Source organism: Chiloscyllium punctatum, chromosome 39 (assembly GCF_047496795.1).
Source record: "Chiloscyllium punctatum isolate Juve2018m chromosome 39, sChiPun1.3, whole genome shotgun sequence".
Lineage (NCBI taxonomy): Eukaryota > Metazoa > Chordata > Chondrichthyes > Orectolobiformes > Hemiscylliidae > Chiloscyllium > Chiloscyllium punctatum.
The window spans coordinates 34,139,968-34,212,056 of NC_092777.1; the positions used below are offsets into that span (position 1 = coordinate 34,139,968).

Here is a 72,089-nt window from a genome sequence, read left to right on the forward strand (position 1 = left end):
AGCTTTACACATTTCGCAAGGTCTGGTGCATCAGTGATATTTTGCTTCTGAATATAGTTAAATTCTGCACTTCTGAAACAAAGAAATTGCTGGAGAAACTCAATAGGTTTGTCAGCATCTGTGGAGAGAAAAAAAGAGTTAACATTTCGAGTCCAAAGACTGTTCTTCTGAACCCCACACTTCTGTCCTTGTCAGCAAATGTGCTCACAATGAACTCCTTTGTGGGATATTCCTACCACTTACAACAGTTCCTGCCTGTGCTCTCAGAATGTGCCATAAGAGCATTCTAATCCACTATATCACTAGGGCATTCTCACGTCACTACTCAGTGTTAAAAATATAGAAGTGTATGGCAGTGTATCTGTTAAAGGATTCTTTCTCTGCATTTGGATGAATTGAAGGCCCAATTTGTCTAATTTCAATAAGCTACTTTGACTGAACATCTGACATACAGTAGGGGGGAAAGGAGCTTCGTCCTGCTCTCAATGTGCTCCACAAATACTTTCATAGCTGTCATTAGGCAGGTGGAGCAGATGCCTCATTCACCTGATCTATACTCACATTGGGCCAAAATATTTATTTAACGAATGGCCCCTTCATCTGTGATTAAATCATTTTTCTTGTAATCCATTTCTTTTATTTGCCAATTTTCTTTACTCTTCAAGTCACCTTTCGTATTCCTGTGAATTGTTTGTACATTTCCAGGATCATGTTTGTGCCTTTTCTCCAAGCATTTTTCTTTCCTATACAACTGAGAAAGAGATGTAGTTTTACAAGTTAGAAATTAATCTGAGCCAATGACGCTAAATAGGCAGTTGATTTTGCAGGCAAAACAGATGTGAATTTTCTATTGTTGCAAATCTAATGATGTAATTGCTCATAACTGACTCTCAGTAGAAATTAGGGGATGGGCAATAAAATACTGACTTAGCCAGTGATACCCATATCCTATGAACTGATGGAGAAAAAAAAGGGATTAACTTTTAACTTAGTCTGCCTAACAGGAACAGAGAGATACTGATGTGTTCCCACTCTGATACTACAGCTTATAATGTGGAATAACTTGAGTAGATCCATTGCCATCATTCGTTCTTACCTGAATTCATCTAAACTATTGATACCATACGGGGAAGGATGCAAACACAATATGTTAGGCAGAAGATAGACTTAATCTTGATGAACAGGGAATTTGTTTCTTAAATATTACTTAAAAAGCCAGTTCCATTTTATTTAAGAGACATAATTGTCTCTTCTAAGACATCAGTTCCACCTATGTTCATGTTGCAGCTCCCAAAACATCAACAGTTTGTGTGACAAATCCAGAACCAGAAGCAGAACATGTTAGGTGACTGATTAGCTCCTCCCAGGAAAAGTTCTTTAATTCCTGATGGGCACTGCCCAGCTCATGATTTCATTTAACTATTTCAGGTCCTAGCCGAATTTTTTAATATTTCCCCAAAGCTTTCTTTTCCCAATAATTAAATTCTTCATAAAATTGTTTCAAATAAGCGAAGTATGTTTATCACTACTCCACATCCCACTGTGTCTCAGACATTATGTAATACTCACATGTTGGTTGGGCTGAAAGTCTAGGGAAGAGTGAGATCAGCAGACAACAAATCCCAACAAACAAGAAGACCATCTCAGCAAACCTCATAAACAGTACAAGAAGCTGATCTGGTTTGGACACTAATTATCTCCTCACAGGAAGAATCCTTTAAATGTTGATGATGCAGATTATGTTGTGAAGTGAGTTAACATTTTCAAATACGAACTGCCTGATATTACATAACACACATATTTTTTCCAGATCCTTTACTAAATTGGCTCGATTGGTGTCTGGAATTTGGCAGAACATTATCAAGAAATGCAACTTGGTTCCAATGAAAAGTGTAGGACCCTCAAGGCAATTTCAAGTTCCAAATGGGCAGAACATGAGGAAGGAAAAAGTGAAGGCTACTCATAGGAAACTTCTTTCATTTTTTTTGGAATGCCTTTGGACTCACACAAAATCTAGGGCCGCTGCCTCTCAGCCTGAGTTACCATTAGAATTGCCCGGCACACCGCAGCCTTTGATTGTTGGTTTCCTCAGCGGAAGACTGACATGTTTTCTCTCACCTGAAGTGTAAAACTGTTTAACATACGAAACTCATAGGTGACATGGAAAACGTCCTACAAATCCTATGACAAATTGTATGATAGCAAGTAAATCTGAGTGGCTTTATTGTTAGCCAGCTGTTAAAATTGATCCTAATGTAAAAGGTGCCTTCGGAAATCTATCGGTACAATATTATCAATGTCTACGTCCTAATCTGTAGTTTCTGTAGGATTATCAAAAGCAATCCAATAAATGGTTTCACAACTTGGCTCGGGATCTCTAGGTACAGTCAAATGAAATACTAGTGCATTGCTTGCTTTATGCTAGACTCCAATCTTTTGTCACACTGTAAATGCCAAGTTGACAGTTTATGAAGTATTTTTCTAAGATTTTAAACAATTGGAATCATGTCAGCTATATTCCAATCATCTGGTTTTATTTCTGTATTATGTATATTTTAGTTTGGAAAACAGTTTCTTGAATGCATTCTGCTAACTTTCAATGTCTTATGAATATTCACTGTTTAATGTCATTCATTATTAAACCTAATATTTTCTCCATGACCAAAAGTGTACTTGATTATAGACCTGACTGCTGGATATACTGTTATGCTGTCTGCTTCAATTCCAGTCTGGAGGGTAATCCACTTATCCACTCATCATTGAATCAGGCAAAATTGAGACAGGATGTCTTTTTCAAAACAGTGACATGTTATTCATATAATTTTGAAATCCATATTCACTTGAATGGCCATCCTTAAGAACTTTTTACTTGTGAGTTTTCCAACTTAGAATTCCTAATTTTACACTTTCTTTTAGTTAAAACTTGTAAGGTTATAACTTAAGACAATGAGTTCCAGATGTGTCTTGACTTTGTAAATGGTTTGTTGTAATTCACTCCTGAAACAGTTGCCAGGTCACTCATTATGGGTAAAATATCTGCACATCAAATTAAAAGGAATTTACTTGAATTTGTAGAATACTTTATCATATCTTTGAGCACATCCCAACATATTTTACATCCATATTTTACATCCTACAATAATCTCTATTATTGTAGGAGTCACTAGCACATAGCAAAGTTTCACAAACAGAAAATGAGGTGAATGACAAGATAGTTTGTTAATTAAGGGAGTGATGCCAGCCACAACACAAGTAATTCTCTCCTTTTCATTGACTAGTGCGAAAGACCCCTCAGGCTGAATAACATAGATAAAACTTTCATACAAACTCAATTTGAATGGGAACATGCTTGAAAGTTCTCCTCTCACAATCATAATGCAATGCCATCCTAGATGCTGCATTGTCGCACTGGAGTTGTAATTGGTCTTGGAACCTTGCAACAAAGTAAAGGATGGAAAGAAGTGTGCTTTGAAAGAGTCTGTTCACTCGTAATTGATTGCAGACTGTATCTAATTAAGTATGTGTGTTAATGCATTTCAATTCAGAAAATGTCAATTTTAGAAAAAGGATAAGATGATTACCTGGTAAGACTTTCTTCTCATCAATGATGAGTATTTTTCACTGATTATCTTTTGACATAACCAGATAATTAAAATTTTTATCTCTCTGTAATGCACGATGATGTAAACTGTTGTCTTGTACCTTCAGTCAGTCAGATCACAAATCATTCAAATATGATGACAAATTCCGGTCAAAAGCCCTGGGTGAATTCAATCCAATAAGAAGTGGCTAATTGCTTACTCTTGTTGCCCCACTTTGCAAATTATAAAGAAGAATCTCAGCAATGAGAGTGGTATGTGTTTGTTGCATAAATACTCTGCAATCTGCTTTGAGATGAAATTGTTCCAGAGTGAGAGAAGACAGCAAGATCTCAGCCTGGTGAAAAATTGTTTGGCTTAACTTTCTTTGTTTTTTTCACAAAGTCACCGTGTAATATTGTGAGTCCCTACAAACATGGATACATTGTCTACATTCTTCTTTGTGTCATGAAAATTTTTGACAAGCACATATTCTTGAAAACATTGTCCCTTCAAAATATGTTCAGAGTAGATGGGCGATGGGAAAAATTTCTGGCTGTAAGAGCTGCTCCTTTTTTTTGAGGTATTTTAGGTGTTGGAGGTGATTTCCTCAAATTCCAGGAGCAGCAATTACTGTTTTATATGCTATTGCATTGTTTTGGAACTTTGGAAAAAAAAAGTCAAACCAACAGCAGTTTTAAAAGGGAGAAGAGCAGACAAAGGAAGCACATGGTGAGGACAGTGCAGGAGAGAGAGAGAGAACCTGCACAGTTACCGCCTTTGCTGTTTGAATTCATGTATCGCTGGACATCGGAGTTCATCTGGGAAAATTAACAAACAGTGAAATTCACAACTAATCTTGGAGGAACTGTTGGGCGAAGTTCACAGCACAGAATCAGATAAGTTAATTGTTGTTTTAAGTCTGTCCAAGAGAAAGGCTGCAGTAGTGAGTATAGTGGATTCTTTCTTGATTATATGTTTTTGGACATAAGTCTCTTGATTATACTTAAAATATAAGCCATAGCTATTAATTTAACCGGGGCAGTGTTTGTAGAGGAATAAGACGGTGTTATTTTCTGGGTCTGTAGATTGTGAAGGAGCAAAAATGGCCTTTGCAGTGATATGTACTTGTTGTCAGATGTGGGAGTTTAAAGAGATTTTAAGGGTTACTGTGGATTATATCTGCCATAAATGCTGTTGGATGCGAATCTTATCAGATCCAGTGGATCAGTTGGAGAGACAGATAGAAGCGATGAGGAATTTGCAACAGCAACAGTATGTGATGGATGGAAGTTATAGGAAGAGGGGAAAGTCTCAGATACAGTCACATAGATGGGTTAACTCCAGGAAGGGTAAGAGAGGTAGGCAGCTAGTGCAAGAGTCTTTTGTGGACATACCCATTTCAAACAGATATGCTGTTTTGGAAAATGTAGGGGGTGATGGATTCTCAGGGGAACGTAGCACAAACAGCCAAGTTTCTGGTATTGAGACTGGCTCTAATGCAACGAGGGGTACGTCGGCTTCCAAGAGATCAATTGTGTTAGGGGATTCTGTAGTCATAGGTACAGATAGACATTTCTGTGGCCAGCAGAGAAAAAGCAGACTGGTGTGTTGTTTCCCTGGTGCCAGGATCAAGGATAAGGGAGATAATGAGGAAAGAGATCGATCTGAGACGGGTACAGCTGAGAACAGAAGTGAATCAAACAGTCAGGCAGGCAAGGACAAGGTAGGACTAATAAATTAAACTGCATTTATTTCAATGCAAGGGGCCTAACAGGGAAGGCAGATGAACTCAGGGCATGGTTCGGAACATGGGACTGGGATATCATAGCAATTACAGAAACATGGCTCAGGGATGGGCAGGACTGGCAGCTTAATGTACCAGGATATAAATGCTACAGGAAGGATAGAAAGGGAGGCAAGAGAGGAGGGGGAGTGGCATTTTTGATAAGGGATAGCATTACAGCTGTGCTGAGGGAGGATATTCCCGGAAATACATCCAGGGAAGTCATTTGGGTGGAACTGAGAAATAAGAAAGGGATGATCACCTTATTAGGATTGTATTATAGTCCCCCCAATAGTCAGAGGGAAATTGAGAAACAAACTTGTAAGGAGATCTCAGTTATCTGTAAGAATAATAGGGTAGTTATGGTAGGGGATTTTAACTTTCCAAACATCGTCTGGGACTGTCATAGTGTTAAAGGTTGAGATGGAGAGGAACTTGTGAAGTGTGTCCAAGACAATTTTCTGATTCAGTATGTAGATGTACCTACGAGAGAAGGTACAAAATTTGACCTACTGTTGGGAAATAAGGCAGGGCAGGTGTCTGAGGTGTTAGTGGGGGAGCACTTTGGGGCCAGCGACCATAATTCTATTCATTTTAAAATAGTGATGCAAAAGGATAGACCAGATCTAAAAGTTGAAGTTCTAAATTGGAGAAAGACCAATTTTGATGGTATTAGGCAAGAACTTTCGAAAGCTGATTGGAGGCAGCTGTTTGTAGGTAAAGGGACGGCTGGAAAATGGGAAGCCTTCAGAAATGAGATAACAAGAATCCAGAGAAAGTATATTCCTGTCAGGGTGAAAGGGAAGGCTGGTAGGTATAGAGAATGCTGGATGACTAAAGAAATGGAGGGTTTGGTTAAGAAAAAGAAGGAAGCATATGTTAGGTATAGACAGGATTGATCGAGTGAATCCTTAGAAGAGTATAAAGGAAGTGGGAGTATACTTAAGAGGGAAATCAGGAGGGCAAAAAGGGGACATGAGATAGCTTTGGCAAATAGAATTAAGGAGAATCCAAAGGGTTTTTACAAATATGTTAAGGACAAAAGGGTAACTAGGGAGAGAATAGGGCCCCTCAAAGATCAGCAAGGTGGCCTTTGTGTGGAGCCACAGAAAATGAGGGAGATACTAAATGAAAGCTTTTGCATCAGTATTTACTGTGGAAAATGATATGGAAGATTGAGAATACAGGGAAATAGATGGTGACATCTTGCAAAATGTCCAGATTACAGAGGAGGAAGTGCTGAATGTCTTGAAATGGTTAAAGATGGATAAATCCCCAGGACCTGATCAGGTGTACTCGAGAACTCTGTGGGAAGCTAGAGAAGTGATTGCTGGGCCTCTTGCTGAGATATTTGTATCATTGATAGTCACAGGTGCGGTGCCAGAAAACTGGAGGTTGGCAAACATGGTGCCACTGTTTAAGAAGGATGGTAAGGACAAGCCAGGGAACTATAGACCGGTGAGCCTAACCTCAGTGGTGGGCAAGTTGTTGGAGGGAATCCTGAGGGACAGGATGTACGTGTATTTGGAAAGGCAAGGACTGATTATGGATAGTCAACATGGCTTTGTGCGTGGGAAATCATGTCTCACAAACTTGATTGAGGTTTTTGGAGAAGTAACAAAGAAGATTGATGAGGGCAGAGCAGTAGATGTGATCTACATGGACTTCAGTAAGGCATTCAACAAGGTTCCCCATGGGAGACTGATTAGCAAGGTTAGATCTCATGGAATACAGGGAGAACTAGCCATTTGGATACAGAACTGGCTCAAAGGTAGAAGACAGACGGTAGTGGTGGAGGGATGTTTTTCAGACTGGAGGCCTGTGACCAGTGGAGTGCCACAAGTTTCGGTGCTGGGTTCTCTACTTTTTGTCATTTACATAAATGATTTGGATGCGAGCATAAGAGGTACAGTTAGTAAGTTTGCAGGTGACACCAAAATTGGAGGTATAGTGGACAGCGAAGAGGGTTACCTCAGATTACAACAGGATCTGGACTAAATGGGCCAATGGGCTGGGAAGTGGCAGATGGAGTTTAATTCAGATAAATGCGGGGTGCTGCGTTTTGGGAAAGCAAATCTTAACAGGACTTATACACTTAATGGTAAGGTCCTAGGGAGTGTTGCTGAACAAAGAGACCTTGGAGTGCAGGTTCATAGCTCCTTGAAAGTGGAGTCACAGGTAGATAGGATCGTGAAGGCAGCGTTTGGTATCCTTTCCTATATTGGTCAGAGTATTGAGTACAGGAGTTGGGAGGTCACGTTGCGGCTGTACAGGACATTGGTTAGGCCACTATTGGAATATTGCATGCAATTCTGGTCTCCTTTCTATCGGAAAGATGTTGTGAAACTTGAAAGGGTTCAGAAAAGATTTACAAGGATGTTGCCAGGGTTAGAGGATCTGAGCTACAGGGAGAGGCTGAATAGGCTGGGGCTGTTTTCCCTGGAGCATTGGAGGCTGAGGGGTGACCTTATAGAGGTTTACAAAATTATGAGGGGCATGGATAGGATAAATAGACAAAGTGTTTTTCCTGGGGTTGGGGAGTCCAGAACTAGAGGGCATAGGTTTATGGTGAGAGGGGAAAGTTTTAAAAGAGACCTAAGGGGCAACATTTTCATGCAGAGGGTGGTACGTGCATGGAATGAACTGCCAGAGGATGTGGTGGAGGGTGGTACAATTGCAACATTTAAGAGGCATTTGGATGGGTATATGAATAGGAAAGGTTTGGAGGGATATGGGCCGGGTGCTGGCAGGTGGGACTAGATTGGGTTGGGTTATCTGGTCGGCATGGACGGGTAGGACCGAAGGGTCTGTTTCCATGCTGTACATCTCTATGACTCTAGTTCAGAAATGGATGTGACTCCAACTCATAATTAACATAATTAATTTGCTACTATTTCTAATCTAATTAGAACTTTAAATTGTTCTATTCCCAATTGATGTTATTACTGCAGATTCGGATTCAAGACTGAAATCCAGCTAGATAGATCTTTCGTTTTTCCTTTATTGAAAAGCTTTTTAACTGAAATACAAATATGTAATGCTGCAGACTTGGTTTCAAACAGAAGATTATGATGTGAAAAAAATGAAGCTAACTTAGAATAAGCCAAGCTATCAAGCTATTTACATCCTAAAAACATTTCTTTACAGTATTGTTATAAACCAGGCCAGAAACATTTGAAGAAAGTAGCCCAAGTTGTTTCCTAGTTGTTATAAGCAAGTGTAACACAGAAATTCCAGGAGTGATGCAGCTGGTCAACCCACTTAGTTTTAAACAAAACAGAATTTATTTAAATAATTACCAAATGAAAGAGAACAGAATACCAAATAATGTAACCTGTCTGAAAACCCCACAAATTATACCAAGTTAATGATGCTGCTCCCAATACTTGCAATAATCCCCCTTGGCACAAAAGGTCAAATCCAACACAGGGTCTTACAGGAGAGACGTCAGAGAGAGAGAGAGAGTACCCAGCATGGACCTGCTTCTATCGTTCCAGCAGCTTCAACACTACTGCTTGCTAACCAAACCAAACCAGAGAAAAAAGCTGAACTGGGAGAACTAGCCACTCCCTTTTCATTGCACAAGAATTTTTTAAAACTTGAAAGCCTTTTTCCCTGAGACAGTATCTGTTAGCTATGATCAAATTGGCCCTAAAACCCATCAAAAGCCAGACTCTTCAGAACCTGTGTCTTTTATGATCTCTCTGAAAAAAAAACAAGGAGCAGCATCATTACAAGTATTCACACCAAACAAACACCCTTCTATTAAATTTCTAGAGGGTTTATTTTAATTTTGCTTTAAGCCCCATTTTGAAAAGCTGATGGTCTTTTCTAGATTAAGCTTAGACTTTCTCAGGTTTAAATAACCCTTTTCAGGGTTTCAACCAATCACTTTGGCTCTGGAATGATTAAACTAAAATCCTCACCTTGAAATACTCTATTTAAAAATCATCCTAAACTATCTCCTTTTCTCAGGAACAATTAGTTCACACATTCAGCTTGAGTTGAAACTCCTGCAAAACTACTGCAAACTGAGAGTGTAAAGTTTTTCCTTCCAGTTATGGATATTTCTTCTAAGCACCCTCAAAAGATCCCAGAATCTTCTATCTGAAGGCCTCATGCATTATACTGTTACTTTGTTCATTCATAAATTCTCCCAATGTCAACAAAATCTCCAGAAAGTCTTTCCTTAATATGGTATTTTAAAAGAAATCAGTATGATTGCAGAAATACAAACAAGTTAATTATTAAATCCCTTCAGACGCACATATTAAAAACCCAACAGGACTAACTCCAACACAAACGTTAAAATAAGTAGCACTAAAATGTATATAAGTCTCACACCTTACATCACAGAATCATTTGTTATAATGCTTATCTGAAGGAATTTGTGATTGAGGCCAGCAGCAAAATTATGCTGATATATTTATGGACTAAAACTGGAAAAGGTGGAAAACTGTAACAAATGCAATGTAGCTTTGAAGCTATGAAATATATTGATCATGGTGTTTTCACCATTTGAATGATTCACCTCAAATCAAAACAATGATATGTTCTGCACATATTGCTGAAAGTTCAGGTGGAAAAAATTCAATATTAATCAAGACGAGTGTGCTTGAAAAATAAACTGATCTTTTGAATCAGAAACGCTAAAGATTTCTAGCATATACCGTTATAATTTCACATTTTCATCAGTTGCACTTTGCTACTTTTTAACTGAGTAATTTTAAAAAGCTGCATACATTAGTACTGCATTTGCAAAGTAAAGAAATCTGAACCACTTTAGAGACTTGCAATCTGGTTACAAAAAGTGGATCAATACCAAACTTCCTTGTGATCTTAAAGAATAAAACTGAAGTCAAGCATACAGCGTATGTTGTTTGCTTAAGTAAATTAATTTGCATTTTAATATAACAAGTTGCAATTATAAGCAATTGCTATACATATAAATGTGTTGAATAAATGCAAGCTGTACTAAAGTAGTGAAGTCTGCAAACCAGAAATGTCTGATTTCTGCGACCATGTCGGTTTGATAGGTCATTAGCCTATTTTATTCTTTATAATTTGCAAAGTAAAATATAATAGTTTGAAGATCAGGAGCAGGAATAGGTCAATCACTAGTGAATAAAATAAACCCTGATATCTTAAATTGAAATATTATTATCATAAAGTACCTTTCCTTTAATTTGGAGATACATTCACTTTCCAGGAAAAAAGGAAATATATATCTTGTGTTTGCATGCAATCTGGCTGTACATTTTTCTACATTAGCACTGAAAATGCCTGTGTGATCTTGCCTTGCTGTAATTACACTCTCCTACCAGTTGTGGTCATGCATCCATTTGTCTGGCTAGTGTGATGGTACAGCTCATGTGTTCCAAACAGCTGCGCTTCCCCACTTGCTGTAGTTTTCGATATTTCATTATAGATAATATAAATCAGTACAACACATTAAAAATAATGACAGAATTGTCTGTAAAATTGGGACTGTATTATGTTGGCTTATCCTGGTTTTGTTGTGCTTTGCCTTCTAACTAGGGCAACCACAAATTCCTGTTTTCAAGGAGTAGTTTGTGGTTGATATATTGTCTGCATAGTTTATGAAACACATTGCCAAATATCCTTTTATTTTATTTCTACTATTGGGGTATGTCTATTGCATAGATGAGGTATAGTACAGCGTATGTAATATAATTTGTTTTGCATGACTGTGTCTACTAGATGTCTAAGTGATTATAATAAATGCGTTAGAGGGGATACTCAGAATTCTGTTATTATATCTAGCTTTAATATTTAAGTACAGTTTCATTGCAGTTATTGTGATATATGGCGTGGGCTTATTCAAGATTCAGTATAAAGTAAAAATAACAATGTTGAAAAAAGCTTAGTAACTGCATTATTAGGTCGCTTCAAAAGAGTTTGCTACATTAATAGCCAACAAGGAAATAAATGTCCATACTGTGCACTTGTATTGGTATTCACGGTGAAATATCAGTGTTTTATTGTTTTCAGGAGAGGCAAGACCTCACAACACAAAGGCTCCACTAAACAACAGTCTTTAGTTTTTATTTTTCTTTGTTTTTATTGCAATGATGAGCAAAAATAGACTAAAGGTCATATTGAATATGAATATGAAATGCTGATGTTACCGAACAGTGTTATAAAATCATTTATAAATCATTTGTATAATATCATGTCATATTTGCAATCATCATTTTTGCTTTTTTATTGTATATGTGGTGGTGTAATCAGGAACCTTGCTCCATCTGAGCCAGAAGCTCGGGAAAGTGCATTTGTAACAGTTGAGCAGATTGACTATCAATCTCCATATTTTTCCAAAGCATGCAAAAGGCAGGAGGTAGGGGTGGGAGAAATTCTTGGTCAACCATGTGGTGATAGGAAAACTGTTGCTTCCAAAATCACTATTAATAGTTCTGAATTAAGTCTTCGTTGGAACAGCAACTGGGACTCCTTGGTGGACTGGTTGGTTCACTTGGTTGGGTGGCAGGTATTGATCAGATTGGAATAAACAACACTGGTTTTGATGCCTGTTATGGCTAAGGTCGGTTCAAGGTCTGCCTCAATACACAATCGATGGTGAATTCATGGCAACGTGGGTTGGATTTGCCTTTAGGAAGAGAACTAAAGAAGTGTAAGTATACAACTGTTAAAACACAGGCTGCTAAAGATACATTTCTTTGCTACATTTCTATGTTGTACAAATCGGCAATTATGTTGTACACCACCCTGTGTCTCTGGATTCAATTTAAAGATTATAGCCACTTACTTTCAACTCTACTTTCTACATTGTATTTCTTCTTAAAAGTTACTTTCTGATAGCGGCTAAATTTAAGATTTTGCTTTTTGTTCCATCTTCTAGGTAGCTACAAAGAATGATTTTTCAATTTTTGATGAAATGCCATTCATAGGATTTTTAAGGCTTAACACAAATGTCAACTTGAAGTCACAATATAAAAAATTATAGTCTTGACTTTAAGCTATTGTTTCAGACTCCACCTTTTTCTGTGCCATAGTTGCATTGTATTTTGGAAATATTATGAAGTAAATCTCCAGTTTAAGTTTCCAGTAAATTAGTTATAAAGTATTTTATAACATTGACAAAACTGAAGCACACCAAATTATTAAAGGCTATTAGTTTATAATAACTTTACAATACACCAAATCTTCTTTTTCTGTACAATTAGCAAGTTGCATTCTGCTATCATCATGTTCCAGGATAAAATGATAAAATAGTATTGCCAGTATCTGGCCAAGTGTAAATGATTTACTGGTCCTGACATGAAGTAAATCAACATAACGTTCTATGAATTCAATAACGTATTTGATATTGTATATTATATGAGTTACTTAAAAGTATTGATTATTTTCAATTAACAAAAAATAGATTTAATTCTACAACAGTGGTTAGCACTGCTGCCTCACAGTGCCAGAGACCTGGGTTCAATTCCCGCCTCAGGCGACTGACTGTGTGGAGTTTGCACGTTCTCCCCGTGTCTGCGTGGGTTTCCTCCGGGTGCTCCAATTTCCTCCCACAGTCCAAAGATGTGTAGGTCAGGTGAATTGGCCATGCTAAATTGCCCGTAGTGTTAGGTAAGGGGTAGATGTAGATGTAGATGTAGGGGTATGGGTGGGTTATGCTTCGGCGGGGCGGTGTGGACTTGTTGGGCCGAAGGGCCTGTTTCCACACTGTAAGTAATCTAATCTAATCTCATACTTTTTAATAAATATGTATGAACACATATAGAAAGCAAAGAAGTTATAATTATTGGATGATGGAACATTTTAATAATTTGCAAATTTCAATTTTGGGTTTTGTTATTCATTTACTAGGCATGGAAGTTCTTGGAGAAGGAGAAATTATTTTATTTTAATTGACAATTAATTTAGTTTTGATATGTATTTCAAACTATCACAACATGGTTTCCTTGATTCCCTTATTACAGAAATGTATTTGACTGTATTTGAATATTGTCAAAAAGTGTGACAATGGAAAAGCACAGCCGAGGCAGCATCTGAGGAGCAGGAGAGTTGACGTTTCGAGCATAAGCCCCCTTGCCTCCCCACTGCACGCACCCAGCCCACCCGCCCCCGCCTTCCTGATGAAGGGGTTATATTCGAAACATCAACTCTCCTTCTCCTCCTCGGATGCGACCTGACCTGCTGTGCATTTCCAGCACCACAGTTATTGACTGATCTCCAGCATCTGCGTCCTCACTTTCTCCCTGTATTTGAATATTCTATGGTAATCCTGAATAAAATTAGTCAGAAATAATTGTAGCTCTTTGCCATTTGGAAATACTTTGTATAAACTATTAGTCAATTTTTACTAAATGTTTTAAACTAAGTTCAAAGGTACCTCCTAACTTCTGTATTCTACACCCATGTGTACAGAACTGAGGATTGCATTAACTTTTCTTTATTCTCTTATCTGACTTGTGCTGTCATCATCAATAAGGCGATAAGAAATAGGCACATGAGTAGGCCATTTGGTTCCCCTTGAGCCTGCTCCACCATTCAATAGCAGCATAACTGATCCAACCTTCCTCACATCCACTTTCCTGCCCTTTCCCTGTAACTTTTGATTCCCCAACTGATCAAGAACTGATTTACCTTAAATGTTCACAACGACTGTACCCCCACAGCTCTCTGAGGCATTGTGTTCACAACCATCTGAGAGAAGAAACTCCTCTTCAATTCAGTCTTAACCTGGCATCCCTTAATTCTGAGACTATGCCCTCTGGTCATCGACTGACCTATGAGGGGAAACATTCTTTAAGTGTTTATCTTGTCAAGCCCCTTAAGGATCCTTGATGGTTCAATAAGACCACCTCTCATTCTTCTAAACTCCAGTGAGTAGAGTCTCAACCTGTTTAACATTTACTTTTAAGACAATCCCACCACACTGACACTAAGGTCAGCCAAGTGAACCTGAGATGGAAAGGCTGGGATAAATAGGTTTTTGATCAGTAGGGAATTAAGAATTACAGGGAAAATGCAGGAAGGTGGATGTAAGGAATGTAGGATCAGCCATGATCCTATCAAATAGCAGAACAGCCTTGAGGGGCCAAGCATTCTGTTCCTGCTCCTATTTCACATGGTCTAATGGTATTATTAGCCTAGTTAGCATTACAATTGTAAGTTAATGTCCCCTGCTCCCTAGCAGTTTACAATTTAGAGCAATCTTCTTTTATCATTTAGGAATGTAGACATTTGCAAGTAGATAGTTGGATTCATTGCTTGTATGGGGTGATTGCTATCTTTTATACATTTAATTGATTACAAAGGAATCGTTTTATTCAAAGTAATTGTCACAATAAAAATTCTTCTTAAACCGCTCAACCAGTGCCACGAACAGTGAAATCAAAATATATACTCCACAGTGCCTGAAAGAGACATTTTATTTTTTTTTGTAAAAAAATTCTAATTGGCATAAGTCAACACTGTGCTAAAACTTTCAAAACTAGGAATATCATGTGCTCAGAAGATCTGACAATTGCTTAACTTTGATTGCTCAATGTTATTCAAAATTTTTACTAAGTTCCTCTTAAGCTTTAAAGCCTCAAATCTTTATTACTTTTTTTTGGGGATATATGGAAATGATTGCCAGAGATGAAGGAAGCCATTCATATCCCTTTGAATGTCTGATCAGCGAGGGAGATCTGAGTTTGTATATTAGTGATGGGTAATCATCATTATACCTAAGATTTCAAACTGAATCTGAATGTAATCAAAGAAACTGTGCAAATTATTTGAAACTAATTTCGATGCTGTGCTTTTGAAGAAAATGTGTTAGTCATATCTTCCAGTGTCTGAGAGGATGGTGGAGGCAGACACTCCAGCAACATTTATGGAGCATCTGGATGTGCACCTTACATGTCAGGACATTGCGGGCTATGGATCAAGTGTAGCTAAGTGGGGTGTGTAGCGCTAGAAAAGCACAGCCGGTCAGGCAGCGTCCGAGGAGCAGGAGAATCATCGGAAAAGCTTATGCTCGAAATGTTGACTCCTCGGTATTGCCTGACTAGCTGTGCTTTTCTGGCGCCACACTCTCAACTCTAATCTCCAGCATCTGCAGTCCTCATTTTCTCCCTGTAGGTAAGTGGGGTTGAGTATAGTTTGGTGATTGTTTGTCAGCATAGACATGGTGGGCTGAAGGGCCTGTTTCCATGCTGTATAATTCTATGACTCTATATCACAGGACCCATTCTAAGTGAAGGATTGGTTAATAGATTGGAAACATGGCAGGAGGATCACTTCACCCCATTGCAAGCAATATATTGTGAAGCAACTTTTTCATTTATCCAAATCTGAGTGCAGAATTTCACTTTAAAGCAAGCTGCATAAACCCAACCATTGGAACAATACAAGTTCAATTATATCTGTTGAACACTTCTATTTCTTAAGTAATACAAGACACTGACTATTCACGTTGCTTCTCTTTAAATAAAATGGGAGACAAAAATTCAACATAAATAATGAAATCAAACTTTCCCTTCTTCTTCATATTTTATTGTTTCTGAGGATACACTGTTGTGCACTATTTTGTATTTGAAAATCCTGATTTCAGTGACTTTTAGTTTCTTTGCATTCTACAATTCTAAAATCATAGCAGCTAAGAATTTTACTGTACAGAAGGAGGCTGTTTGACTCATTCTACGTAAAAACAATGACTGCAGATGCTGCAAACCAAATTCTGGATTAGTGGTGCTGGAAGAGCACAGCAGTTCAGGCAGCATCCAACAAGCAGCGAAATCGACGTTTCGGGCAAAAGCCCTTCATCAGGAATAAAGGCAGTGAGCCTGAAGCGTGGAGAGATAAGCTAGAGGAGGGTGGGGGTGGGGAGAGAGTAGCATAGAGTACAATGGGTGAGTGGGGGAGGAGATGAAGGTGATAGGTCAGGGAGGGGAGGGTGGAGTGGATAGGTGGAAAAGGAGCTAGGCAGATCGGACAAGTCTGGACAAGTCAAGGGGACAGTGCTGAGCTGGAAGTTTGAAACTAGGATGAGCTTGGGGAAGGGGAAATGAGGAAACTGTTGAAGTCCACATTGATGCCCTGGAGTTGAAGTGTTCCGAGGCGGAAGATGAGGTGTTCTTCCTCCAGGCGTCTGGTGGTGAGGGAGCGGCGGTGAAGGAGGCCCAGGACCTCCATGTCCTCGGCAGAGTGGGAGGGGGAGTTGAAATATTGGGCCACGGGGCAGTTTGGTTGATTGGCGCAGGTGTCTCGGAGATGTTCCCTAAAGCGCTCTGCTAGGAGGCGCCCAGTCTCCCCAATGTAGAGGAGACCACATCGGGAGCAACGGATACAATAAATGATATTAGTGGATGTGCAGGTAAAACTTTGATGGATGTGGAAGGCTCCTTTAGGGCCTTGGATAGAGGTGAGGGAGGAGGTGTGGGCACAGGTTTTACAGTTCCTGCGGTGGCAGGGGAAAGTGCCAGAATGGGAGGGTGGGTCGTAGGGGGATGTGGACCTGACCAGGTAGTCACGGAGGGAACGTCTTTGCGGAAGGCGGAAAGGGGTGGGGAGGGAAATATATTCCTGGTGGTGGGGTCTTTTTGGAGGTGGCGGAAATGTCGGCGGATGATTTGGTTTATGCGAAGGTTTGTAGGGTGGAAGGTGAGCACCAGGGGCGTTCTGTCCTTGTTACGGTTGGAGGGGTGGGGTCTGAGGGCGGAGGTGCGGGATGTGGACGAGATGCGTTGGAGGGCATCTTTAACCACGTGGGAAGGGAAATTGCGGTCTCTAAAGAAGGAGGCCATCTGGTGTGTTCTATGGTGGAACTGGTCCTCCTGGGAGCAGATACGGCGGAGGCGGAGAAATTGGGACTACGGGATGACATTTTTGCAAGAGATAGGGTGGGAAGAGGTGTAATCCAGGTAGCTGTGGGAGTTGGTGGGTTTGTAAAAAATGTCAGTGTCAAGTCGGTCGTCACTAATGGAAATGAAGAGGTCCAGGAAGGGGAGGGAGGTGTTAGAGATGGTCCAGGTAAATTTAAGGTCCGGGTGGAATGTGTTGGTGAAGTTGATGAATTGCTCAACCTCCTCGCGGGAGCACGAGGTGGCGCCAATGCAGTCATCAATGTAGCGCAGGAAGAGGTGGGGATTGGTGTCGGTGTAATTACGGAAGATCAACTGTTCTACATAGCCAACAAAGAGACAGGCATAGCTGGGGCCCATACGTGTGCCCATGGCTACGCCTTTGGTCTGGAGGAAGTGGGGGGATTCAAAGGAGAAATTGTTAAGGGTGAGGACCAGTTCGGCCAAACAAATGAGAGTGTCGGTGGAAGGGTACTGTTGGGGACGTCTGGAGAGGAAAAAATGGAGGGCTTGGAGGCCCTGGTCATGGCAGATGGAGGTGTAGAGGGATTGGATATCCATGGTGAAGATGAGGCGTTGGGGGCCGGGGAAACGGAAGTCTTGGAGGAGGTGGAGGGTGTGGGTGGTGTCTCGAACGTATGTGGGAAGTTTCTAGACTAGGGGGGATAGGACAGTGTCGAGGTAGGTAGAGATGAGTTCAGTGGGGCAGGAGCACGCTGAGACAATGGGTCGGCCAGGGTGGTCAGGCTTGTGGATCTTGGGAAGGAGGTAGAACCGGGCAGTGCGGGGTTCCCAGACTATGAGGTTGGAAGCTGTGGGTGGCAGATCTCCTGAGGTGATGATGTTCTGTATGGTCTGGGAGATGATGGATTGGTGATGGGGGTGGGGTCATGGTCGAGGGGGCAGTAGGAAGAGGTGTCCTCGAGTTGGCGTTTGGCTTCAGCAGTGTAGAGGTCAGTGTGCCAGACTACCACTGCGCCCCCTTTATCCGCTGGCTTAATGGTGAGGTTGGGATTAGAGCAGAGGGATTGGAGGGCTGTACGTTGTGAGGGTGAGAGGTTGGAGTGGGGGAGGGGGTTCGACAGGTTGAGGCGGTTAATGTCCTGGCGGCAGTTGGAAATGAAGAGGTCGAGGCAGGTAATAGGCCAGTGCAGGGTGTCCAGGTGGATGCAGTGTGTTGGAGGTGGGCGAAGGGGTCCTCGGAAGGTGGGCGGGAGTCCTGATTGTGAAAGTAAGCTCGGAGGCGGAGGCAACGGAAGAAGTGTTCAATGTCACGGCGTGTATTAAATTCATTGATGCGTGGACGGAGGGGGATGAAGGTGAGTCCTTTGCTGAGGACTGATCGTTTGTCCTCAGTGAGTAGGAGGTCTGGAGGGATGGTGAAAACTCGGCAGAACCGGGAGCTAGGATCTGCTGTGGGTGTGGAGCTGGGATTGGGGTCGGAGCCAGTATCTGGAGTGGGTGTGATGGTGGGGGGAATGGGGTTGGAGTCATGAGCAGGGGTAGTGTTCCCCTCGGGGTTCTGGGGGGGTGGGGATAGTGACAGTGGGGTCTGTGGGGGGCGTGTCAGCAGAATGCAGGTGAGTGGCACTGGTGGAGACGGAAGTGGTGGTGATCATGGCAGTAGGGGTGGCGGAAGTCACTAAGTGTGTGGCATCAGCGATGATGTGAGGGGCGGAAGTGGCTGTGGGAGTGGCCATGATGGGGGCGGAAGTGACATCATCACTCAGCGTGGGGGTAGTAGCTGCATCAGCTGCATGGCTAATGGCGTTTCCGAGGCCAGGGGAATCTTCTGGAATGTTTGAGGAGCGCTGGTTATGGAGGTGGGTGGATAAAAGTTTGTTGTACTTACAGTTTTTGATGTTTGAGATGGAATTGAAATACTGTTTGTTGAGAGTATGAATTCTCCTGAGGATGTAGTACAGAGTGGATCCTTTGCAATTCTGAGAGAGTGTGGCCCTCAGCTGAGGCAGGGCTGACTGTTTGACTCATTCTATCAGTACCAGCTCACGAAAGAGCTATCCAGCTAGTCCCATTCTCCAATCCTATTCCTGCAGTCCTCTAAATTTAGCATCACTTTCAAATATACAAATAGCTCGCTTCTGAAGCCTCCAATGGAATCTGTTTCCACCACTCTCCCAGCAGCACATTCCAAATCATTACTCCTTTGAGCAATGAAGTTTCTCTTCATCTCAGCCTTGGCTCTTTTGCTGACAATCTTGAAATTGTGTACCCTTGTTACTGACATACTAAGTAGTAGAAACGGAATATTCTTCTTTACTCTGTCAAAATTGTTCATCATGTTGAACACCTCAATAAGGCCACTTCTTAATCTTCTCTGCTCCAGATCGAATGAGTCCAATTTCTCTATTATTTTCATGTAACCAACATCCCTCATTCTTGATAAAATTTTTAGAAATCTCCTATGCCAAGGGTTCCAACATCCTTCCTTCAATAAAGTGCCCAGAACTGAACACAATATTCCAAATGTGGTCTGACCGATGATTTGTAGATGTGTAACATCACTTCTTTGCGCTTATACTCTGTGCCTTGATTTCTAAATCCAAAGATCCTATAAGTCATCTCAACAACTTGCCTGGCCACTTCCAAAGAATTATGCACTTGAAACCTGAGGTTCCTTTGCTCCTGTATTCCCCTCAAAGTTGTATTATTGAGCCGGTATTATCTCTCCATGCTTCATCTACAAAATGAATTTCCTCACATTTTATGCATTGAAACTCATCAGCCAGCTGTCTGCCCATTTGGCCAACTTGTTAATGTCTCTCTGAAGTTGCTTAGTGTCATCCTCACAATTCCCTATTCTTCCTGGCTTGGAATCATTCACAAATTTAGAAATTTTGCCCTCAGTACCCATCTTCAAATCAATTATACAAGTTGGAAAAAACAAGGGTTCCAGTACCAATCCTCGGGGAAGACCACTTAGAACTCATCTCCAGTCCAATTTTAGATGCCTCCAATGTTTAAGATGGTCCAGTCAATAACTTACTGTTTGAATGTGACAGTAGAATTAAGTTTACAGAATGTAGTATCAATGAGCTGCCAGAGGAAGTGGTGGAGGCTGGTACAATCGCAACATTTAAGAGGCATTTGGATGGGTATATGAATAGGAAGGGTTTGGAGGGATATGGTATGGATGCTGGCAGGTGGGACTAGATTGGGTTGGGATATCTGGTCGACATGAACAGGTTGGACCAAAGGGTCTGTTTCCATGCTGTACATCTGTATGACTCTATAACTCTATAACTCAACGAGATTAGCTCTTAACATTGATGGTTAACATCAATAAGATAAGAGCTGCAATGTCATGGGAACAGCAGCACATCCAAGGTCTCCTCTGAGTTGCACACCACCTGTATTTGGGCAAGTATCTCATTTCCCTTATTATTGCATGTGAATATCCTCAAATTTCCTATTCAACATCTTCAGCGACTGCAGCAGTTCAAAGAAGAGGCGAACTTGCATTTGCTCAGAATTGGTCAGGTCGGTAATGTATTTGATCTTGTCAGCATTGTCCACACACAAAGAACAAAGGAATTATGATTTTGCACTAAGATGCTTATCCTTGTCTTTGGAAATTAGCAAAAAGTGAAAGGACGAGGTGTAATGAGTTACAGCTATAAAGGAAATTTGGCACTTGAGCTGCAAAGTTTTACAAGTGACCTGCTGATACTCGTTAAGATTATGAGGGGTTATGAGAAAGTTTCTTATAGCTTTGTTCAATTAGTGAATTTTATGGGGAATTTGGGAAAAGAACCAGTTCCAACAGACAGTACAATTCTCTATAAATGACACTGAAACAGTCCATGACTCCTCTTAAAATGTAGTTGTTTGGTTAAAGAGGGATATTCGAGACCATGGGAGTGAACAGGAGATCAAGATCTAGAGAGCAGGATGCCATAATTTGTACTATAATTGTTTGAGATCCCATGATTTTGAAATATTGAAAGGAATACTTTGTCCTTCAGTGACTTTTATTCTGCTCACAAAAGGAATCTTTTATTTTCTTGAAAAATGTGCATTTGGAAGAATTCAATTACTAATGTTTTCTTTTGTTGTCAAGCAGCTGACATCTTTTCTTGAAGAAAGGTGATGGTTTTAAAATAGGAATGTTTAAAGCTGGGCTATAAACAGTCTCCCACAATAAAGATAAGCTTTTTGGTTTACAAGCTAACTTACTCTCATGAACCAAATCCATATTTGTCACACAGAAAAGTAATAAAAAGTAAATAAACTAAAGTTGTAAAATAAATAAATTCTCTTGTTGATTGAGTATCAAATGATATGGGTTGGCTTTTCCCATAATGGAGCCAAAATGTGAAACACATGATTCTAAGCACATGGCAAAGGTTTATGTTATGCTGTCAAATATGTTTTTGTTCAGAAATAAATCACTAGTTTTAAAAGGGTGTCACGTAAGATTCATCTTTCTGCTGCCGAAATATTCTACCTGCAAATGCATTTCGTTGAGTTTCTTAAAACAAGTCTGTCTAACAGCCTAGAGAAAATGACCAGATTATGATATTTTAGAAACTATATTTGGATATTTTAAAATTATATAAGACTTTGTTTGCTGCCTCAGAAGTAGTAAACTCATATCACTTCAGCTCATGAATCCATATCAGCTGTAATATTTACTTAGCTTTTGAAACCATATTTAAACAAACACTCTTCAGTATCAGAAACATTTTAAGATCACAATGTTCATAAGTTTTAAGTTTAGCATTAATATTTAGATAACAAAGATTTGGAATCATGGGCTCTTTTATCCAGTGAAATTTGACAACATTCATTTGACATGTAACCTTTTGAATAACTGCAAAATATTATTATTGGTTTTTCATTTTTAAACATTTTATAATTTAAAACTCCATACATGTAAATGGCAAAGGACTATTGAGCCTGCTCCTCCCAGTCATACTGTAACCATATCATTCATCCAACTGTTAACCACACAATCTTGTAGTTAATTCAGGAAAATGGGCTTTCTCTGCCAGATTTCGAAAGCTATAATAGATATGACTGGACAACTTGTTATTTTCTACCAGGTTACATGTCAAATTTCACTGGATAAAAGAGCCCATGATTCCAAATCTTGCTCTCTAATCTTTTCTCATTCCCAAGACTTTTCACAAGTTTTATCGCTACCCTTCCTTTTGCAACTACCCTAGCTGCCTTAAGGAATGCTGAAATGATTGGTTATTTCATCATCCAGGCTTGGCTTTTTATAGGCCTGGAGATCAGAGTTGGTTATTTCATCATCCAGGCTTGGCTTTTTATAGGCCTGGAGATCAGAGTCAAGATTAGAATGATGCTGGAAAAGCACAGCAGGTCAGGCAGCATCCCAGGAGCAGGAAAGTCAATGTTTCGGGCAAAAACCCTTCATTGTTCCTGATGAAGAGCTCTTACCCAAAACGTCAACTTTCTTGGCTTTATATATTAATACAGCTCAATTAATGAGTGCTCCCCATTACTGCACCATTGGAGACAATAGAATAATGTTTGCAGATTAGCTATATCTAAGTTGAGAAGGTTGATAACGACAATGGATAAGCGCGTAATTGAATGTTACAAGTTCAAATACGACACTATTGGCTTACTCAGTATTCGTTAAACTTATGAGCTCAGTGACTCGGTACAGTTGGTTGTGGATCCTGGTGGGGGAGGAAGTGAGGACCAGAATGGCCTTATTGATGTCGTAGGAGAAAAAGAAGGGGTTTTGGCAGAAGTGCAGGAAATGGGTTGGACTTGATGAGAGGCCTGTTAACCATGATGGTGGGAATCCTCGGTTGAGAAAAATGATAACTCTTCTGAGGCCCCCCTTGCAAAAGCAATATCAGAACAGATGCAGCAGAGATAGACTCAGAGAAAGTTTGAGAATGGAATAAGTTCCTTACAGGAAGCAGGGTGTGAGGATGTATAGGCAAGGTTACTGTGGGAAATAATGGATTTGTATTGGAAATTGGCGTCCAACGTGTCCATGGAAATAGAAACTGAGATGTCAAAGGAAGGAAAAGGAGGAATCAGAGATGGACCAGTTGAAGGTGAGGGAAGTATGGAAATTAGAAGCAAAATTGATAAATTTTATAATTCTGGATGAGGAAGAGAAAAAAAAATCAATGATCTCATCAATGTATTGGAGAAATATTTATTGGAGGGGACCTGAGTTGGATTGGAACAAGGAATGTTCCACGTAACCAACAAATAGACAGGCATAACTGCACCCGTGCAGGTACATATTTTGGTTCACTTTTCACAAAGGATACAAATAACACTCCAAAAATGTTGGGGAACACAAAATCTAATGTCAGGAAATCTGCATCAATAGGGAATGGTGTTGGGGAAATTGATGAGCTTAAACACCAATAAATAACCAGGGCCAGATGATCTGCATCCCAGAGCACATATTGAATTAATCCTAGAAAAAAAAGATGGGTTGGTGGTCATTTTTTTCAAGATTCTATAGACTCTAGAACTGTTGGCATGGATTAGAGGGCAGTTAATGTAAACCCACAGTTTAAAAAAGGAGGTAGAAAACAAAGGGAATTATAGACCGGTTAGCCTGACATTGATAGTGGAAAAATATTAGAGTTAATCCTAAAAGGTTTAATAGCAGAGCACTTGGAAAACAATGACAGGATTGATATAATCAGTGTGTATTTACAAAAGGGAAATCAGTTGGAAAGTGGATGTGGTTTACTTGGACTTCCAGAAGGCAATTGATAATGTCCTACATAAGAGATTAGCATGTAAAATTAAAGAGTATGGGCTTGGAGGTCATGTACAGACATGAACAGAGAATTGATTGGCAGATAGGAAACAAAGAGTAGGAACAAATGGGTCTTTTTCCAACTGGCAGCCAGTGACTTGTGGGGTACCGCAGGGATCAGTACTTTGACCCTAGCTATTCACATTTTAGATTACCAGGTTGGATGAGGGAAATAATTATCTCCAAGTTTGCTGGCAACACAAAGCTGGGCATGAGAGCGAACTGTGAAGAGGATTTCGAGATGCATCAGTATGATTTGGACAAGTTGATTGAGGGGGTAAATGCATGACAGATGGAGTATAATGTGGATTAGCATAAGGTAGTATAAACAGGAAGACAGATTATTTTAAGAATGGTGATAGGTTGGGAAAGGGAGAGGTCCAATGAGATCTGGGTATCCTTATGAACCGATCACTGAAGGTAATCTTGCAGGTACAGCAGGTGCTGAAGAAGGCAAGTGGTATGTTGGTCTTTAAATCATGAGGATTTGTGTACAAGAGCAGGGATACCTTGCTGCAGTTGTACAGGGAATTGGTGAGACAACACTTAAAGAATTGTGTGCACTTTTCGTCTCCTTATTGAGGAAAAACATTCTGTCTACGTAAGTAGTGCAGAAAAGGGTTATCAAACTGATTACTGAATGGCAGGGCTAGAAGAGAGACTGGATTGGTTCAGACTACATCCACTGGAGTTTAAAAGAATGAGGAGGATCTCATAGAAACCTACAAAATTATGACGGTGTGAATACAGGAAGGATGTTATCAATGACTGTGCAGTCCAGTATCAAAGGTCACTGTTTCAGGATACAGAGTAAGCCATTTAATATTGAGATGAGGAGAAATTTCTTCACCCAGAGAATGGTGAGCCTGTGGAATTCTCCACCACAGAAAGCAGTTGAGGCTAAATCATTAAGTGTTTTCAAGAAGGAATTAAATATAGTTCTTAAAATTAAAGAGATCGAAGCTTATGGGAAGAAATTGGGAATAGGGTACTGAATTGGATCATCCATGATCATATTGAAAGGGGGAGCAGGTTCAGAGAGCCAAATTCTCTACTCCCACAATAGGTCTGCAGAGAATGAAGCAATTTGAGTGAATGAGCTAATGCTTGCAATACAATGTGGGAAAATGTGATGTTAATGCACTTTGGCAGGATGAATAGAAGATTATTATTTAAAGGGCGAAAGACTACAAAAGGCTGCAGTACTGAGGAATTTGGGGATCCTTATGCATGAATTACAAAAAGCTAGCCCTCAAATTCAGTGATTCGATCATTGGAGGATTCTTAAGGGGGGGTTAGACAGGGTAGATGTGTCGATGTTGTTTCTCTTTAGGGAAAGTCTAGGACCAGACAGCATAATATTTGCCGATAGGGTTACCCATTTCAACAGATTTAAGGAGGACCTTTTTCCTCTCAGAAGAGACTGCATCTACGGAATTTTTACCACAGTGAACTGTTGAGATTGAGTTATTAAATATGATCAAGGCAGATAGATTTTTAATCAGTAAAAGAATCAAGGATTATGCGGATAATGCAGGAAAGTAGAGTTGAGAATTATCAGATCAGCAATGATTTTCCTGATTGATGGAGCCGACCCAATGGGCTGAATGTCAGGCAGCGTCCAACGAACAGGAGAATCGATGTTTCAGGAAACCTGAAGAAAGGCTGATGCCCGAAACGTCGATTCTCCTGCTCCTTGGATGCTGCCTGACCTGCTGCGCTTTTCCAGCAACACATTTTCAGCTCTGATCTCCAGCATCTGCAGTCCTCACTTTCTCCTCCAATGGGCTGAATGGCCTATTTCTGCTTCTATAACTTGTGGTCTTACATTCTTCGACAGAATAACCTTCTGATTTTCTAAGTCTATCAAAGTCTGACAAAGCTTCATTAATCAGATCAAGATGGATCAACACGTCAAGACTACTGGAGACAGACAAATATACCATTATATTGGATCAGGAGTCAGCCATAGCACCTTGATTCTTTTTATGTGGCAGTCATTAATATCCTTATTTAGCAGACATTATCAATGTCTGTCTTGAAAAACTGAACTGTTCCAGCATCCATCAACTGTTGGGATTGTTTCCAGGTTAGGAGTGGTGTTAGGTGGTGGAAGGGGGTGGTGAAGAGTCAGGATGCAATATTGTGAGCAAAACTGATCTATTCTGTGTCTGGAAATAATGGAAATGAACTTCCCATGTCACTAGACAGCTTAACTGTAGTAATAAGATTGCAGGTCCTTGGTCTGGACTCCCCGAACAGAAGAAATGATTTTGCTGTAACTACCTAACATGAGTGTCAATAATTTTCAGCATTAAACACTTCATTTCGATCTCAATATCAATGTATAGTACATACAGACCAGAAAGTTCAAGTTTCAGCTCTACCAGAGGTGTGTCAGATCATGTCCAAACAAGCAGATTTCGAGCACCTGGAAGTATAAGTAAATAAGGTTTCAGCTGTTCTTCATATTCAGTCTTGATGAGATTTCTGGTTAAGTTAGTTATGCTGCAACAGCATTTAATAATGTATATTGTCAATGACTTCTAGTTTTACCCATGTGACTGATGCTTTCGTTATCTAATATTAGCCTGTATAAATTCCACATGTCAAATTTCATTTTTTGGTCTCCTGCTGAAGTATACAGCATCACAAATCTTCAATTAACGTGATTCGTGTGACGTGATGTCAAGAAACAGCTGTAGGCACTGGTTGCCGCAAAGGTGATAGACCCAGCCAGCATGTTTGCCCAGCCACCAGTCTCCACATCCTATGAATGAATAGAAGAATACTGAAAAAGCATTATGCTAGTTCTTTTCTTTTTATCATGCTTTGGATTTTGTCCAGAAGCTGGATTGACAATAGTGAATCTGGAAAATGTGTAAGATTACAGACAATTGCAGAGGCATGTGCCCTATGGTTGTGTATGTTGTCATGGTTTTATTTTTCCATTCTATCTTAATTTAAAATCTATTTTTTCAAACTGACCTTTGGTTCCGTCTATTTTGTAACTTCAGAGATGTAAACATTTACTATTCAGTCCATCGCACTGAATGATAATGACTGAAATTCCTGACTTAATTGTCCCAGAATTTGCTAGAAAATTATGAATTATTCATTTACAAAAATCCAATACTTTTTGATGAAGACAATATAGAAATGCTGCATCATCCACCAATTTCTGGGCCAATACGAAGAAAATCAGTGAGTATATATTGACATTTCACATTCTGTACTCTCATCTATATTTCACCAGATTAGAAAAAAACAAAACATTGAGCCCTAGGATCTTGTTTACAAGCATTATCACAGCATTTCTCTTTAAACCTTGAGCTCCAGCCCTTTTAATGTGAACAGTATCAATTAAGACAGAATGTTTAAATTGCAAGTTTTGTGTTTCACTAAGTTGATATCCATAGCTTTTGACATGATTTGGAGGTGCCAGTGTTGGACTGGGGTAGACAAAGTTAAAAATTACACAACACCAGGTTACAGTCCAACAGGTTTATTTGGAAGCATTAGCTTTCGGAGCGCTGCTCTTTCGTCAGGTGGTTTTTGCCGTTATGCTAGTTCTTTTCTTTTTATCATGCTTTGGTTGTTGTCCAGAAGCTGGATTGCCGTCATGTTCTTCAGGAAAGGACGTCTGCCACCATTACCTATGTGACTCCAGATCCCCAGTGATTTGGTTGACTGTAAACAGTCTTCTACACTAGCCGCATAAACCACACAGTCCAAGGACGATGGAGGTGGGCTACAAATTCTCACCTTGTCAGGCATGCTCACATCCCATACAAAACAATATGTATGTGTTTCCATCCAACCCAATCAAATGAACTCCAATGTTTTGGAGTTTGCTAGGCTTTACACTTTGTAATTAACACATTAAATGGGGGTTTATTAATAACTATTTCTGTTTTTGATTAGAAACCACTTCTGGATGTCTGAGTTACAAATAATGCATATATCCAAATGTTTCAGTGCATCATATTTGAGATTTGATTGAGGTTTGTAACACAAATATGTTTCATAAACTTGGCAAATGTTTGGCTTTCTTTTCTCAGTTTGTGTGTTGTTATGCCAGTTAGAAATCTGGCACAGGGAAATCCATCACTTTTACGAGACCTTTTAAACAACTGAATATTGTGTTCATTTTCTGATTCATCTTGCTGGCTAGGATGTGACAAAGCAATGCAACACCCCACTATCTGATGCAATACAAATATTGCATAGAAAAGGTAAAAATCGCTTCCAGGGAACAAATGTTTATAATACACATCATCTTTAGCAGTCCAACTGGAATAACAGAGGAAAAGAGATCTCCTGTTAAAAGTTTGCTCTTTAAGACTGAAGAATAGCTAACTGCTATTGAATTTCAGTTGAGTGAAATTAATGGCTGAAGAAATGTTAAACATATCAATGAAGCACAATTAATTTTTCTGTTGGACATTTGATATCTTTTTATTACATACGAATCAGGTAGTTACACCTAATAAATATTGAATGCATCTCAATTGAGTATAATATTTCTATCTAGGATATCCAAAACTAATCTCAGTCCAAGTACTTAAACTGTATTGGGATGAGTTCTGATCCAGTCCATCACTAGATCACTGTAGGTTTAATCAAACACAAATGTTTGTAGCTGAGTTGAGATGTGTTCAATGTTGTCAGAACTATATTGTGGTTTTAAATGTTTTTCCTTTTACCTTCGATGTTGGTGATTGCAATCTCCAGATTCCAGTCCACAAAGTGATAAATGGGAACTATGCAAGGCTTGATATCTTGCTGCAGACATTAGCCACAAAGTGGCCAACACACAGTCAAGTCAGCATGAGGAGCTAATTACACAGCTCATGTAAATACGCAGTATAAAACTTCCAGGTAATCCCTAATCACCATTTATATCAAATTGAAATGCACTGCAAAGCTTAATTTAAGCTGTTCCTAAATATGACAAACCTGTAGTTATGGAATTTTTGTATTCTCTGACTGTTCAGAGTAAAGCAAAACATTTTGGAAATTTAATTAAGTCTGTCTAAATACTTCTAGAAATTACACTGATACCTTTGGTAATAATCCAATACATATGGTTCTGTTTTCAAGAGCCATTTGGCCCATTGGCCTGTGCTGGATTTCTACAAGAGCATTCAAAATTTTATCTCTTTTTTTCTTCTTAAACTTGTACCTTAAAAATGTATTAAAGAGTTGGCATAGCAACCAGTCTGTGTCCTTCAGTTGTGTTGCACTAGTTAACATAATTCCCAATATTTCAAATTCATCACCCACTTTCCTCTTGGGAAAGATGGAATTGCCTTTTTAAAAGAAACCCACAGTCCATATCAGAAATAAAGGATTTGGAGAAAATCCTCTCTAATTCCTGAAGCTGATCAGTAAATTCCAAGTAATAATGAGTATATAATACCAAAATATGGAAGTACATTCCACCCTTTTGTCCTTTGCCTGTCAGCTCTCTTTTGAAAGAATCAGTGAACCTGATTCCATTACAAGAGCTGGCAGCATTCCAAAGGTCAAGGGAGAAATCTTTCCTCACATCCAATGCTCATGTAATGTGTACTCATGTCCTCTTATTATCTTTAATTTATTAAATTTAAATTATCTGCCCAAATTTATGAAGTTCTGTACTTTAAACATTTTAAATACTTTAGTCCCATCCCCACTGTCTTCACTTTTCTGGAGCTAAAAGACCCAGGTCCCAGTTGATACCTGAAGTATTTTAAACCAGTGAGTTAGATTTTTCATTACCTTTATCTCCTATCACATGAGTAAATGTGATATACAAAATGAACCTGATTTAGATCAAGTAGAAGAGCCCAGTGGCTGTCTTTATTAACTATTAGATTCTAGTTGTGAGTCCTAACTCTATTTGCTTTGACAATATTCTCTTCACAATGGCTGTGAACGTTTAGGGGCTTGTGCTGTGAAATTTCTAGGTACCCTTTCTTCTCAATGAACATTCATTCTGACCTAAACATGGCACAAACATGCTTAATGTTCACCCTACCCACATGCTCTACGTATATCTGCACATATTACTGAACCCATCTGGTTCACTTGTGTCTTTTGGAGAAGGAAATGTGCCATTCTTACCTGGTCTGGCATACATGTGACTCCAGATCTACAGCAATGTGATCAACTCTTAACTACTCTCTGGATAATTAAAAATGGATCATAAATGCTGGCCAAGCCAGTGATGCCCACATCCAATGAAGGAATAAAATAAATGAACTATTGTCCAAGTTTGGGACAATTGTCCATCAAACCGGGAGCTGATCATCGTCCTTATATTCTTGCTGTGAAGATTCTGACCCCAGCACAGATTCTGTATCATCCAAAAGCTTGCAATTTGGTATTCTGATGCTTCAAAAATAGAAATTTCTGGAAAAGCTCAGCAGGTCCTGCAGCATCTCTGAGAAACTCTGAGGAAAGGTCACTTGACCTGAAAAGCTAACTCTGATTTCTCTCCACAGATGCTGCCAGACCTGCTGAGCTTTTCCAGCATTCTCCACTTTTGTTTCTGATTTACAGCATCTGCAGTTCGTTCAGTTTGTATTTCGATGCCTCTTGGTAATGTATGGATGCACTGAGAGCACTGATATAACTCATAATTAGCAAAGGCCCTAAATCAGTGCTTTTAATAATTATCTACTTCTCCTCTAAAAGGTGCAATGTTCTATGCGTCAACTATTTCCTCTAACTTCACATTCCATGCTTCAGCAAGTAAAACACTTTTCTCTTAACTATGCATCTCAATGTTTTTTGAGTGGAAATTTTAAATTGACTTTCCTTTGTCACAGATTTCCCAACCAAAGGAAATTGTCTATTTTAACTCTGTCAAAGCCCAAGTTAATTTTACAGCCTTAAGTAAATCTTCTCTGAGCATCACTGCTCTAGTGAAACTGGTCACAAAGTCTTGTTGCTCTTTCTGTTAATATATTTTCTCATTCCTGGAAATAACCTGGCGATTCATTGCTGTGCATTCTGTTTGATTTTGAACTCCCTCAGACTTTCTGATGTTCTGATGCTGTAACTTTGGCAGAAATCAGGATTTCCAATAATATTACAGCAGTAAATGTTACTTACATTGCTTTTCTCCAGTCTTTATGGTCTGAGTGTTGCCATTACTGTGGCCAAATGCAGGGATCCAACCAAAGATTCATCTCTGTCTTTTACAGTAGGTTTGACTGTCTCCCATATTTGCCCACTGATTGTCAGCTCTGCTTACCGCTACCTCAGCTGCTGGAAACTAAAAGGCCTCCCCCTTTGTATGTCACAGTCCCAATCAGGCTTGATTCCTGCTTCTATTGACATCCTTGTAACCTTTCGCAATGAAGCTACATTTCCCGCTACCTCCACTTTCACTGCTCACAGTCATTTTGTCTGCTCGGTGTTGAGAATCCAATAAAAAATGCAGCAGAAACAAGGGCAGAGGGCAGAGCTGTTTACCAAGGAATGAGCTGACGAGATAACAGGAGAGGAGATGTGGGACTGGATTCAGTGGATGGAACTTATAGACCTCATTTGCCAGCTGGAGGATTCACAGGAGCCTCACAGTGTGTGGGGATGGCCCATTGAACAAAGTGCTTGTCGGCCACTGAAGAACAGTGGATCTTCCCCAGGATTACATACCCAGGGAATGAATCCCAGGCTTGCTGAGAGCTGCTGGCAGCCCTATTGAGCAGCAGTGCCACTGGCAAGACAGTGACCACTGCCAATCTGATACCAACACAAGCTCTAGCTTCATTGTTGTATCCCAGGAAACAGGTGAATAATGGCTGGAGGCTGGTTGAGGGCAGGGAATTAGAATAAAGGGTAGTAAGGTGGCTATCAGTGGATTAGCCCTGGACCCAAAGCTGGGCCCTTCATCAGGCACTGAAGGCCAAAACTCTCCCTCTGGAGCATGCAGGCAATCACGTGTGGATCTGCTGTTGTGCTACTTGTTTGGCAATTCCCTAGCCACAGTCATGTTGATTCAGGCAAGTGGGCATTAATTATCCACTTGGATGATGAAGTGATAATATCTTTAGGCTAAGCAGATCATAACATATACTTAGTGGTCTAACTTGGGATCATAACACTTTACATAATTAGCAATTTTTGAGAAGATTTGTCACTCAGGTTGAGATTCTGGATGTAAGTTTTCTTGCTGAGCTGGAAGGATTGTTTTCAGACACTTCGTCACCAAACCCATTCGAGCAGACAAAACGCGTCCAGAAACCCTAGTCACTCTCCCCTACATCAAAACATCTCAGAAATGACTGCCAGACTACTCAGACCTCTTGGCATCATGGCAGCCCACAAACCCACCAACACACTAAAACAACAGCTAATGAACTTGAAATACCCCATCCAGACAACAAGCAAAACTAATGTCATTTACAAAATACTTGTAACAAACACTACATTGTACAAACAGGCAGAAAACTAGTCACCAGGATACATGAACATCAACTAGCCACAAAAAGACATGACCCATTCTCACCAGTATCCTTACATACAGAGGAGGAAGAACACCACTTCGACTGGGACAACACATCCATCCTAGGACAAACCAAACAGAGACATCCACAAGGATTTCTCAAAGCATGGCATTTCAACCAGAACACTACCAACAAACATATTGACTTGGATCCCATTTACCACCCCCTGAGAAAAAGAAAAGGAATGACATCACCACAGGAAGTGACATCACCAACTCAAGGAAACCTAAACACAGAAATAAAAAGCAAGCCATACCACCAGTGCTTCACCAGAGGCTCAGTTATGATGGTACATGGTGACGAAACATCTGAAAACAATCCTTCCAGCTCAGCGAGCAAGCTTACATCCGGAACTTTACATAATTAGAACAAAATGTGTAATATCTGAAATAGCAAGAGAAAATGCTTAAAGTAAGTAACAGACCAGTGAACACGATGGCTGATTATGATGTTTCTGGTGCGCAGTCTTCAACAGAACTGGGAAAACTAAAACATTATCACTTGTCTTATTACAGTTGCATAGTTACTTATTAATTTCAGCTTTTCCATGTTACAAGTTCACTTTTTTTTACATGAAATTATAGAACAAACTCCAAGAAATAATATCTGATATATTTTGAACAGTAGCTGCAGTATTTCTCCAAATTGAAGATCAAACCCACAGGTGACAGGTTGTGCAGTAGCAGAATTTTAATTTTGAAATCTCTCCTCAAATCAGAAAGAATATCATTATGGAATTATTTTTGAAAATTAAATTATTTAGATGCATTCAGAAATCTTGATATAGAATTGAGTTTTTATTTCCAGTAACTTTGACCTGATGAAGAAGTGATTGAATTAAATTATATTCTATTTAATTATGGGTACTTGTAAAATGCTGCCTGTGAGGGAGAATAACATTTGATCTGTAAGTTATTTATCAGTAAGATGACCATCACTTCCAAAGACACCAGCCATGAATTGGGCACATGCTGCCGAGGCAAGCTGTATCTGATCAAATGTTGTTCATGTGTCAGCAAATTAATTAGAGTTCAGGATGTCTCTGATTATGTACAGAACATACTGACTAGCAAGGGTTAATAAGTCTGGTGCACAATAAGAAGATCAGTCACAAAAGAAAAACTTCAGTCAACAGGAGAGAACATCAGACATGTGTTCAGTTGGCCAGAGGCCATGAGTTGCTATTCTATTGTGAATCAGTTGAATACATTGCACTTACTGAGTATCACTCTTTTGTATTTATTGTTGAAAACTCAATATATTCTGTGAAGATTATGAAAATGCACTTGTACCTGCAACGATATTATAACTAATCAGGAAGAGCAGACTTTTAGATTGCTTCTCCCAAAACTGATTCAGGTTAAAATTGTAATTGACCTAAGTCTCACAATTATGTAATTAATAAGTCTCCCAAAATGTACAATGAGAATGTCCCCAATTTCAGTTGATCAAAATTGATCTGTATTTCTTGTGCTGGACTCATGTAGAGTATAGATACAAACATATTGTAAGGAATCAGATTGCCTGCCTTTGAAAGGAGCAGTCAAGGACTCAATAGTAGAACAAAATGGTAGTGGCAATCCTTTATCTTGGGTTCTCAGGAACATCTCGCTTGGTGTTCTGTATCTTTAATCATTATTTGGTCATAGATGATAACCTTACTGCGATAAAAAGTAAACAGTGAAACTTAGCAGAAAGTGGTACCATGGATGTCATTGTAATTTTCTCAAAGGTTCAGCTTGAGAACAAATCATTTTGTTTTGATTGATATTTATGAACAGTGACTCTAATGTCATTAGGCCTGTTTTCTGTCTGGGGAACCAATCACTGGTAGCTTGTGATTGGGATAGAGTACTGCTATGAATTGTCCTTTCTACTCTTTTAAACAAACACAATCAAGTTGAATATCTTCTGATCGGGCACTTTGACAAAAGCACAAACATATGATTAATGGAAACTTATACAAGGGAATGGAAACTGATCAAACTAAAATAACATTGTCTGGGTAACAATGCACTCCGACCTCTGTGGTGCCCATCACTTTCTAAAGGCCTCTGTTGTGCCAGTGAGCACCACATGCTCCCTTTCATAGATACGTGAGTGCAGACGTAACCAGGAAAGAGGGGCGGACAGTCAGGTACAATCCACCTGACCTACACATCTCTGAACGGTGGGGGGAAACCAGAGCACCTAGTGAAAACCCACATAAACACAGAGAGAACATGCAAACTCCACACAGACAGTCACCCAAGGCTGGACTCAAATCCAGGTCCCTAGGACTGTGAGGCAGCAGTGCTGACCACTGAGCCACCGTGCTGCCCGTTTGTATGAATTAACTCTACAGAGGTCAGTATCCCGTCACCAAGTTGTCTTTTATTTACACATGAACAGTCCTTGTCTATCGTACTCCCTCATACAAGTCAAGGGCAGAGTGTCAATATCCCTGGCACTCAATCATTTTATAACATACAGGACTCTCTGATTATACCCGATTAACAGCCCCAATCAGAGAACTCATATTCCAGCTGACTGACCTCATTATAATTACTACAATGAATACTTGCTAATTAGGCCTAATTACAAAGACAATCAGCAGCCAGAGATGATGTGTCTGACCTCACTGAGATTTCAAGCTGGACTCTCCACCAAGGCTCTGTGGTATAATGGGTGGTACAAAATGCAATCTCCAACATAAACCATCTCAGACTCATTACCATATACAACAGAATTGTTTTAGCAGTCAAATTTACAATTGGAAACTTTAGCTTTGGTGGGGATTTTTGGCCATGGCCCAAAATAGACCTGATGATGCAACCCAGTTTATGAATTATATTCCCCGTTTATGATATTATGTTTATTTTTATTGGACCTGTTATGTTCAAGCTCCCAACATTTTTTGCACCTTTTTTAAAACTTCAAACTATTCCTGACGTTTTGACTGTAATGCTTTGTCTATTTTCTACTTTTAATTTGGTCTTCAATCAAATTTACAAATAAATGTAAAAACTTGATCTTCAGAGGATCTTTCATAACGTTTATGCTTTGCTGCCTTTCATCCATTTCCTCAACATGGCTCTGGGCATGTATATGTTCAAGTTTTTCTGTGTTAGATCCTTACAACTTGTTTTGAATTGCAGTGAGAAATCCAAAAAACTAAATTTATTCCTTGTTCTTTTGCATGGGAATACACCTGCAACACAGGATTTAAGCAGCTGAAATGCATGGAATCTCCAGCACACTGATTCTTTATTCCACCAGTATCAAACCTATCAATATATTTGGGAAACAACTTGTTTAATTCATATAATTTATTTACCATGGATGACCAGGCATGTTCGATACGCCCGAACCACAACAAAAATGTCAAAGGCTCAGCTCCTGATCGCAAGTCAACTGTGTTACAGACTTATTTGTAGAGCAGATGGTCCACAAATGCCTTTCATTTGATGGATGTGATGGTTAATCATCTCAGAATACTGACAGGGTTGGAACATAACATCATCCTAGTTCTGTCATTGCTAATTCCATTCACCTTTAAAGCACAAAAACATAATTTCCTGACCTCAGGAGTACCTCACAGTGGGGTGTTCAGTCTCTTTTGTTTTGTAGCAACTCCATGTACCTTCTAATTCCCCTCACTAGTCTTTGAGACCCAGCAGAGACTTTGGACTGTTCTCTTTGTTGCTCTTGTTCCTATCTTGCCACGGCTAAGCATTCAGTGCTCCTGCTTCCTGTTTTGTCTGCCTACTGCTATTCACTCTCTCATTCCCCATGGCATCTGACTTTGCCCCATTTTCAGTCTAAGCTCAGGGCTTATAACTCCAATCCTAGAGGACATTGATGTATGTTACCTCTCTCCAAATGGCAGAGACCCAGTTGACAGAACTCCTTGACAACCATGGGAAATACCCCACAGTGAGGACTGCGCACAAGTGGGGGTCTAGCATCTACTCAGGAGTTTTGGATCCATGTGACTTCCTTTCTTTAATGTCAATTGGATATAATATTGAATCATATATGAAAAGACCATTAGCCCTAACAGCAGAAATGAGCCATTCAGCTCATCATGTCTGCTCTGTCATTCAATGAGACATGGCTGATCTGATAATCCTGAACTCAACTTTCCTGTCGTTTATACGTTACTCTTGATTTCCCTATGGGTTAAAAATCTGTCTAACTCAAGATGCAATACATTTGATGTCCCAGCTTGATGGCTCTGTGATATAATTTATTCAAAATGCAACTTTGAAATGATGAAATAATTGTGGAATGACAATATAAGGAGCAGTATCAAAACTGGGTCAGACAGAAAAATATTTGAAGTGATAACGTGCCAGAATATTATACACATTTTCGTTAATTGCATAATTATTGAACCTTGCTGGTAAAATCTTCAATATATCTTCAATCTTCAAAATCTTCAATCTTTGAAATATTTACCACATCTCTAAGCCTTATTATTTTGTTGGAAACTGAGGTAATATTCTTTTAGACAAGCCCAGTATTCAGGGCATAATTGTTACCAGATCATTGTTCCAGCATATTCTGTCTCTCTCTCTCTCTCTCTCTCTCTTTCAAGGTCTTGATCTTTTCTCTATCATAATACATCTCACTTGGAAACAAAGGAGTTCTTAACAATTGTCAACTAACACACTATTTCGTCTCACTCTGTATTGTCTTCACCTTGCAAAAGGGTAGCAGATAGCTCTGGAGTGTTCTTAGTCTGATAACGGCAGCTGCTATATTCTAATGATAAGGAGAAAGGCACGGTGAATATAAATGCAAGAGGACTATTCAACTTTAAATTACTAGAAAACTGCAACAAAAGACATCAATACCAACCTAGCAATTCTCAAATGAGTCCAGATTTCTGATTTTACGAATGGCTCGAAGATAGATTGAATGAGTTATTATGATTCTTCAGTATATTGCAGTTTTTTAGGCAGCACCTTCAGTTTTGTCATGGAAAACATATTCCTGTTGGAGATAATCATATTTGTGACATGACTTGATAAACCTCCAGTCTTTGTTATTTGATGATGTGAAAAATGAAGTTTTCAACCTAGATGCTGGTGAAATTGCATTTTAAAACATTAGTTTATTTTAGAACTGAGATAGCAGTGGGAAGTTTTTTTTTAATGTTTGTATAGTTTTTAACTGTAATACTAGTATTTTTTTCCTTCAGCATCACAGTGCCATATAAAGATTCTGCAATAGATTTACAGGGTTGACTCTCAGAGTTTGTTGCCCGTGGGTTTGAGAATATAATGACACAGTCTCTGTATAACGGGTTGATCATTTCAGACTGAAGCATGGAGAAATGTCTTCATTTACGGGTTGTGGATCTTTGGAATTTTTCACCCCACCAGAGCCTTGAATGTATTTAAGGCTGAGATGCAGCAATTTGCAGATGACACAAATCTGGGTAGGTGGGTCAAATGTGAGGAGGATGTAGAAAAGCTTTAGTGCGATTTGAACAAGTTGAGTGAGTGGGCAAATGCATGCTAGTTGAAGTATAATGTGGATTAATATGACATTATCCACTTGCTGGTAAATTCAGGAAGACAATTTATTATCTGAATAGCAATAGATTGGGAAAGGGAGGGATGCAATGGGTATTCCAGTTCACTAGTCACTGAAAGTAGGCATGCAAATGCAGCAACTGTGAAGAAGGAAAATGGCATATTGAACTTCAGAGTGAGAAGATTGAATACAGGATTAGGAATATCTTGCTGCAATTGCACAGAGCTTTGGTAAGACCATACTTGGAGTATTCTGTACAGTTTTGGTCTCGTAATCTGAGGAAGAATATGGAGAGAGTGCAACATGGGTTTACCAGTTTGATTCCTAGAATGGACTGGATTGGCCAAAGTTAAACTCACACAACACCAGGTTATAGTCCAACAGGTTTATTTGGAGGCACTAGCTTTCAAAGCGCTGCTTCTTCTGCAGATACAAATTTACCCCATAAACTTATACGTGTCTGCGTGCAGGAGAGACAGAATGAGTGTGTGAATGGGAATATGTGCATGTGGGTGTGAGTGCATGTGAGAGAGTGTGTGTATGTGTGTGAGTGTGATGGGGTATAAGCCTGTGAGAGGGTGCATGTGTGGGATGTGTTTGTGTTTGTGTGAGAGAGAGCTTGTGTATGAGAAAGGGTCTGCGCTTGTGTGTGTGTGTGTGTGTGTGTATAGTGCAGTGGGCTCACCTGTATAACGACATGAACCCAAGGTCCTGGTTGAGGCCATCCCCATAGGTACTGAACTTGGCTATCAGTCTCTGCTCAGCCACTTTGCATTGTTGCCTGTCCCAAAATCTGTCTTGGAGGATGGTCACCTGAAGATCCGAGGCCGATGTCCCGGACTGCTGAAGTGTTCTCTGACTCGCAGGGAACACTCCTGCCTGCGGTGTCCATTCATCCGTTGCCGTAGCCTCTGCTCAGTGTCACCAATGTACCATGTCTCAGGGCATCCTTGCTTGCAGCGTATGAGATCCATCACATTGGCTGAGTTACACGAGTACCTGCCGCATACATAGTGGGTGGTATCCTTATGTGTAATGGTGGTATCCATGTCGACACTCTGACATATCTTGCAGCAGTTGCTGTTGCAGGGTTGAATGGTGTTATGGTCGATATTGTCCTGAAAGCCGGCCAGTTTGCTGCGAACAATGGTCTGTTTAAGATTTGGTGGTTGTTTACAGGAGAGAAGTGGAGGCATAGCGAAGGTCTTGGCGAGGTGCTCATCCTCATCAATAATGTGTTGCAGGCTGCGAAGAACATGGTGTAGTTTTTTGACTCCTTCTTTGACTGCTCCTCTAGGGATCCCTGTGATGACTGTTTTGATTTGTTGGTGGGCTCATTGGGATCACTGCTGACACCTTGAAAGAACTCCCGGAGTCTCATTCATCAGATGAATTCCTTAGTGTCTGCTGCAAGACCGATGGGGTCGATTTTGGTGGTGGGGTGTTCCCTTCCAGTTAGGGAACACTTCAACAGTTAGGGACATTCAGCCTTGAACCTTTGGGTGACCATCCTCCAAGGCAGACTTCGGGACAAGCAGCAACGCAAAGTGGCCGAGCAGAGACTGATAGCCAAGTTTGGTACCCATGGGGTGGCCTCAACCAGGACCTTGGGTTCATATCACACTGCAGGTACCCCACTGCACTATACACTCTCTCTCTCTCTCTCACACACACACACTCTTACATATTCAGGCACTCACGCAGACACTCTGTCATACACACACATACACCTCCCACATGCACACCCACGCACTCACCCTCTCATAGGCTTATACCCCATCATACTCACAAACACACTTTTCCAAGCTTACACACATGAAATATACACTCTCTCACATGCACTCACATCCACACACACATGCATACACTCAGATGCACACATTCACTCTGTCTCTCCTGCACATGCACACATATAAGTTTAGGGGTGAATTTGTATCTGCAGAATTATATTTGCAGATACCTACTATTTTGCTCAAAAAATGCATAACCTACAGTCAATCCATGTAATATTCCATAAATCCCACTTTAGAAATAGAACCATCCTGATTCTAGATTGGGACAGAGACAGACTTTAACCTCACACCTTTAATGCATTGTCTGAGCTGAGATGGCACCTTTTGTTAGAAAACCTGAAATTATCTTGAGAATGTGACTTAAAAGAAGTTCTGGGAGTTACATATTAAAGAACTGAAATGAGCAAACCCATTCTAAAAGGTGAAATGCTTAATCTAGGTTTATCATTTCAGCTGCATGACACTGTAATCTTTTGCTATAAATCCTGTATCTTATAGTCCTGCTTCACAAATACCTGACCAAGAAGCAAGCGCTTTGAACGTTAGTGCCTCCAAATAAATCTGTTGGACTATAACCTGGTGTTGTGTGATTTTTAACTTTGGCCACTCCAGACCAACACTGGCTCCTCCAAATCCTAGAATGGCAGCACTGATGTTGGAAGAAAACTTTATTGGTTAGGATTATATAAATTGGATTGGTTAGGTTTGCGTAAAGATTTGTAGCTTGGGTGCCAGTTGGATTTGTTTGGACTCCATTAAGTAATAAAAGTGAAGGAGGATCTGAAAAAAACCTTATTCAATTCTAACAGGACTAGACAGAGTAAATACAAGAAGGATGTCCCTGATGACCAGGAGATTAGGACCAAGAATCAAAATCTAAGGAAACAAGGCAGGCTATTTCGGAATGTGATGAGGAGAAACATATTCATCCAGAGAGTGGTGAGCCTGTGGAATCCTGTGCCACAGAAAGTAGTTGAGGCCAAAACAGTAAAATGTTTTCAAAAAGGAATTAGATATAGTTCTTACGACTAAAGGGACAAAGGATTTGGAGAGAAACCAAGAGCAGAATATTCATATTGAATGGTGGAACAGGTATGAATGTCCAAATGGCCTATTCTTGCTCATATTTTCTATGTTTCTATGGAAAAGGGCATTCCGATCAATTCATAATAAATATAATGACCATGAAGACATGTTTACTTTAGCATTATTTTTTTCTTAACATTATATCATGCCTAAAATGAGCACTTGCAGATATTCAGCAAAGCAATGAATGGAATTCCTTTGAAGTATGGATATTTGAAGAAAGAAAAAAAAACTTATATGGTAAACCAAATTAACTGAACTTGCAATGTTAAGGAATACTGAAGAAATATTAGGCAGTGCTACATATTGGTGATGAAGTGAATGATGAGAATATGAAACACATAGCGACAGAATTTGAAGCAAATGATGCATTTAAGGAGTAACATCAGCTTCCTTGCTACAGTTGAATAAAAAAGAGACTCAAAGCCATACAAGAGTTTCCATTTAATAAGGAATAATAATAATTGGGAATGATAATCTCACTCCACTATATATAAAGCAGATCAGTCATTTGTCAATGTATTCTTCATTGAAGACCCCTATATTAAATGATTGAAAAAGCTTATGTTTCAGCCAGGTGTGTAATCTTGCTAATATATTCAAAATAAAATTACTTTCTTCATGTTAGCCTTGATGCATGCAAGCCAAAATTCACCTCATCTGTCTGTGTAATTAGGGGAGTAGAAGTTCTGTAAAGAGCCTGTTACTCTGGCTACCAGGAATCCTGTATTCTCTCATCGCACATGGATGACAGATATCTATGGAAGATTATTTTGTCAAGTAGGAGAAGGGAATTAGAGCTTATGGTTGCAAGGTGTTGTATTAGGATCAGGTCCAGTTGCTATTAAAAGGCTGTCAACTCTCAGGCTTTTTTGAGCAGAGCAGTTTTTGCAGAGAGAGTGGGTACACATTCACGTCCTGGTTCTATCTGAACTCATTTCATTAAAGCATCACTGATGACATATCTTGTCGTCCATTAATGACCATAATATGTATTAATCTGAGGCTTTTGCTTGGAAACACAAAAGGACAGAAACATGCAGAATGTCAGGCAGTGGATGTGGTGAGAGAAACATGACTTGATGTTTCAGGTTACTGGATTAGTGGTGCTGGAAGAGCACAGCAGTTCAGGCAGCATCCAACGAGCAGCGAAATCGACGTTTCGGGCAAAAGCCCTTCAACCTTTCACCAAGTTTTCAATGCTGACTTACTTGCTGAATATTTTCAAACTCTCTTGCTTTTGTTTTTGAATTGTAGCATCCGCAAACTGTTGTGTTGTTCAAAATGTTTTTCACGTTCTATCCACTGTATATAAATATTGCTGAAGCAGCTAAAAAAAAGATATAATTTTAAGTTATGACATACAGCTGCATAAAATATTATCAATACTTGGTCCTCGAAGTTTGAAGAGGGTTGGAGCTGAGGAGTTAATGATTTAATTTGTCATAGCAATCAAAACAATTGAACAAATGTTACCATGGAAATGCAAAAGCAAGTCAATTGTTTCACCATTTGACTTTGATAATATTCCTTAAAGTTTTTTTAAAATTACTGGGTAATTTATGATTTGATTTTAATTCATTCTTTCATTGTCATTTGTTTGTTGGAATTCATAAACAACTAAAATATCTGAAGAGGTAAGAGACAGTACAGGGCGAGAGTAAAAACAGCATCTTCAATGAGAAAATCAGAAGTGGCAATGTGGTTTTTTTTTGGCCCTTTTAGTCATAGAATCATAGAGATGTACAGCATGGAAACAGACCCTTCACTCCAACACTCCATGCCGACCCAATCTAGTCCCACCTGCCAGCACATTGCCCATAACCCTCCAAACCCTTCCTGTTCATATATCCATCCAAATGCCTCTTAAATGTTGCAATTGTACCAGCCTCTACCACTTCCTCTGGCAGCTCACTCCATACATGTACCATCCTCTGCGTGAAAAAGTTGCCCCTTAGGTCTGTTTTATATTTTTCCCCTCTCACCCTAAACCTATGCCCTCTAGTTCTGGACTCTACCACCCCAGGGAAAAGACTTTGCCTATTTACCCTATCCATGCCCCTCATAATTTTGTAAACCTCTATAAGGCCTCTGACACTCAGCTTTCTGTGAGTAAATATCTTACCCGAAAGGGATTTGATTCCCAAGAAATTGGGAGTTGTAGATTTCAGGAAAGGTGGAAGACAATGTGATTTAGACTTCCTTTCAAACCTAAAGAGGTCACTATATGGTGATTCAGAAGGAAACCTGCTATTTGGCCAATCCCTGTCAAACAATTTTCATATGTGTTTTCCATTAGAAATATTGTCTGAACACAATACTTCGCAATTACCTGATGAAGGAGCAGTGCTCCGAAAGCTAGTGCTTCCAAATAAATCTGTTGGATTCTAACTTGGTGTTGTGTGATTTTTAACTTTGTACACCCCAGTCTAACACCGCTTCCTCCAAATCATGACCTCTGAACACAGGGTGTTTGATTCCACATATATACTGACAACTCTGTCCAACTAGCTCTCTGAACTTTTCTATTTCTCTTAATACTGCTTGCTTGATATCATACCTAGTTCTCAATGAGCAAAACTTTTGTCCAAATAAATAATGGGAAGAATGAGGTGATTGTCTTCAGTCCTGCCACAAACTCTGCTCCACAATGACTGACTTCTTTGCTTTCCCTGGTAACTGTTTAAGGCTGAACCAGTGTGTTTGCAATCTAGATATCATCCTAGATCCTAAAATGAGCTTCTACCACATACTCTCAATATTACCGAAACAAAAAAAAACAATGACCTGGAGAACCAGAAGCACCAAAACTAAAACAGGAATGTCTGGAGAAACTCAACAGGTCTGGCAAAGTCTGAAGAAGGATCACAGAACCCAAAACATTAATTCTGTTTTCCTTTCATGGATATTACCAGACCTGCTGTGTTTCTCCAGTAATTTCTGTTTTTGCCTCACTATTACCAAGACTGCCCACTTCTGCCTCTGCAACATTTTACAAATCCACTTGCAGCGTAGCTCATCTGCTGCTGAAACCATGCTTTATCTCCTTCCCTGATTTCACTATTAATGTACTTCAGACTGGCCTCTCCATGTTTTAAACTTCAGAAACTTATAGATGTCCAACACCTTGCTCTGAATTTTAACAGGAATTGGCCAAGTTTCAACTTCAGTGACTTGCATGGAAAGTTTCAGTCTGTAAGCCCGAGCTAGTTTTCAAATGTTGCTCTCTGCAGCTGACCTGATGAGCTGTGCACCAAGCCTCTATGCTGCCCCCCAACACTATCTTCCACTCAGTAATGGCAGAGGTACTCACCACTGTCAGACCCTCTAGAGGTGTCTGGCATTGACACCTTCATTCAGCCCAGCCATGCACCAGGCCAAGTACTGTCCTCCCAGTCTACATCATGGGAAGGGAATGAAAACATAAATGCTTCTTAGAGCACGTAGGTGGCCCGGCTCGTAATTCATTGCAAATGAAGGATGCATATTTGTAAATGTATCGCTATTTTGAATCACCACCTGTTTGATGGACTGTTATTGGAACTGCAGATGTTGGAACTGCAGATATAGGAATCAAACCACACAGATTACTATCCTTACCACCACAGCATCTTATAGAAGCCTGTTTAAAGGAATGCTACTCTTTCCCTAATGCCCAACATAGCATAACATCTTCTCAGTGTTCAGTGTGGTGGTATCACATATTAGAAAGCCTTCAAAGGGTTAAAAGCATTCATTCATGTTCAACAACAGCAAAAGAAAGGAAGAAACAGGCAACAGAAAGTTCCATTTGCTCTGGGAACAGACCAGGATCATTTGCCTTGCAATCAGCAACAAGTTTCCAATCAATGAATGATCATAGCACCATGGTCACAGTACTGTAACTCCTCCTGTAGCTGGATCCACTGGTCATGTTTCCAATGAACCTCTGTGGGGATTATGGGAAATAGAACATTAGTAATGTGAATAGTCAGCATTCGCAAAACAGACAGATGTCATTCTAGAACAGTCCTCCATTCAGCGGGACATGGGTACTCTGACAAGGAAGGCCATGAAAAGTTTCAACACGGACCTCTTGACATGCAGATGTTATTCTGATTAATGCAGCACAAGCCATGTCATGCAAACACAGTAGGAGATGGTAAGTGTTGTAAGATTACTGATACTTTGATCCCACAAGCCCCTCACACCACTTTAGAAAGGCAGCACTGCATATAAGAGCACTTGTGAGTATTTAAAGTTCAAGATAAGAAGATATCAGCCACATGTCCTATGAGCATACGACTACAAAGAAGATTAGCTGACTCAGCTCTTTAAGCCTGCTCTGTCATTCAATAAAATTATAGCTGATCTGGTTTTAACCTCAACTTGACATTCCTGCTTACCTTCAATAATCTTTCGTCCCCTTGGTAACCAAGAATCTATTTACTTTTACCTTAAAAATGCTGAAAGAGTCTGCATTTACTGCTTTTAGAGGAAGTGAATTCCAAATACTCACAACCCTCTGAGAGGACTTTTTTCATCTCTGATCTAAATAGGTAATGCTTTATTTTTGAACAATAATTATTGGTTCTCCATCATTGTTTTAACATCCACCCAGTCAAGTCCCCTCAGGATCTGAGTTATTTCAGTTTACTTATGCTGACTCTTCTAAACTCCAGAGGATAGTGGCCTTGCCTAACTCACTTTTCTTCATTAGGCTATCTGCTCATTCCAAGTATTCATCAAGTAAACCTTCTCTAAACTGCTTCCAATGCATAAACACCCTTATGTGAATGTGTCAAACAGCACTGTATATAACTGAAACATAACATCCTGACTCTTACATTTAATTCCTCTTGCAAGAAAGCATAACGTTCCATTAGCTTTCTTGATTACTTGCTGTACCTGCATATGAACCTTCTGAGATTTATGCACTAGAACACCCAGATCCCTTTCCATTTTGGAACTCTACAACTTCTTGCCATTTGGACTATTCACTGTTGTTTTTATTCTTTCTACCAGAATAGGCAATCTTACACTTTCCCACATTAGAAAACTATAAGACCATATGATATAGGAGCAGAATTAGGCCATTCAGCTCATCTAGTCTGCATTGCCATTTGATCATGGCTGAATGCTTCTCCACCCCATTCTCATGCCTTCTCCTTGTAACCCGTGATCCCCTTGCTAATCAAGACCCTATCTATCTCTGTCTTAAATACACTCAGTGACTCTATGAATCCTGAAGAAGGGTTATACCTGAAGTGTCAACTTCTCCACATCCTGATGCTGCCTGGCTTGCTATCTTCTTTGAGTTCCCTGTTAGTCTACCTTGCACAGCCTTTTGTGGCAATGAATTCCAGAGATTCATCACTCTCTGCCTGAACAAATTCATCCTTATCTCAGTTCTAAAGGATTGACCTTTCACTCTGAGGCCCTGCCTTCGTATTCTAGTCTCTCATAGTAGTGGAAACATGTTCTCCATGTCCACTCCATCCAGGTCTCTCAGTATTCTGTAAGTTTTGATGAGATTTCTCCTCATCCTTCTAAGCCCCATCCAGTACAGACCTCAACCATTCCTTATATGACAAGCCCTTCATCCCAGGATCATTCTTGTAAACATCCTCTAGATCTCCACCAATGCCAGCACATCCTTCCTCAGATGTGGGGCCCATTCCAATAATGGTCAGTATTTCACGGTCTGACCAAAGCCTGATACAGCCTCAACAGTACATCTTTGCTCTTGTGTTCTAGTCCTCTTGAAATGAATGCTAACATTATATTTGCTTTCCTACTATCAACTGAAGCCTTAAGTTAATTCTGAACTAAGACTCCCATGTCTCTTTATGCTTCTATATGCACTAAGTCTTGTTCGCTTTTGCCCTTGCCCTGGATAGCCTATATTGATACCTGGTTAAGTGACAGCTGAATTTTAAAATTCCTATTCTTGCCATAGCCTTGCCCCTTTCTATTTCTGTAATTTCCTCGCATCCCTGGTCTCTGCTCCCTTCTTATTCCAGTCCATTGAATATTCCTGTTGTTAATCACTCAAACACTGGTAGTTGTGCTTGCAACATCAAGGGCCAAAGCTCAGTCTCCCTAAACCTCTTCATCTCTTTTTCCTTGTCTTCTTCCTGCCAGACAATCCTTACGACCTACCTTTTTGACTAAGTGCTGATGATCTTCCCGAATATCTCTTTACTTCAGTACTTCCCAAACGTTTACTGTCATGACCCATGTTCAAGGCTTGACAACTGTCATGTCCATGAGAGAGGACAGCTGGACAGCTGTTATAGCTTGGCCAGAACTCCACAGCAGCTATTGCTCCATCTCAGGACTTGTGTCCCCACTTCAGGTCCTGCCCCACATTTTAGGAAGCCCTGCCTTAGGTAGCTTGGTGTCCTGTTTTGTTTTATGATCTTATGAAGCAACAAAGAATGTTTAGTGCACTAAAGGTGTTACAAAAGAAATTGTCGTTGATTTGGACCTTTCATTGGAATCTGTCTGAGTTTAAAATATTACCTCTGTACTTTCTTTCATAGCTGCTGATAGGTCCACTGAGAATTTCCTGTTTCGTTTGATATGAGATACTGAATCTTACTAAACTTCAGTGAAATCTATTATAGCTTTTGTCATTACAAGGAACAATTTGGCAAATAGATCTTTCAAACTGATGCTACCATTCTACTTCTAAAATTACACAGTCTCTTCAAAAGGGAAATAAATGACAGTTAATCACTTGAAATCTATTTTGAAGAATAATTGAAAGCATCATTTGAATTTAATGTGGGCTTTCAGGCAACATTCTTTTGTTTTCCAGGCACCAAGTTCAACTGAGGGTGCACTAGTTAAAGCAATGCTTTTTTCTAACTTGTACAAAATGCTCTTGATTGAAACCAAAATTGAATCCCTATGACCAATTTGATTTATAAAGGGCGATGGAGGCTGAAAGTTAATCCTTAATTTTCTAATGCCAGCACATATTGAAAATTGTCTTCCCATTAAAGCATCTTCAATCAACTGATGTTATGTTTTTTGAATTTAAGAATCCAATTAATATGACAAGCTCATGCTTATACTGACAGGAGGCCTAATTTTAATTGAATTTAAAGTGCAAATTGAGTTTACATATAATCTTGTTATCCTTTTAATCTTGGTAATGGTGCTATCAAAACATTTCTAGATTAATTTAACATAATCAGCCAAGTTATGAGATCAATTTTATGATCTTTGCACTTGTCTTAGTCATGAATATAATGACAAATGTAATGTTTCACTTAACTCCTAACATCCTCCTAATTGAGGAAGAATGCTCACCCTTCCCTGGTTTGCAGTACAAAGTGACCCTCTGGTATAACTCATGGTTACAACATATCTGCTGTAAGTTAGAATATAACATTTTCACCTTTGGGACCTATGTGAGGTACAGTTTGGATGGGCATGAGGAATTTTAACCTCCTTTTGTAATCTTAAATAAATGTTTTTAATTTTTGGATTAATCTGAACTGAGTTCTGAATTGGATTAAATGTATCGTACTAACTGATTTCAGTGAAAAATCATTAAAGATAGACACTAGAGGATGTTATCAAGGTGTCGGGGAGGATCATGGCAAAGGTACATTTCAAATGCTAGGCTTTATTGATGAAACGGTTTGCTAACTGTAACATTTGACACATAGAAGTTGATTCAAGCTTCTGCATTTGATGTAGGTGTACTTAGAGCTGACACTGAGTTCAACAATTAGAAGATAATACCAGCACTTGCAGGCCTTACCATGATTAGCATACTATTTATTCTGGTAGGTAATGAACAAGGAAACAAATAGTCCCTGTAAATGCATTAACTTTGATGCAATTATTTCACTACTGTAGTTATTGGAAGTTGTTTGTTATGCACATAAATTTGGACCTATCTATTAGTATTGTGGTTGCTGCATGCAATGCAATATTTATCTATGTTATAATTGCTGTTTCTGAATCCCCACTGTTGGTGTAATCATTTTTATCTATAATCTCTGAAATCGCACCTTGAGCAATTACCTAAAAATACTGCAACCATCTGAAATTCTTCCTTTATTATTAATGCAGGCATTAATCTCTTTAAAATAACTGGGTTCATAACTCGACAGAAGTTGCAATGAGGTGAATTTGAACACTTTCAATTGTTAATGCGCTGTCTCCAATTTGAGGATATAATTTTGATTTTGTTAAGCAGAATGTGATATTTTCCTCTAGCCACATTATCTAGGTAAAGTTGTACTTAAAATAAATTGCTATTTCTGCATTTTGAAGTCCTTTGCAAAGACTTGTCAGGCTCTCTTTCCATGGTTGGTGCTTGCAATTTTATGAATCTACTTTCCTCTTCCTTCCTCATTAGAGATAGGTTTGACTAGCTTTCTTAATAAGAAACTATTAAAGTGCAAGAGAATAATTAAAATCCTGATTGGCGATTGGAACAGTAGCTTGGGGTGGAGATCATGGGGGTAATGGAATTGCGTGTTAGAGGTTCAGGAGGGGAAGGAGAGAAGTAGTGATTGGTGGAAGGGATTTAGGAAAATATCTGAGGGAAAGTTAGTGGTTTGGACAGATCTGAGGCAAAGATAGAGGTGGGTAGGGTCTGTGGTGGGTGCAATTTTTGCTGGATGCAATTATTGGTGATATTTCTATAATGGAGTCAATTTAGTTAAATGGTTCAATTTTTTGAAACTAAATAATTGTCAAAAGCACATCAGATGGTTCTCATAAAATCTGATATGGAAAATGAAAAACTTCATGCAAAATGCTTTGCAAATAGCTGTATGGCTAATGATTATTTCTGGGCAGGTTTCCCAGAACATGTCTGTTTCTAATGCTGAAAAGTTGGCTTTTCTTCTTAACCAGAAATCATTCAGATCTTCTTCAGGGTGGCATGGTGGTTCAGTGATGAGCATTACTGCCTTTCAGTGCCTGGGACCCAGATTTGATTCCAGCCTCAAGTGGCTGTGTGGAGTTTGTACATTCTCCCTGTGTCTGCATTCCTTCCCTTCAGGTGCTCTGGTTTCCTCCCACATTCCAAAGATGTTACTTCCCTTCAGGTGCTCTGGTTTCCTCCCACATTCCAAAGTTGTGCAGCCTAAGTGGATTGGTCATGCTAAGTTACCGATTGCGTGGTTTGGTCATGGGACTTGCAGGGTTACAGGTGTCCTTGTTGGAGGACTGGGGTGGGCCGAATAACCTGCTTCTACAATGTAGTGATTCTATCTTTAAAAATATGTCCTTGTATTAATTAAATGGCATTGAACAGATTATTGTTTTTATTTTCCAACTATAATTAATGCTGTTCTTTACTCTAGTATTCCCAGAGTACAGAAAACCAGCTGTTTATCTTGTCATTCCAAAAAGCACTTTCATCAGAAAATTAGATGGATCTAGAGGTAAGCATGTCCAAGAAGATACAGTTCACTATTTGGATTTTAGCAAATTATAGTTTTAATAACAGTCATAGAGTCACAGAGTCAAAGAGATATACTGCACGGGAACAGACCCTTTGGTCCAACTCATCCATGCCGACCAGGTATCCCAACCTAACCTCACCCCACTTGCCAGCACTTGGCTCATATCCCTCTAAACCCTTCGTACTTATATACCCATCCAAATGCCTTTTAAATGTTGCAACTGTTCTCGCCTCCACCACTTCCTCTGGCAGCCCATTACATACACGCACCACCCTTTGCGTGAAAAAGTTGCCCCTTAGGTCCCTTTTATATCTTTACCCTCTTACCCTAAGCCTATGGCCTCTAGTTCTGGACTCCCCCATCCCAGGGAAAAGTGCTTGTCTATTTATCCTAACCATGCCCCTCATGATTTTATAAACCTCTATCCCCTTAACCTCTGACGCTCCAGGGAAATCAGCCCCAGCCTATTCAACCTCTCCCTATAGCTCAAATCCTCCAACTCTGGCAACATCCTTGTAAATCTTTGCTGAACCCTTTGAAGTTTCACAACATCCTTCCCATAGGAAGGAGACCAGAACTGTATGCAATATTCCAAAAGTGGCCTCACCGATATCCTGTACAGCCACAACATGACCTCCCAACTACTACACTCAAGTTGTTTTTTAAATTCTTTTCAAATTAGGAAATTTTAAGAAGAAACAAATAGCATGAATAGTTAAATTGGTTACCTTGAAATGATAATGGATTTTACGTGTCTTAGGTGTGCATATGCAGTTGCCGAGAAGGTACAGTGTAGGTCTTGCTCTGCTAAATAGTGTGACTGTGCAGAAATGTTTAAATGTAGCAAACACTGGGGAAACTGGCCAAATGCAAAAATAACATTTCGGAGGGGGCATTGTTTCATTGTTGAACTACAATCCTTCATTTTTAAAATTCAGGAGACAATTTGAGAAAGCACAGAACAGCTCACCATCACTTTGTCAGTGAGGGATGGGCAATAAATGTTGCCCACAGTCAGTGGTGCCCATATCTCATTAGTGATAAAAACAAAACTAATTCAGGGCAGACCTTTGAGCAGGTTTATTTACATATTTAAAGGAACCTCCCACTATAACTAGTTTTCATCAGAAGATTCCCTTCTTCACTTCTTCACTTCTGAAACAATTAATTAGCCATTAGAAAAACCAGACCATAAACATTAGAGCAGCATTACACAAATCCCTAGGGAGAGTCCACTAGTCTTCATCAGGGCGTGGTAGATGGGGTCCAACTCGATGTGTTGATTGATAGAGTTGTGGTTGGAATGCCATGCTTCTAGGAATTCTCGTGTGTGTCTCTGTTTGGCTTGTCCTAAGATGAATGTGTTGTCCCAATCAAAGTGTGCCATTCCTTATCTGTATGTAATGATACTAGTGAGAGAAGGTCATGTCGTTTTGTGGCTATTTGGTGCTCATGTATCCTGGTGGCTAGGTTTCTGCCTGTTTGTCCAATGTAGTGTTTGTTATAGTCCTTGCACGGTATTTTGTAAATTACATTAGTTTTGCTTGTTGTCTGTATAGGGTCTTTCAAGTTCATTAGCTGCTGTTTTAGTGTGTTGGTGGGTTTGTGGGCTACCATGATGCCAAAGGGACTGAGTAGTCTGGCAGTCATTTATGAGATGTCTTTGATATAAGGGGGAGTGGCTAGGATTTCTGGACCTGTTTTGTCTGCTTGCTTGAGTTTGTTGCTGAGAAATCGGTGGACTGTGTTCATTGGGTACCCATTCTTTTTGAATACATGGTATAGGTGATTTTCCTCTGCTCTGCGTAATTCCTCTGGGCTGTAGTGTGTGTTGGCTCGTTTAAATAATGTTCTGATGCAGCTTCTTTTGTGGATGTTGGGATGATTGCTTCTATAGTTCAATATTTGTTCCGTATGAGTTGTTTGCTTGTTTTGAAGTTCCCCTTGGCTGTTCACTCTACTGTGACATCTAGGAATGGCACACTTTGACTGGGCCAACACATCCATCTTAGGACAAGCCAAACAGAAACACATGTGAGAATTCATAGAAGCATGGCACTCCAACTGGAACTCTATCAACAAACACACCGAGTTAGATCCTATCTACCATCCCCTGAGAAATAGAACAGGAAATGACATCAGCAATCCAAAGAAACCCAAACATATAAATAGAAAGCAGGAATCATGTACAGTGCTTCACCTGGAGGCCCACTGAAAATGTTACCAGTAGGGTGACAAAACGTCTGGAAATGACCTTTCCAGCTCAGCGAGCAAACCTACCTCTAACTCCAACTGTTGAACTTTGCACACTGTCAACTCAACCTCCCCTAAATCACCCCCACATCCAGATCTAATATCCCTATTGGGACCTGACTCCTCTGTCATCCTCCTCTCTATGTACAGGACCCACTACTTTTCCTGGAACACGCACAACCTCCTCGCTCTGGATGAAACCCTCTGCCCAAGTGCCAGACCCGACTGATAGACCCACTGTTCCTCCACCAGACTCCAATCCAAATTCCAACCCTTGCTCCACTATGAAACCACATGCCACCCTAATGTACCCTAAGAATCTGCATGAGATTGCCATCCCTTAGAAAATCCATCCGAATATTTGATGCAAGCTTTTCTCAAGTTAAATTTTGGTTCATTTCCTAATTTGTTGAATTCTGTTTTGGATGTAAGTAAGTGCCAATGAAACAGTTCCTCCCAATCGACTCTGTTAAAACTCTTCAGAACTTTGAAGCTTCTAATCAATAGCCTCTTAACATTCTCTAAGGGATATAATCCCAGTCCCTCTGTTCTCTCATATAACTGAGACCCCTCATATTGTGCTAGTAAATCTTTTTTATACCCCATCCATTTTCCCTAAAGTGTGTTCCTCAGTGTTGTTTTTATTCATTCATTGGATACAAGTGTCAATGCCTAAGCCAGCAGTTGATGACCATCCCTATTTACCTTTGAGAAGGTGGTGATGAGTTGTTTTCTTGAATGATACACTCCATCCATTGTAGATAAACCCATAATGCCATTCAGGAAGCTGTTTCAGGTTTTTTTTATCCAGCAGTGAAAGAAATGCAGTTCCAAGTCAGGATGGCTTGTGGCTTGGAGGGAAACCTGCAGCTAAAGAAGCCCCACTATAACTCTTGTTGATGCCTAAGCTGTAATTATTTTATTTCCATTGCTTCTTGACTGTATGCATGTCGGTATAAAATGAAGGATCATTCTTTTTAAAACCAGCCTTATCAACTTGACCTGCCATGTTCAAAAATTTCTAAATATAAATGCAAAGCTCTCTGTTTCATTTTTCTTTCTTAACTCATGCAACAAGGGCATCAATGGCTGGTGAGCATTTATTGCCCATCCCTAGTTTCCCTTGAGAAGGTGGTGGTGAGCTATTGTCGAGAATTATTGTGGCCCATGTGCTGTGGCTAATTCTGTTAGGAGGGAATTCCAGGATTTTGACCCAGTGACAGTGAAGGAGCAGTGATATATTTCCAAGTCAGGATGGTGAGTGGTTTTGAGTAGATCACCACAGGTGTTCCCATGTATCTTGTCCTTCTATATAGGAGTGGTCATTGGTTTGGAAGGTGCTGATTATGGATCTTTGGTGAATTTCTGCAGTGCCTCTTGTAGATAGTGCATGTTGCTGCTACTGTGGGCCTATGGTAGATGGAGTGAATGTTTGTGAATGTGGTGCCAATCACGCAGACTCCTTTGTCAATCCTCTTGAGTATTTTTGGAGCAAACAGGCAAATGGGGAGTATTTCATCACACTTCTGGGATGGTATGGTGGCTCAGTGGTTTGCACTGCTGCCTCACAGTGCAGGGAGCCAGGCTCGATTCCACACTTGGATGACTGTATGGAGTTTGTACATTCTCTCCATGTCTGTGTGGGTTTCCTCTGGGTGGTCTGGTTTCCTCCCACAGTCCAAATATGTGTAGGTTAGGTGAATTGGCCATGCTAAATTGCTCATAGTGTCTAGCGATGTGCTTGCTGGGTAGGTTAGCCGTGAGAAATGCAGGATTACAGGGATAGGGTATTGGGGTAGCACTGGGTGGAATGCCCTTTGGAGAAATCGATGGGCTGAATGGCCTGCATCCACACTATAGGGATTCTATGATTCCTGAGCTGTGACTTGTAGATGGTGGACAGGTTTTGGGAAGTCAGGAGGTGAGTTGCACGCTGCAGTATTCCTAGCCTCTGACTTGCTCTTGCAGCTACTGTATTAGTATGCCAAGTCCAGTTGATGTTCTGACCAATGGTAATTCCCAGGATGTTAATAGTGGGGGATTCAGTGATGGTAACATTATTGAATGTCGAGGGGTGATTTTTAGATTGTCTTTTATTGGAAACGGTCATTGCCTGACAGTTGTGTGACACAAATGTTACTTATTTCGTCATTTTGCCCCTTTGTATTAATCTTTCAATGCTTCACACTTTTCTGCAATAACTTTCAGGTTTATATCTTCCCATTTCACCAGGTTGCCTATGATTATAAAGGAAAACACACTTCATCAAATGCTTATTACTAAGAAACTCAAAGAAGGAGAATGATGATGGAGGATGGAGATGGGAAACACCAGGGTAGTGACATTTCTGAGACCTCTGATGGTGACTGCTATGTCTGGAAACCTTTGAGCACAAGGTTAATAAAGGTTATTAAAATGAAACAGCAAGTAACAGGATGTTGTGCAGACAGAATGGGCATCAATGAACATTCAGAATGGTCATAATGGTGAGCAAACTGGTGCCAAGTCCAGACCTCTGGAATGATCTGTTAGCGGGAGGGAGAAGGCAGACTGTAGTTTAGTTCCACTTTGAATACTTGGATTTCTCTTTCGGTAACTTACAGCCCATTTCTATTGGGAACGTTTCTTTATACCTATGAGTGACTAAGATTGAGTTCAAGTTTGTTTCTTCAAAACTCTTATTTACACACTAACAAGTGCTACACTTTAAAATACATTTCTCTCTCTCATGTAGATTATTGCATCTCTTTTTTCAGAATCTTGCACAGACTGCTGATACCCTGATACTGATATTGTGATACACATCACTACCACATTAACATAACTATTAGTCTCTTATTCTACAGGTAGGTGGTGATGTAAATCATAGCACCTCAATATCAGTTAACCTCTGAAACCTCTGTAAGAACAATAAGAATAGAAACCTGAATCAAACCTATATTTTGCAAAAATGGGAGACATGACTGAATGATTATTAATGTCACAATGTAATTCTGGCAAAAAAGAGAACGAGAGGTCTGTGCCTCACATTATTTAAAATCTCCAGGTTACGAAATATTTGAAAATCAGTTCCAGTTGACAGAATTTCATTGCATATTATCAATCTTAATGATTGTAAATTCCTGGCTCTACATTTATACTGGTGACTATCTGTGCAAAACATAGCTTGCTATAATTACTTCTTCCACCTAATAACTTGAGTAACACATGAACTACCTCACTTTCACATCTCTCTGCTCTTTGATCTGTGCACAAAGAAACGCTTCCTGAATTGTTATGATCTTTGCTGGTTAACCATATAAATAACAAGCTCAAGTTAAAAACATTATAAATTAAGGACAGAATATATCATGTTAAAATGCATAGTGAATTATGTCCCTGCATCATGATCCAATTATTCCGTGCCCTTTAACCACACTTCCATTGATGACTCTGCTTGGTTTCTGCTCCCAGTGTGCAAAGCCACATGAGGCAATCTAATTGAGGGGGGCATGATTCTTGAGGATCGGACAAACTAATGTTCAACAATTTTTCTTTGGATTGTTCTTAATGAGCATTTGTTTTGCAGACTATTACTTTAGTTTCTGTCATTATCATTTTGTTTATGGACCTAGTTAGGCCTTTTTCTTATTCAGTGATGAGATCTCATTTCAATAAATGCTTTACATTCCTTCTGCAATGTTTGATATAATTTTTTCTGTAATTGATGAAATGCTCCCAACTGCCTCCTGGAGAAACAAGTCAGCCCCCACCCAATGCAGTTTGTGCAGGGAGATCAGTTGTATTCCATAAACCATAATGTCACTTTACACATGGCCTTATCCATTAATGTGAAAAGAAAATTTCTTTTTAATTAGTTTGAATGTATTTCAGCTAATTATTTTCTTACCAATTGACAAACTTTGAATGCTCGTTCAAAAATAAAATAAAAAAAAGTTCAAACCCCGATTCAATAAGTGTCTTTTGGTGTAACCTTCTTTAAGGAATCTAATTAGTTGACTGTTGTAGTTGCAGTAATTTTAACAATTTTAATTAATGATGTATCTGAAATGGATTGAAGTGGAAAAGAATGTACCACAATTAACTCCAAAAAGTAAGGATTAGGATGAACTAAAGTTGCCTAGAAATCGATTTTGACGACTTGCAGTATTGTACCTGTGCTTTGGAGGCTTAAGAGGAATTGAGCAACACATGCATAGATAATTGTAGATGTGCATTTTACATAGACACTTATATTTATTAGGTAAACTATATTTCTGAAGTAATTCACTGTCAGAAAGTTCTTTGAATCATTCTGCAGATGTCAATGTTGCTCTCTAAAAGCAAGTTATTGATTTTGTTCACAATACCTGATGAATTTCTGCGAGCTCTTCACATTAATTGAGTCAGAAATTATTGAAGTCAGTATCCAAATCACAGTCATTGTTCATTAAAAGGATAGGGAATCTATGGTTCATAGAAGGTAATTTGGCCAATCATTCTGTTGCTGTAAGCTATTCACTTTCTACAATATTTTACACTGACACATGCTGTAAATTAGAGGTCCACACCTTCTGAGACTTGTGTAATGGACCAAGCAGCTCAGTGTCTCTTTAATCAATCATATTGAAGTATTGTTAATAAACAGTGCAGAGTTTAGACCAGGATTTTTTTTTCCTACAGCATTGGAAAGTTTTAGAAAGTGCTGTCAAATGAGGTGTGGTAACAGTGTAATTCAGTCACGGAACAGAAACGAAAGATTGGACCAAGACAGAGAAAAGAAGAGACAAAGAAATGAAGAGTGAATCATTTACGTTTTTGAAAACTCAAAGAATCTGAAGGAATGAGGCCACATGTATGTAAAAAATTAATTATCAATACCAAATTGTTTGTCATTGGTTAAGACATACCACTTTGATATAAAGGATTATTAGGTTTAAATGGACAAGGTATATCTTTCTAAGACAAGTTCAGTACATATCTGTGATGCCACTACAGGACCTCCATGTTACTCGGTATAATGGACAAGGAAAGCTGCCAGCCTGATTCCGTTCTTCTGATACAAAAGAGCAGCACATCTGGAACAGCATCTTCTGGATTTTCATATTTTCACATCTGTACTCACCTGAGGTTGCTGTCCAATTTGGTAACTAAATAAAGAAATGAACCTTTATAAAACATTGGTTTTGTCTCAACTGCATGTTGTATGCTTAGTTCTGAATGCTACAGTTCAGAAAAAAAAACTCTGAATGTAGATTGGAAAGGGTGCAGAATGATTTTATGGAAATGTTCTGGTGTTAAGAGGCAAATTGGCAAAATAGGGGCTGTTGCCTTGAGATAAGAGAAGGGTGGGAGGAAGTTTGATGGAAGTGTTTAAAGTCCTGAGGGGTATGGGGTAGAGAAGACGCTGTTTAAATTGACAGAACGTTCATGAACTAGAGAGTAGATAATCAAAGTAATTGGCAAAAGAATAAAAGGCAACCTGAGTGAAATCTTCTTTATGCAGGGAGTTGTTAGGATGAAGAATGCATACATGTAGCTTTAGCAGATTCAAAAATGAATTTTCAAAGAGAATTGAGTAATTATTTGAAGAAAATCAATTGTAAGGTTGGGGACATAAGTAAGGAAATGGGAATAGCTTAGTCATTCTTACAGAGAGACTTCCTTCTGTGTATAATTATTCTGTGAGTGGTATAGTTGGCCTAATAAATAATTCTTGTGAATTGCAATAACCATTTAGATGTAGATGTCAAACATTTTGCATGCATCAAACAGCAAAGTGATCACCCTAGAAAATTTAACAGGACTGGAAAGGATAAATGCAGGATGACTGTTCACGATGACTAGGGAGTTCATAATCAGGGATCACAGACTATGGATATGGGACAGGCCATTTAGGAGTGACAAGAGGGGAAATCTCAGAGAGTGGTGAGTCTGTGGAATTCTTTGCCACTGAAAAGGCCAAAACTAGGAACATTTTTAAGAAGGAATTTGACAGTGTAACCACTGTCAACTGTTGTTTAGTTCAGTAATGGGAAGGAAATCTGCCAGCCTTACCTGATCTGATCTACATGTGACTCCAGACACACAGTGATGTGAAGTTTGCACTTCTGCCTGTCAGGAGTTCTGAAGAAGTTAAAGTTAACTCTCCACACCTGCTGAGTTTCTTCAGCATTCTGTGTTTAATTCAGGTTTCCAGCATTCACAATATTTAGCTTTTTATAATAAAGCTTTGCAGTTGTATCACACTGTCAAGGGAGATTCTATTCTGATGCCATCTCTTGTTGTTAAAAAAAATAAATGTAACTGCCTTTCAGTAAGAATAAAATCTGCAAAGTATTGATTTGTTATTCAACTTTTGTGTGTTATCACATTCTCAAGGCACAGGGAAGATTATTCAAGGAATTACATTTGAAAACCAAGGGCATTTGTTGTGTGTTCAAACACAGGAATCTTTTCTTCTGTAGCTATGAAATCTGTTTCTATCACTTTGGAAAAATGAAACAGGCTGCAGCTCATATAGTTTCCGCAGAAAGATTAGCACCTGAATAATATCATGGATTTGAATTATTAGATTAAGCTTCAGCTTCAAGTCTTATCAATGAAACAAGACTTCTGAGTTTGCAGCACTGTCCATCATTTGGCTTCAATATTGGAACCAAGTGATTGTCTTTCCATGCATCTTGTTGAGAAAGAGCTCACAGCAGTTTTCAAAGAAGATTAACGTTTCATCCCAATGTTTAGGCCAAAACACCTCCTTCAATCAACAGCATCAAAACACATATTCATTCAGTAGGAGCAATTTACTGCAGATTCTGGAATCTGTACTGAAAACAAGAAGTGCTGGAGATCACAGTAGATCAGGAACCATCCATGGAGAGAGAGCAAGCTAACGTTTCGATACGAGATGCCTCGAAACCTTAGCTTGCTTTTTCTCCTTGGATGCTGCCTGATTTCCAGATAATCATTCATTTTATCTTTTTGTTGCATCTTGCTTTGCATAAAATGACTTTTGTGTTTGCATATATGATGATTGTGAATACACAAAGTAATTCTGGATTTCAAAGATTTTCAGGTGTTGCGTAGTTGTAATAATGTGCTCCATTTAATAAATGTAGTACCTTCTAACAAGTATGAATGGCGGAGTTAAAGGAAAAATAATGCCTCACTACACTGTATATGAAACCAATAATGACGCAGAAAGTGCTTCAGAACGTTTGGACAGTGTTCTGTTGTAATCGGTTTTCTATAACAGGGTTTCATTGCACATTTTTAATAAATGGTAACAGTATTAAGGACAATGTCACTGTTCTCATCATGCGGAAGCTACAAACTACCCAAGATTAATCTCCCTTTTATACCTCAATGCTGAATTCAAATTGATTGTATGGTTAACAATTTTTGAGAAGATTTGTAACTCAGGTTAATGATAAGTATGTGAGTTAGCTTGCTGAACTGGAAGGTTTGTTTTCACATTGTATGGTTCTTTGACTCTGGGCCATTTCCCTCTGTGGAAACAATTATGCAGACAATAGAGAGTGGTATTAATTTTCTACTGTTGACCTATACTATCGTGAACATGAACCATTGAGAAAAGAACTAATTGCCTCAACCATCAGACCACTTGATATAAGTAAAAACTTAATGGAAAAGTTATGTATTCAAACGTTATTATGTTTTGAGAACATGAAGAAATAAGATTCTTAGCATGATTTTGCACAATACATTACACTAAACTCCAATCAATTAAATGTATATAACATTACTTGCAGAGGGAAGTGACACTTTCCTTTGCTATCCTTGGTTTTCCTGCATTATAGTAACATCTTCATAAAGAATGGAGCAAAAGCTTTTAAAAACAATCAATTTTCTTGAATTGATATTCTTATGCCAAATATCCAAAAAAACGGAAAATGCAATTTCAATCCAATTCAAGCATATTATCCCTCAGAATAATAAAACCATAGAAACGTAGTAAACAGGAGCAGGAGTAGGCCACTCAGCTCAGTGAGCCTGCTCTGCCATTCAAAATGGTTGTGGCTGATCATCCAACTCAGTTCTCCATTCCCACTTCCTTCCATTACCCTTCAGAATAACTTTCCCCAACCACTGAAACATTTTCAAAACTTGACCAATAGCCTTCTACTTCAATGAAAGAAACAATTTTTTTTAGTTTCATTTTGTTCCAGAATTATCCTGGTGTAAAGCCGCTTCACTTTGTATGAAATGCCTTTGATCTCTGCAGCTTTAACGCGCCATCAGACAGGAAAACAGCAGAATCTACTACAAATCCAGGATCAGCCGTACATTTTAGATGTTCTTCCCATAGTGTTCCTGTGCCAGTTAGTCAATGAGTTGAAAGTGCTGTAGTTCAGAGTTAATTTGATTTGATAAGAGGCGACATTTTTACACAGAAAGTGGTTTGTGTGTAGAATGAACCTCCAGAGGAAATGGTGGATGAAGGTACAATTACAGTCTTTAAAAGAAATATGGATAAGTACATGAACAAAAAATATTTGGAGGGAAAAAAGGCCAATTGCATGTAGGTGAGACTAGTTTAGTTTTGGATTATGGTTGGAGTGGTCTAGTTGGGCTGAAGGGTCTGTTTCCATGCTGTATGAGACTATGACTTACAGAAAAATTGCCATAGTTTTAGAGGACCATGGACACCTCCTTGTTATAAAGTGACAATTGGTAGTGAGTTTAAATTAAGAGTCACCACATCTCAAGCAAGGGGCAGAACCTTCATGGTGACCTCCACTGGTACAGGAATTAAACTGATGCTATTGGCATCACACTGCATTGCACACTAACCATCCAGCGAACTGACCTAATTCAACATCACTCTCAACCTCAGGGGGCTCAATCCAATTTACAGGTAATCAAGTAATTATCATTGCAATGCAGGAAACACAGCGGCCAATTTGTAGGCGGCAAATTCCCATAAACAGCCATGTGATAATGACCAAATAATTATTTTCTGTGATTATAAGTGACAAATGTTCAACAGGGATATAAGGATAACTCCCCAGCCCTTCTTCAAAATAGTGTAATGAGCTTTTTCATGCCATCTACAGAAAGCCAATGTTGGATTCAGTTTACTTTGACAGCATCCCTGACATTGCAGGATATACTCAGTATTAAACTGGAGTGCCAACACAGACTTGTACTCAAATCTCCACAGCATGTCTTGTATCTCTGCCTCTGAGACAAGAGTGCTACCAGCTGAGCCATGGTTGAGACAAGTATGAAATACAGATGTTTGTCAACTTAACACTGCGCTGTGGGACAAATTAATATTTTATCAGAAAGAAAGGGTAGAATCTTACCAGGTCCTGAATGATATGAGCGATTGCAAGAAATTGCAGAGAATTATGTGAGAACTTGGGAAAGGCCTTTCTCGATGTTGGGTGTAAATAATTGCGTTTTGAGTGAGATGTTCCTATTAAGCATACAGCCTGGCCTTTATGTATGGTGGACAGAGACTGCCCATGTGCAGAATTCTGAAGAAGCATGTGTTGATAGCCAAGGTGTTACAATTTGGGGTGGTATGGTGGCTCAGTGGTTAGCACTGCAGCCTCACAGTGCCATGGACCTGGATTCAATTCCCACCTCAGTTGACTGTCTGTGTGGAGTTTGTACATTCTCTCTGTGTTTGTGTGGGTTTCTACTGGGTGCTCCAGTTTCTTCCCACAATCCAAACATGTGCAGATCAGATGAATTGGCCATGCTAAATTGCCCATAGTGTTAGGTCTTTTAGTAAATGTAAGGTAGGGGAATGGGTCTGGGTGGGTAACTTTTTGGAGGGTCAGTGTGGACTTGTTGGGCTAAAGGGCCTGTTTCCATACTGTAGGGAATCTAATCTAATACACATGTGAACAGGGGATGTTGAGGAAGTGACATTAGAGATACTTGGGAGGCTTTTTCAAGTTCCAAGCCTTAATGAGTCCTTTATCTTTACAGGAGAGACCCCAAATTGCCAGGCATATGGTCAGGACTGAGGCTGAGACCGTCTATTTTAAAGAGTCAAAAGCTGTTGACGTGAGAAAAAGTACGAATTCTGTCCTCAGAACATGTGATTGATGGTTAGTTCCCCCTCCCAAGTGTACATGACTGTAGGGTTGATGGAATATCACATCTAGTGACAAGGGCTGATGTGGAAGGAGAAAGTGATAAGGTTTGGGATGGTATTGTAGACATTAATGGTGATAGTGGTTAGAATATCTTTTTCTTTCTTGAAGGCTCCTCTAAATAATTTCCTGAGGACTGCTTTTTGATTTTCAGGGACTACCTTTTGTTTTGAGAGAATTTTTTTTCATTCTCACTGTCTCATTTATTATTTGTTTCTGTCATGTAGCAATAACACCCTTCACATTTGCAGGGCGACCCTGCAAACTGATGACACCCTCAATTCCAGCACTCACTTTTCTATATACACATTCTTCTCCAATCACAGGCTGCTTCTCTCCTTGGTTTTCAGCTGATAGGCTCACTAGTGATCCTATCAGCAACTAGCAAAGGAGAGTTTCAACCTACGATTGGAGGAATGACTTCTCATTATTTTTTCCATTTAACCAGTGTGGGCAACTTTTCTCTGGTTGTCACTCTGATGACTGGATTTTCCTTGGTGATTTAGGTACTTTCTGGGAGTCAAGCTGCCCATTTCACACTGCCCCTGTGTGCTTTGAGCACTCATCCAAGAGAGATGTTCAGTTGGGAGAGATCAACTGGTGACAGACCAATCTAGGCATAGCTTTGGAAGAGAGTCAGTGAGATGGGATTATTGTGTATGATGTCATCTTATGATGGTCTAGTATTTCTCTCACAGGTCTTTGAGCTGCAGGCCCTTCCCTAAACGTGAGTCCAATCTTGGACCCGAGGTGGAGACACATAGCTGAGGCAGCAAGCCAATGTCACAAACCCACTGGATTTATGTGTGGAGATTGAGTGGAAGTATTGAGTGAACAAAGATCAGTCAAACAGTCAGGGCAGGCAGAGACAAATCAGAGAACAAGGCAGGACTGATAAATTAACCTGTATTTTTTTCAATGCAAGGGGCCTAACAGGAAAGGCAGATGAACTCAGGGCATGGTGAGGGACATGGGACTGGGATATCAAAGCACTTACAGAAACATGGCTCAGGGATGGGCAGGACTGGCAGCTTAATGTTCAGGATACAAATCCTACAGGAAGGACAGAAAGGAAGGCCAGAGAGGAGGGGGAGAGGCGTTTTTGATAAGGGATAGCATTACAGCTGTGCTGAGGGAGGATATGCCTGGAAATACATCCAGGGAAGTTATTTGGGTGGAACTGAGAAATAAGAAGGGGATGATCACCTTATTGGGTTTGTATTATAGACACCCCCTAATAGTCAGAAAGAAATTGAGAAACAAATTTGTAAGGAGATCTCAGTTATCTGTAAGAATAATAGGGTGGTTATGGTAGGGGATTTTAAGTTTCCAAACATAGACTGAGACTGCCACAGTGTTAGATGGAGGGGAATTTGTGAAGTGTGTACAAGAAAACTTTCTGATTCAGTCTGTGGATGTACCTACTAGAGAAGGTGCAAAGCTTGACCTACTCTTGGGAAATAAGGCAGGGCAGGTGACTGAGGTGTCACTGGGGCCAGCGACCATAATTCTATTAGTTTTAAAACAGTGATGGAAAAAGATAGACCAGATCTAAAAGTTGAAGTTCTAAATTAGAAAAAGGCCAATTTTGACAGTATTAGGCAAGAGCTTTCAAAAGCTGATTGGGGGCAGATGTTCGCAGGTAAAGGGGTGGCTCGAAAATGGGAAGCCTTCAGAAATGAGATAATGAGAATCCAGAGAAAGTATATTCCTGTTAGGGTGAAAGGAAAGGCCAGTAACTATAGGGAATGTTGAATGACTAAAGGAATTGAGGGTTTGGTTAAGAAAAAGAAGGAAGCACATAGAGTCATAGAGTCATACAGATGTACAACATGGAAACAAACCCTTCGGTCCAACCCGTCCATGTCGACCAGATATCCCAACCCAATCTAGTCCCACCTTGCCAGCACCAGGCCCATATCCCTCCAAACCCTTCCTATTCATATACCCATCCGAATGCCTCTTAAATGTTGCAATTGTACCACCCTCCACTATATCCTCTGGCAGCTCATTCCATACACATACCACCCTCTGCGTGAAAAGGTTGCCCCTTAGGTCTCTTTTATATCTTTTCCCTCTTACCCTAAACCTATGCCCTCTAGTTCTGGACTCCCCGACCCCAGGGAAAAGACTTTGTCTATTTATCCTATCCATGCCCCTCATAATTTTATAAACCTCTATAAGGTCACCCCTCAGCCTCCAACACTCCTGGGAAAACAGCCCCAGCCTGTTCTAACTCTCCCTGTAGCTCAAATCCTCCAACCCTGGCAACATCCTTGTAAATCTTTTCTGAACCCTTTCAAGTTTCACAACATCTTTCCAATAGGAAGGAGACCAGAATTACATGCAATATTCCAACAGTGGCCTAACTAATGTCCTGTACAGCCGCAACATGACCTCCCAACTCCTGTACTCAATACTCTGACCGATAAAGGAAAGCATACCAAACGCCTTCTTCACTATCCTATCTACCTGCTACTCCACTTTCAAGGAGGTATGACTTGCACTCCAAAGTCTCTTTGTTTAGCAACACACCCTAGGACCTTACCATTAAGTGTATAAGTCCTGCTAAGATTTGCTTTCCCAAAATGCAGCACCTCGCATTAATCTGAATTAAACTCCATCTGCCACTTCTCAGCCCATTGGCTCATCTGGTCCAGATCCTGTTGTAATCTGAGGTAACCCTCTTCACTGCCCACTACACCTCCAATTTTGGTGTCATCTGCAAACTTACTAACTGTACCTTAATGCCAGGCATAGACAGGATAGATTGAATGAATCCTTAAAAGAGTATAAAGGCAGTATGAGTACACTTAAGAGAGAAATCAAGAGGGCAAAAGGGGACATGAGATATCTTTAGCAAATAGAGTTAAGGAGAACCCAAAGGGTTTTTAAAAATACCTTAAGGACAAAAGGGTAACTAGGGAGAGAATAAGGCCCCTCAAAGATCAGTAAGGCGGCCTTTGTGTGGATCCGCAGGCAATGGGATCGATACTAAACAAGTACTTTGCATCAGTATTTACTGTGGAAAAGGACACGGAAGATATAGAATGTAGAGAAATAGATAGTGCCATCTTGAAAAATGTCTATATTACAAGGAGGAAGTGCTGGATGTCTTGAAACGGGTAAAGGTGGATAAATCCCCAGGACCTGATCAGGTGTACCTGAGAACTCTGTGGGAAGCTAGAGAAGTGATTGCTGGACCCTTTGCTGAGATATTTGTATCATCGATAGTCACAGGTGAGGTGCCGGAAGACTGGAGGTTGGCAAACTTAGTGCCACTGTTTAAGAAGGGTGGAAAAGACAAGTCAGGGAACTATAGACCGGTGAGCCTGACCTCAGTGGTGGGCAAGTTGTTAGAGGGAATCCTGAGGGACAGGATGTACATGTATTTGGAAAGGCAAGGACTGATTATGGATAGCTAACATGGCTTTGTGCATGGGAAATCATGTCTCACAAACTTGATTGAGTTTTTTCAAGAGGTAACAAAGAGGATTGATGAGGGCAGAGCAGTAGATGTGATCTATATGGACTTCAGTAAGGCGTTTGACAAGGTTCCCCATGGGAGACTGGTGAGCAAGGTTAGATCTCATGAATTACAGGGAGAACTCATCATTTGGATATAGAATCCCAGAGACTGAAGACAGAGCGTGGTGGTGGAGGGTTGTTTTTCAGACCGGAGGCCTGTGACCAGTGAAGTGCCACAAGGATCGGTGCTGGGTCCACTACTTTTCATCATTTATATAAATGATTTGGATATGACCATAAGAGGTATAGTTAGTAAGTTTGCTGAGGACACCAAAATTGGAGGTGTAGTGGACAGCGAAGAAGGTTACCTCAGATTACAATGGGATCTTGATTAGATGGGCCAGTACGCTGAGAAGTGGCAGATGGAGTTTAATTCAGATAAATGTGAGGTGCTGCATTTTGTGAAAGCAAATCTTAACAGGACTTATGGTAAGGTTCTCGTGAGTGTTTCTGAACAAAGAGACCTTTGAGTGCAGGTTCATAGCTCCTTGAAAGTGGAGTCACAGGTAGACAAGATAGTGAAGAAGACATTTGGTATGCTTTCCTCTATTGGTCAGAGTATTGAGTACAGGAGTTGGGAGGTCATGTTGCGGCTGTACAGGATATTGGTTCGGCCACTGTTGGAATATTGTGTGCAATTCTGGTCTCCTTCCTATCGGACGGATGTTGTGAAACTTGAAAGGGTTCAGAAAAGATTTAGAAGGATGTTGCCAGGGTTGGAGGATTTGAGCTACAGGGAGAGGCTGAACAGGCTGGGGCTGTTTTCCCAGGAGTGTTGGAGGCTGAGGGGTGACCTTATAGAGGTTTATAAAATCATGAGGGGTATGGATAGGATAAATAGACAAAGTATTTTCCCTGTGGTGGGGGAGTACAGAACTAGAGGGCATAGGTTTAGGGTGAGAGGGGAAAGATATAAAAGAGACCTAAGGGGCAACTTTTTCACGCAGAGGGTGGTATGTGTATGGAATGAGCTGCCAGAGGATGTGGTGGAGGCTGGTACTGTTGCAACATTTAAAAGGCTTCTGGATGGGTATATGAATAGGAAGGGTTTGGAGGGATATGGGCCAGGTGCTGGCAGGTGAGACTAGATTGGGTTGGGATATCTGGTTGACATGGACAAATTGAACCGAAGGGTCTGTTTCCATGCTGTACATCTCCTTGACTCTATGACTCTAAGTCTCCCTTGGGGAGAGTATTTAGATTTGTAATGGCAGACAAATGACCATCAAGCTGAGATCCTGATGAATTGTGCTCTCATACATTCCATACATGGTCATAATCTCCCCCAGCTTGGGGGTGTACCAATATGAATGTGTGCAATCACTTGATGACTTCCATGTAACAGCATGCAATATAGATGTGAGATGTACTGAGCAATGGCAGTGGCAGTACAGTGAGAGAATGGACAATAACTGAACAGGATTATCTCATGTGTGGTAGATGAACAACTGGCAAGGTTGCCGGCTAATCCCCTGCACCGCACTTCATCCAGTCTTGTGGACAGCACACCTTGACAACCTGACCAACAGTGTGAGGGATTCCTGTGTTTTAAGGGATTCTCACTGTTCTCTGATTGTCCAACCTCTCTGCTAAAGCACTACCTGCTGAGGCCAAAAGGGATGGTTGCTTCAATGTAGCAGAGGTGGCCTGGTGCTGTACCAATGACAAAATGGAATTATATACAGAAAGTAGCTGATCACCAAAGAAAGTGAAGTTACAGTGAAGATCTGTTGATGGCAGTTCTATAGCAATGCTTGGTGTGAACATCTACTTGGCATTACTCTGGCAGAGAATCTCTTGCCAGGCAGGAGGATTTGTAGGTTTGAACATTGAGAAAAGTGCTGGAAGAAAGTTGCTCCTCTCAAATCTCGCACTGTTCCAAATCTGGTATAATTGTTCTTGCCTTGAATGAAGAGACCTGTTGTTTAAAGTTTCATAACAAGTGGAAAATGGTATGCTTTAGGGAAAAATAAACTTCCCTGTTCCTTTTAATATGTTGACACCGACAGTGTAGGTGTGCATTTCACAGATGAAGTCAAATTGTAGTGGGTGCTTAGAAAGCCACAAGAAAATAGTTTGGTCTACAATGATGAAGTTGCGTGTTTTGTGAACTGATTCTTACCTCTGTGAGCAGAAGAAAGTCTGGTCCTGTATTTGTGCAATTTAATTACAAGAGGACAGAGTGTGCTCCTTGCATGTTTTGCTTCATTTTCAGCAATTGAACATCTCATCAGTAGTCCTCCAAAGGATACTGACATGGGAAATTATGACTATTTACATACCTGTAGGAAATTGGCTGTCCTGATTATTCCTTATTGTAAGTCAGATTTGCAATTGTCTGAGAAATGGACTTTGGGGCAGAGAAAAAGTTGCAACACAAATTATTTTGGCCACCCCATTGCACTTGCAAATTTCTTTGAAGGGAAATATAATACGATGTCACAGTGAAGGAGAAAACCAAGAAGTGGGTCAATAGTTGTGACCAGTTCTTCATTCAAGATCAAATTGGTGCATTAAATTGCTGCTCATCCAGAACATCCAGTCTAATCATGTAGAAACTACAAAACATGCAGTACGCTGGAGAATGACAGGTTATATAAAGTGACAAACCTTCTATTGATTTCCATGTAATATTTTCTTCACTGGTTTAGGAGCTTATCCTTGGTGTGTGGTTCCAATTTCTGTTCCTTGGAGAGGTTTTGTAACAGCATGGTTACCCGCTTGTCAACTTGAAATAAATCGTATTAGTATGATCTAGCCAGCCTGTGGTAATATAATGAGAAAATTGGCTCCTTTTATTGATAGGCTTCATGAAAAAAACATGTGCTAGCTCATCAGGTTTGTAAGAGTGGTCAATTTTAAATTTTCAAACAAAATCATTCAAAGTGCAAAGTGTAACAAAAAGGCAACTCTTGTTCATTTTTTTCAAACACACAATGGAGATGGGGTGATTTAAATACAGAAATGCAACACTTGCACTGTATTTATAAAGTATAGGAACAAAGTAATGTACTGATTTTTTTCCCTTTGAAATAATTTGTAGACATTTTCCTTTTAAATGGAAAAGGCAAAGGAGAAAACAATTATTCTAGTTGTGGAGGCAAATGATAATAAGATATTAAAGTTAAATAAGTTATACATATTTACATATGCATATATGTATGGAGGTGATGGCATAGTGGTAATGTCACTGGACTCGTAATCAGAACCCCAGACATGGGTTTGGTTTTCATTGAAAGAATAATGAGATTTGAATTCAACAAAACAAACCTAGTAATAAAATCTAGTTAAATGGCAACATTGCTGACTGTCATAAAAGCCACTTGATTCACTGATGACCTGTAGGAAGGAAATTTGCTGTCCTTACCTAATCTGGCCTACATGTGACTCAAGACCCACAACAACGTAGTTGACTCTTAGCTGCCCTCTGGACAACTAGTACTAAATTCTATTCTAGTCATATCCAATGACTATTAAAAGAAACTCTGAATGCAATCACTTGTATCTTCCTCACTCAGAATATTTTGTCGAGTGAACAAGCCTCGATCTCATGCACAGATAGTATTACAGACCGAAGAAAGGTTTGGTTTCCAGATTAAAAGGGGAGCCTGCAGTAAGTCCATTTATTTTAATAACAAGAGAGAAGGGGAGCATAGAAATCATTCTATCACAATAGGATGGAGAGTTAATTAGTGAATAAAAGTGACTATGGGTTGAAAATTAAAATCTTTCAGTGATGGCTTTTCGAGTTACTTCTCGTACATTTGAAACTACTCAATGTGTCAAAGATGATGACATGACAGGTTTCAGTATAATTAGCAAGAAAGAAAGAAATATGAAGGAACATACTGTTGCAACTTTAAAGAATAATTTGTCTCACTCATTTTCCAAATTACGTAGTTTTAAAAATTATAACTGAATAATAAGCACCAGTATTGTGACCATTTTTGTCAACAATACAATTGTTGAGATATTGATATCAATCTTTTACTCTGTGTTGTAAATGAGAAGGCTAGCTTAATTTTACATATATCATGACAGATTTCCACATCATTAATTTACCATATTGTAGCTTGATCAAGTCTTCACCTGTGAAGTGCAGAAAGCCATTGGCAGCAGTAAAGGCTTAAATATGTGGATTTATTAGTTATTTGGAAATATTAAAATATTTTAAATATTTGAATCACCCTCAATTTATATTAATGCAAATGACTAGTTCAAACATCTGCTTATGTCTTTCTAATTTTTCCAGTCATACTTGTTTAGCATCAGTTTAGCCTGCAGCTCGCTCTCCTTATAGACTGAAGCTACCTTCCTGCCTGTGCCTCCAGCATATTCATTACTGAGTTTGTGTCAAATTAATAGCTTTTGTTAAACTTCTGTCATTCACCTTTTGAATCTTAACTAACACAGTGCCAGTAGACACATTGCTCCCGACTGTAAACCCTGCACTATTTCCCCTGTCACTTTCACTTCAACAGACAATAATCTTGCTTTAAAAAAGTTTGATTTTATTTGCAGATTATGAAATACACTCTTAAGTTTAATTAATATCATTTAGCAAAAAAGCTTGGCTTGGTGTCCAAGTTTGTTTTTTTGTTTTTAATGTTGAGCTTTCAACTCTCTTCGACTCACTGAGATAGAGTCTTACAACTAGAGAGTGTTATTCCCAGAATCATACCAAATGATCAAGATTTTCATTAAAATGCACACCTCAATACAGTGCCCCAATTTTCCTGACTTTCAGACAAGGGTAGATAGAAAGCGCTGACCAGTTTTCTACAATGAACAAGAATTATTATTCATTACAAGTAATCAGAGTGTAACTATGGGTAAACAGATTGGGACTAGCTCAGTTTAGGAACCTGGTCAACATGGACGATTTGGAATGAAGGGTCTGTTTCTGTGCTGTATGACTCCATGACTTTATATAGAAATGCAAAAATTGCTACATAATCTAAAAAACAGAGGAACCTCTCATTTATCTCCATTCTGATAGTTGAACATATGGTGGAGCATTGACAATTCATAAAATTTATATTTTTCCCATTACAGTGTCATGGTCAGTTTTATAGCCAGATACAGTTAGTTATAGTATGATTGAAAATCATTTGCATCATAAATTAAGTGAGAAATAAAACTCCTAATAATTCCCTTGATCAGAAGCCTGCTATTTCCTGAAACAAAATAACCTTTCAGGTTAAATAACAACTGAAGATGCTGTCAATATCAAGCTAGTCTGGCAGGTTTTGTAAAGGGAGAAAATTTTTCAGGTCTGTGCAAGTCTATTTCTCTGCAGCTTATGGGAACAAGCTATATTTTTCACTTTGAATGTGTGGGTCTTTGATACATTGAAGTGGCCTTTGCTGAGCATGAACTCAATTGCTGAGCATTGCTGAGGGTGAATTCAAAGGAGGATATCAAGCAGATTAGGATTGGCAATAAATATTGCCTTTGGATGAATGCATAAAGAATGTTGCATTCATATGGAATATTGTGTCTATATGGAACATTGTATTCACATAGATATAGTAATTTATATTACAGCAACACATGATATAGACCATATTATGATCAAACCAGCATATCAACATCATGGGGTTACTGCTGACCAAAATCTGAGCTTAAACTAGTCCATAAACATACTGTGGTGAAAACAGCACTTCAGAGTCTAGGAATCTAGCAACAGGTAACTCACCTGCTGACTCCCCGAAGCCTATCACTTGTCTACAAGACACAAGTCATGAGTGTGATGGAACATTCCCCACTTGTCCGGATGTGTACTGTTCCAAAAACATTCAAGACACTTGATACTTTTGAGGACAAAGCAGCCCTCTTGATTTGCACCACATTCTGAAACATTCACTCCCCCGACCATCAATGCAAGGTAGCAAC

General features: G+C 39.6%; 1 long non-coding RNA gene across 2 annotated transcripts; it reads left to right on the forward strand.

Moving 5' to 3' along the window:
* Positions 1–4,251: 4,251 nt before the first annotated feature.
* On the forward strand, positions 4,252–55,888 carry LOC140464221 (uncharacterized). 2 transcript variants are annotated; one of them, XR_011954883.1, is made up of 3 exons: positions 4,252–4,310; positions 50,203–50,283; positions 54,790–55,888. It is a non-coding gene; the product is annotated as an uncharacterized lncRNA (long non-coding RNA). The 2 variants fall into 2 exon arrangements; XR_011954882.1 differs by lacking the exon at positions 4,252–4,310 and adding an exon at positions 4,321–4,524.
* Positions 55,889–72,089: the final 16,201 nt, after the last annotated feature.